The sequence below is a fragment of the Triticum urartu genome, chromosome 5A (genome assembly GCF_056163025.1).
Source record: "Triticum urartu cultivar PI428250 chromosome 5A, HENAU_Tu73, whole genome shotgun sequence".
NCBI classification, from domain to species: Eukaryota; Viridiplantae; Streptophyta; class Magnoliopsida; order Poales; family Poaceae; genus Triticum; species Triticum urartu.
The window spans coordinates 477,236,138-477,308,226 of NC_141877.1; the positions used below are offsets into that span (position 1 = coordinate 477,236,138).

The 72,089-nt window shown below is 45.8% G+C and overlaps 1 protein-coding gene across 1 annotated transcript; it reads left to right on the forward strand.

The window, feature by feature from the left end:
• The first annotated feature begins 27,177 nt into the window (after positions 1 to 27,177).
• On the forward strand, positions 27,178 to 29,186 carry LOC125509913 (chloroplast envelope quinone oxidoreductase homolog). The gene is made up of 4 exons (XM_048674948.1): positions 27,178 to 27,382; positions 27,502 to 27,643; positions 28,124 to 28,212; positions 28,337 to 29,186. The coding sequence occupies exons 1-4, from the start codon at positions 27,314 to 27,316 to the stop codon at positions 29,045 to 29,047; spliced, it is 1,011 nt and encodes a 336-aa protein (XP_048530905.1). The 5' UTR covers positions 27,178 to 27,313; the 3' UTR covers positions 29,048 to 29,186.
• The last annotated feature ends 42,903 nt before the right edge of the window (positions 29,187 to 72,089 follow it).

The following is a 72,089-nucleotide window of genomic DNA, read 5'->3' on the forward strand; positions in this document are numbered from 1 at the left end:
CCAATTTTTTCGGTACTGAGATCGGTTAGTGATTCGTAGAAACCAAATTTGTTTCGGTAGTTTCGGTCCCCGTGCTCGGTCAACCGAACAGACTGAAGAACCGTCGAGGCCCACCACCATCTCCTCCTTTCCACGTCTCACAGCCCGCAGAGCAGGGCAGCTAGCGACGTCCTGACCCCGACCGGCCCAAGCAGCTTTGATCGCTAACATTTTTTTATTGAGAGAAAGTTGATTGCTAACCTGGTCTGCAGAAGCTTGTTCTATAGCCCACACAAACCAGCCCAGACAAGCAGCCGACCAGCACAGCACAACGCAGCGCTGCTGCGCCCAGGTGCCAGGCCAGAGCCCACTTCGGTCTCTTCGGTACATAACCGAGTACCGAACCGATCGATCGGTCCACCGAACGCTCGGTTCCACTAATTCCTGAAGACCGATCGGTGCTCATTTTTCAGGAACGGATAAATGTAAATCACCGAAGTACCGAACCGTTCGGTTCGGGGGAACACGGTGTGACAGAACGGTGAACCATGTGTTCATATCTATTATTAAAAACAGACCATTCGCCAATCAACTTTCAATTTTTAATATATATTTGACTAAATCTTATAACGTTTGACTTTAGGCAAATCTAATATGAGGAGTAAAAACAGACTAAGGGAGTATTGCTCCTTTCGTTTCATGATATACTGCATATAGATTTCTTTTCAAAAAGTCAAACTTTACAACTTTGAGCAAATTTATAAAGAAAACTATTCATATCTATAATATCAAATATATAAAATATAAAACTGCATCTTATGACGAATTTAATGATATATGTTTTGCATTCTAAATGTAAATGTCTTTCTCCATAAACTTAGTGAAAGTTTATGAGATTTGACTTTTCAAAAAAAAATGTACTCCCTCTATTTCATAATATAAGAATGTTTTTTATATTACTGTAGTGTCAAAAACGTTCTTATATTATGGGACGGAGGAAGTAATACATTATGAAACGGAAAGAGTAGTGTTTTATGGAAGCTGCATGTGAGACAATGCTGGCACCCCTTTATGTTAAACTTAATTTGAACAGAAAATGAATGGGTTATCTCTGACATGGTGAAACCATCAGCAGAAAATGGGTTATCTCGTTGCGGTTGTTTTGCATGCATTGTCATTTTCCGAGTCATAACCGGGCTCTGTAATCTTCGTGTATCTTCTGGGTCACTGTCCAAAATTCATATTTATACCATCGAAGAATCCAGAACTTCATCCGTCTGCGCTAGAATACAAAGAGCACATTTTCTTGCAAGTAGTCAAACCACGACTATATATGGCTGAGAGCAACTCTAGCAGACCCCGCAAAATGCCCCGGTCCGTAAAATAACCGCCAAATTGCGGGTAGGGGTCAGAAAATCTGCACGAGCAGACCCCGCAACCCGCCCTCGCCCGCAAATTTTTTTGTGGGGCGCGGCAAATCTTCTCCCCCAACCTCTATCTTCACGGGCTGGGAGGCCGACCCGAGCTCAACCCTTATCCCGCGCGAGATTTGGCGGGAGGAACATTTCCGCGCGGCCCTTCCCGCTCCTCGCACCCTCCGCCACCATTGCCCTCACTTCGCAAGCTCCGGCTGCTCTTCCCCGTCCGTCCCTCGCCGTCATGGACGACCCCATGTTGTCCCCCGTCACCGTCGAGGTCGAGCACGCCCCTTCCTCTCAGGCGGATCTCGTCGTCGGCCATGTTGGTCCCGCCGCCGTCGCCCAAGCCCACGCCGCGCCTGCCCGCAAGCGGCAGGGCAACGTGGTCGTGCAGGGCGGGAATCCGGACGCCCCCGCCGCGATGGCCCGCGCTCCGGGCGCCAACGCGGCAGCGCGATCCCAGCCGGCGGCGGAGAAGGTCAGCAAGGTTGCGGGCGTAGTGGAGGAAGGTTCCGGCTTCAAAGAAGCCACCTTCTTCAACCTCTCGCTCCATCCCGCCGCAAGGAGGTGCTCCGGCGATGCCGTTCAACGGTGTCGCTCCCCCACGAGCGAGGTGTTCGACGAAATGGCCGGAAGGTATGCGTCTTCGGTCTTGGCGATTCCCTTTCATTTTTCGGCGTTATTCTCGGTAGCGCGTGACTTGTTATCGTTCGCTATAGCGGTGGTTCGAACAATGCAACAACCGAGTTCGTGAACTTGTTGGACACGAACGCGGTTGACATTGATCAAGCCCCTTTCGAACCGTTCGAGTACAACAAAACGGAGGGCGGCGTGGATGATCATGGTTGTGCGGACGAATTGGAGGAGATCGAAGCGGAAGCGTTTGAGCAATCGCAAACAAAAACTAGGAAAACATAAAATCGAAGAACTACACGATCTTGAAAGATCAAGTTTTGATTCAAGTATGGAGTGCGGTGTCTCTTGATGCATGCACGGGTACTTCTCAGAAGATATTGGCAAAGGATCGAAGATCAATACTTCCGCATTATGTTAAAGCATCCCAATAGAACTCCACGCACATTTCGGTCGCTTCAAGGGCGTTGTGAGAACATCAAGCCTATGTCCAGCCGTTGGGCAGCTTGCTTGGAGCAAGTACGCAATGCACCTCCAAGTGGCACCATGGAGTCTGACTATGTGAGTTTGTTTTGCCTTTGTTCAAATTGTGCATCATCATATTGTATCATGAGAAATGATTGGATCACTTTGTTCACATTGTGCAGGACAAGATTGCTCAACATAGATATAAGGACATGGAAGCTTCGGAAGGCAAAATTTTCAAACTAGAGCATTGTTGGGAGTTTCTCCAAAAGTGCGAGAAGTGGAAGTTGATAGACAAAGAATCCTCACCAAAGAGAGGCTCACTTACAAACATGGATGAAGATGAGGATGATGATGGCCCAAGAAATTTGCACAAGCCCGATGGTGACAAGAAGACCAAGGAGAAGATGAAGAGAGAGCAAGAAGCACAAGCTTGAGGGAGAAGATTGATGCCATGGTGCAATCCAACGAGTCGATGTTGAAATCGTTGGAGATCAAGAAAGTGTTGGCCGAGAAGAAGGCGAAGGAGAAGCGAGAAAAGTGGTAGTTGTTCAAGGAAGAGGGGCTGCGCAAAGTTGCCATCGAGGAGAGAAGAGCACGCGCCGCCGAAAACAAAACTATGTCCATGTTGCTCACCGAAGAGAAAAAGATCATGTCAATGAACCGCAATGACATGGACGACCTCACCAAAACATGGCATGATATTGTAGGGGAACGTAGTAATTTCAAAATTTTCCTATGCACACGCAAGATCATGGTGATGCATAGCAACGAGAGGGGAGAGTGTTGTCTACGTACCCTCGTAGACCGACAGTGGAAGCGTTATGACAACACGGTTGATGTAGTCGTACGTCTTCACAGCCCGACCGATCAAGTACCGAAACTACGGCACCTCCGAGTTTTAGCACACATTCAGCTCGATGACGATCCCTGGACTCCGATCCAGCAAAGTGTCGGGGAAGAGTTCCGTCAGCACGACGGCGTGGTGACGATCTTGATGTTCTACCGTCGCAGGGCTTCGCCTAAGCACCGCTACAATATTATCGAGGAGTATGGTGGAGGGGGGCACCGCACACGGCTAAGAAAACGATCACGAGGATCAACTTGTGTGTCTAGAGGTGCCCCCTGCCCCCGTATATAAAGGAGCAAGGGGGGAGGCCGGCCGGCCCTTGGGCGCGCCAAGGAGGAGGAGTCCTCCTAGTAGGAGTAGGACTCCCCTCTTTCCTACTCCTACTAGAAGGGGGAAAGGAAGGGGGAGAGGGAGAAGGAAAGGGGGGCGCCGCCCCCCCTCTCCTAGTCCAATTCGGACCAGAGGGGGGGCACGGCCCACCCTGGCCGCCCCTCTCTCTCCACTAGGGCCCATAAGGCCCATTACTTCTCCCGGGGGGTTCCGGTAACCCTCCGGCACTCCGGTTTTCTCCGAAATCACCCGGAACACTTTCGGTGTCCGAATATAGCCGTCCAATATATCAATCTTTATGTATCGACCATTTCGAGACTCCTCGTCATATCTGTGATCACATCCGGGACTCCGAACAAACTTCGGTACATCAAAATATATAAACTCATAATGAAATTGTTATCGTAATGTTAAGCGTGCGGACCCTAAGGGTTCGAGAACAATGTAGACATGACCGAGACATGTCTCCGGTCAATAACCAATAGCGGAACCTGGATGCTCATATTGGCTCCCACATATTCTACGAAGATCTTTATCTGTCAGACCACATAACAACATACTTTGTTCCCTTTGTCATCGGTATGTTACTTGCCCGAGATTCGATCGTCGGTATCTCAATACCTAGTTCAATCTCGTTACTGGCAAGTCTCTTTACTCGTTTCGTAATACATCATCTCGCAACTAACTCATTAGTTGCAATGCTTGCAAGGCTTATGTGATGTGCATTACCGAGAGGGCCCAGAGATACCTCTCCGACAATTGAAGTGACAAATCCTAATCTCGAAATACGCCAACCCAACATGTACCTTTGGAGACACCTGTAGAGCTCCTTTATAATCACCTAGTTACGTTGTGACGTTTGGTAGCACACAAAGTGTTCCTCCGGCAAACGGGAGTTGCATAATCTCATAGTCATAGGAACATGTATAAGTCATGAAGAAAGCAGTAGCAACATACTAAACGATCGGGTGCTAAGCTAATGGAATGGGTCATGTCAATCACATCATTCTCCTAATGATGTGATCCCGTTAATCAAATGACAACACATGTCTATGGTTAGGAAACATAACCATCTTCGATTAACGAGCTAGTCAAGTAGAGGCACACTAGTGACGTTTAGTTTGTCTATGTATTCACACAAGTATTATGTTTCCGAATAATACAATTCTAGCATGAATAATAAACTTTTATCATGATATAAGGAAATAAATAATAACTTTATTATTGCTTCTAGGGCATATTTCCTTCAGTCTCCCACTTGCACTAGAGTCAATAATCTAGATTACACAGTAATGATTCTAACACCCATGGAGCTTTGGTGCTGATCATGTTTTGCTCATGGAAGAGGCTTAGTCAACGGGTCTGCTACATTCAGATCTGTATGTATCTTGCAAATCTCTATGTCTCCCACCTAGACTAGATTCCGGATGGAATTGAAGCGTCTCTTGATGTGCTTGGTTCTCTTGTGAAATCTGGATTCCTTTGCCAAGGCAATTGCACCAGTATTGTCACAAAAGATTTTCATTGGACCCGATGCACTAGGTATGACACCTAGATCGGATATGAACTCCTTCATCCAGACTCCTTCGTTTGCTGCTTCCGAAGCAGCTGTGTACTCCGCTTCACATGTAGATCCCGCCACAATGCTTTGTTTAGAACTGCACCAACTGACAGCTCCACCGTTTAATGTAAACACGTATCCGGTTTGCGATTTAGAATCGTCCGGATCAGTGTCAAAGCTTGCATCAACGTAACCATTTACGATGAGCTCTTTGTCACCTCCATATATGAGAAACATATCCTTAGTCCTTTTCAGGTATTTCAGGATGTTCTTGACCGCTGTCCAGTGATCCACTCCTGGATTACTTTGGTACCTCCCTGCTAGACTTATAGCAAGACATACATCAGGTCTGGTACACAGCATTTCATACATGATAGAGCCTATGGCTGAAGCATAGGGAACATCTTTCATTTTCTCTCTATCTTCTGCAGTGGTCGGGCATTGAGTCTTACTCAATTTCACACATTGTAACACAGGCAAGAATCCTTTCTTTGCTTGATCCATTTTGAACTTCTTCAAAACTTTGTCAAGGTATGTGCTTTGTGAAAGTCCAATTAAGTGTCTTGATCTATCTCTATAGATCTTAATGCCCAATATGTAAGCAGCTTCACCGAGGTCTTTCATTGAAAAACTCTTATTCAAGTATCCCTTTATGCTATCCAGAAATTCTATATCATTTCCGATTAGTAATATGTCATCTACATATAATATCAGAAATGCTACAGAGCTCCCACTCACTTTCTTGTAAATACAGGCTTCTCCAAAAGTCTGTACAAAACCAAATGCTTTGATCACATTATCAAAGCGTTTATTCCAACTCCGAGAGGCTTGCACCAGTCCATAAATGGACCGCTGGAGCTTGCACACTTTGTTAGCTCCCTTTGGATCGACAAAACCTTCTGGCTGCATCATATACAACTCTTCTTCCAGAAATCCATTCAGGAATACAGTTTTGACATCCATCTGCCAAATTTCATAATCATAAAATGTGGTAATTGCTAACATGATTCGGACAGACTTAAGCATCGCTACGGGTGAGAAGATCTCATCGTAGTCAATCCCTTGAACTTATCGAAAACCTTTTGCGACAAGTCGAGCTTTGTAGACAGTAACATTACCGTCAGCGTCAGTCTTCTTCTTGAAGATCCATTTATTCTCAATTGCTTGCCGATCTTTGGGCAAGTTAACCAAAGTCCACACTTTGTTCTCATACATGAATCCCATCTCAGATTTCATGGCTTCAAACCATTTTGCGGAATCTGGGCTCACCATCGCTTCTCCATAGTTCGTAGGTTCATCATGATCTAGTAGCATGACTTCCAGAACAGGATTACCGTACCACTCTGGTGCGGATCTTACTCTGGTTGATCTACGAGGTTCAGTAGTATCTTGTTCTGAAGTTTCATGATCATCATCATTAGCTTCCTCACTAATTGATGTAGGTGTCATAGAAACCGGTTTCTGTGATGTACTACTTTCCAATAAGGGAGCAGGTACAGTTACTCATCAAGTTCTACTTTCCTCCCACTCACTTCTTTCGAGAGAAACTCCTTCTCTAGAAAGTTTCTGAATTTAGCAACAAAAGTCTTGCCTTCGGATCTGTGATAGAAGATGTATCCAATAGTTTCCTTTGGATATCCTATGAAGACACATTTCTCCGATTTGGGTTCGAGCTTATCAGGTTGAAGCTTTTTCACATAAGCATCACAGCCCCAAACTTTCAGAAACGACAACTTTGGTTTCTTGCCAAACCACAGTTCATAAGGCGTCGTCTCAACGGATTTTGATGGTGCCCTATTTAACGTGAATGCGTCCGTCTCTAAAGCATAACCCCAAAATGATAGCGGTAAATCAGTAAGAGGCATCATAGATCGCATCATATCTAGTAAAGTACGATTACGACGTTCGGACACACCATTACGCTGTGGTGTTCCGGGTGGCATGAGTTGCGAAACTATTCCGCATTGTTTCAAATGTACACCAAACTCATAACTCAAATATTCTCCTCCACGATCAGATCGTAGGAATTTTATTTTCTTGTTACAATGATTTTCAACTTCACTCTGAAATTCTTTAAACTTTTCAAAAGTTTCAGACTTATATTTCATTAAGTAGATATACCCATATCTGCTGAAGTCATCTGTGAAGGTGAGAAAATAATGATATCCGCCACGAGCCTCAACATTCATCGGACCACATACATCTGTATGTATGATTTCCAACAAATCTGTTGCTCTCTCCATAGTACCGGAGAACGGTGTTTTGGTCATCTTGCCCATAAGGCACGGTTCGCAAATACGAAGTGATTCATAATCAAGTGGTTCCAAAAGTCCATCAGTATGGAGTTTCTTCATGCGCTTTACACCGATATGACCTAAACGGCAGTGCCACAAATAAGTTGCACTATCATTATCAACTCTGCATCTTTTGGCTTCAACATTATGAATATGTGTGTCACTACTATCGAGATTTAATGAGAATAGACCACTCTTCAAGGGTGCATGACCATAAAAGATATTACTCATATAAATAGAACAACCATTATTCTCTGATTTAAATGAATAATCGTCTCGCATCAAACAAGAACCAGATATAATGCTGATGCTCAACGCTGGCACCAAATAACAATTATTTAGGTCTAATACTAACCCCGAAGGTAGATGTAGAGGTAGCGTGCCGACCGCGATCACATCGACTTTGGAACCATTTCCCACGCGCATCGTCACCTCGTCCTTAGCCAATCTTCGCTTAATCCGTAGTTCCTGTTTCGAGTTGCAAATATTAGCAATAGAACCAGTATCAAATACCCAGGTGCTACTGTGAGCATTACTAAGGTACACATCAATAACATGTATATCATATATACCTTTATTCACCTTGCCATCCTTCTTATCCGCCAAATACTTGGGGCAGTTCGCTTCCAGTGACCAGTCTGCTTGCAGTAGAAGCACTCAGTTTCAGGCTTAGGTCCAGATTTGGGTTTCTTCTCCTGAGCAGCAATTTGCTTGCTGTTCTTTTTGAAGTTCCCCTTCTTCTTCCCTTTGTTGTTTTTCTTGAAACTAGTGGTCTTGTTGACCATCAACACTTGATGCTCCTTCTTGATTTCTACCTCCGCAGCTTTCAGCATTGCGAAGAGCTCGGGAATTGTCTTATTCATCCCTTGCATATTATAGTTCATCACGATGCTCTTGTAGCTAGGTGGAAGTGATTGGAGAATTCTGTCAATGACGCAATCATCTGGAAGATTAACTCCCAATTGAATCAAGTGATTATTATACCCAGACATTTTGAGTATATGTTCACTGACAGAACTGTTCTCCTCCATCTTGCAGCTATAGAATTTATTGGAGACTTCATTTCTTCCAATCCAGGCATTTGCTTGAAATATTAACTTCAACTCCTGGAACATCTCATATGCTCCATGGCATTCAAAACATCGTTGAAGTCCCGATTCTAAGCCATAAACCATGGCACACTGAACTATCGAGTAGTCATCAGCTTTGCTCTGCCAGACGTTCATAACATCTGGTGTTTCTCCAACAGCAGGCCTGGCACCCAGCGGTGCTTCTAGGACGTAATTCTTCTGTGCAGTAATGAGGATAATCCTCAAGTTACGGACCCAGTCCGTGTAATTTCTACCATCATCTTTCAACTTTGCTTTCTCAAGGAACGCATTAAAATTCAACGGAACAACAGCATGGGTCATCTATCTACAATCAAACATAAACAAGCAAGATACTATCAGGTACTAAGTTCATGATAAATTCAAGTTCAATTAATCATATTACTAAAGAACTCCCACTTAGATAGACATCCCTCTAATCCTCTAAGTGATCACGTGATCCAAATCAACTAAACCATGTCCGATCATCACGTGAGATGGAGTAGCTTCATTGGTGAACATCACTATGTTGATCATATCTACTATATGATTCACGCTCGACCTTTCAGTCTCCGTGTTCCGAGGCCATATCTGTATATGCTTGGCTCGTCAAGTATAACCTGAGTATTCCGCGTGTGCAACTGTTTTGCACCCATTGTATTTGAACGTAGAGCCTATCACACCCGATCATCACATGGTGTCTCAGCACGAAGAACTTTCGCAACGGTGCATACTCAGGGAGAACACTTCTTGATAATTAGCGAGAGATCATCTTAAAATGCTACCGTCAATCAAAGCAAGATAAGATGCATAAAAGATAAACATCACATGCAATCAATATAAGTGATATGATATGGCCATCATCATCTTGTGCTTGCGATCTCCATCTTCGAAGCACCGTCATGATCACCATCGTCACCGGCCCGACACCTTGATCTCCATCGTAGCATCGTTGTCGTCTCGCCAATCTTATGCTTCTACGACTATCACTACCGCTTAGTGATAAAGTAAAGCATTACAGGGCGATTGCATTGCATACAATAAAGCGACAACCATATGGCTCCTGCCAGTTGTCGATAACTCGGTTACAAAACATGATCATCTCATACAATAAAATTTAGCATCATGTCTTGACCATATCACATCACAACATGCCCTGCAAAAACAAGTTAGACGTCCTCTACTTTGTTGTTGCAAGTTTTACGTGGCTGCTACGGGCTTAAGCAAGAACCAATCTTACCTACGCAGCAAAAACCACAACGATAGTTTGTCAAGTTGGTGTTGTTTTAAACTTCGCAAGGACCGGGTGTAGCCACACTCGGTTCAACTAAAGTTGGAGAAACTGACACCCGCCAGCCACCTGTGTGCAAAGCACGTCGGTAGAACCAGTCTCGCGTACGCGTAATATCGGTCCGGGCCACTTCATCCAATAATACCGCCGAACCAAAGTATGACATGCTGGTAAGCAGTATAACTTATATCGCCCACAACTCACTTGTGTCTACTCGTGCACAACATCAACGCATAAAACCTGGCTCGGATGCCACTGTAGGGGAACGTAGTAATTTCAAAATTTTCCTACGCACACGCAAGATCATGGTGATGCATAGCAACGAGAGGGGAGAGTGTTGTCTACGTACCCTCGTAGACCGACAGCGGAAGCGTTATGACAACGCGGTTGATGTAGTCGTACATCTTCATAGCCCGACTGATCAAGTACCGAAACTACGGCACCTTCGAGTTTTAGCACACGTTCAGCTCGATGACGATCCCAAACTCCGATCCAGCAAAGTGTCGGGGAAGAGTTCCGTCAGCACAACGGCATGGTGACGATATTGATGTTCTACCGTCGCAGGGCTTCGCCTAAGCACCGCTATAATATAATCGAGGAGTATGGGGGAGGGGGGCACCGCACACGGCTAAGAAAACAATCACGAGGATCAACTTGTGTGTCTAGAGGTGCCCCCTACCCCCGTATATAAAGGAGCAAGGGGGGAGGCCGGCCGGCCCTTGGGCGTGCCAAGGAGGAGGAGTCCTCCTCCTAGTAGGAGTAGGACTCCCCTCTTTCCTACTCCTACTAGGAGGGGGAAAGGAAGGGGGAGAGGGAAAAGGAAAGAGGGGCGCCGCCCCCCTCTCCTAGTCCAATTTGGACCAGAGGGGGAGGGGGCACGCGGCCCATCCTGGCCGCCCCTCTCTCTCTCCACTAGGGCCCATAAGGCCCATTACTTCTCCCGGTAGGGTTCCGGTAACCCTCCGGCACTCCAGTTTTCTCCGAAATCACCCGGAACACTTCCGCTGTCCGAATATAGCCGCCCAATATATCAATCTTTATGTCTCGACCATTTTGAGACTCCTCGTCATGTCTGTGATCACATCCGGAACTCCGAACAAACTTCGGTACATCAAAATATATAAACTCATAATGAAACTGTCATCGTAACGTTAAGCGTGCGGACCCTACGGGTTCGAGAACAATGTAGACATGACCGAGACATGTCTCTGGTCAATAACCAATAGCGGAACCTGGATGCTCATATTGGCTCCCACATATTCTATGAAGATCTTTATCGGTCAGACCGCATAACAACATACTTTGTTCCCTTTGTCATCGCTATGTTACTTGCCCGAGATTCGATCGTCGGTATCTCAATACCTAGTTCAATCTCGTTACCGGCAAGTCTCTTTACTCGTTTCGTAATACATCATCTCGCAACTAACTCATTAGTTGCAATGCTTGCAAGGCTTATGTGATGTGCATTACCGAGAGGGCCCAGAGATACCTCTCCGACAATCGGAGTGACAAATCCTAATCTCGAAATACGTCAACCCAACATGTACCTTTGGAGACACCTGTAGAGCTCCTTTATAATCACCCAGTTACCTTGTGACGTTTGGTAGCACACAAAGTGTTCCTCCGGCAAACGGGAGTTGCATAATCTCATAGTCATAGGAACATGTATAAGTCATGAAGAAAGCAGTAGCAACATACTAAACGATCGGGTGCTAAGCTAATGGAATGGGTCATGTCAATCACATCATTCTCCTAATGATGTGATCCCGTTAATCAAATGACAACACATGTCTATGGTTAGGAAACATAACCATCTTCGATTAACGAGCTAGTCAAGTAGAGGCACACTAGTGACGTTTAGTTTGTCTATGTATTCACACAAGTATTATGTTTCCGGATAATACAATTCTAGCATGAATAATAAACTTTTATCATGATATAAGGAAATAAATAATAACTTTATTATTGCCTCTAGGGCATATTTCCTTCATATATGGCAAGGAGAGAAACCTTGAAGAGAAGAATGGTGCCGTCGGCCGGTCCGTGCTACAGTTCCGGTGATGTTTTCTCCGCTCCATATGGTGGCAATGTGGATGATTTCGGTGCGGGAGTTGGAACAAGCGACGGAGGTGGATTCTGTGGCGCCGATGAACTCCAAGGTGGACTCGATGGCGCGGAGTGAAAATCGATCAAGATGATGCCGGACATGGGCGCAAACCTTTTGCAGGGCCCTCCTTTGCGTTAGTCATAATGAACTTGGCTTCTATTTACGCGTAAAACTGTTTATGTCGTTTGAATTTGAACTTGTTTGTGAATTCCTATATCTAATGCGAGATTTGCAGTTTATCTGTTTGCGGGTCGTCACGATGGTATCCGAACAGAACCCGTATAGTCGACCCATAAAAAAGCATATTTCATGAATATACTTTTTTACAGATCCGTTTGAGGGGTCTGCATCTGTGCCAGCCCACACCGGTCTGCAAAAGCGATTTTGCGCGAACTGCAAACACGTTTTGCAAGCCGGTGGGATACAGGATCTGCTAGAGTTGCTCTGACAAGTTAAATTACGCACTCAAACAAACTGGCTATCAAAACAGCATGCATGATTCCCTCCAACCAGAGATTCCTGCACTCTGCCCGACCACCGCGTCGGAGGTATTTCTTCTTGTTTGATATACTAGTCTGGCCTCAGTTCTACTTCCTCCGTTTCAAAATAGATGGCCCAATTTTGTATTAATTTTAAAGCAACTTCAAAGAACTGATCCATTTCGTCCGTCTACGTCCGTTTGGATCGGCGCGAACAAAAGTGGCGGCCCAACGCGCCAATTCAAACTCAAATCACGCCCGTGTCGCGTCCGCGCCGACGCATTTGCGGCCCAAATTTGCGCCCCAAATGCGTCGGCGCGGACGCCGAACGGACGCTTCGCGCGCCCTCTCGCTATCCACCGCGTCCCCACATGGCGGCCGTCTAACTACCCCCTGCCCACGCGGTCAGCTTAATTTATGACAACGGGCCCACGCATCAACGACGGCGCTCGTCCTTTTTTAAGCCGACCGTGCGGCGGGGCCGTCCTCATCTAAACTCGCCGTCCCCATCTGCCCACCCTTGCTCCCTCGTCGCCGGCAAACCCTAGCCACCGCAGCCACAACGACGATGAGCCTCTTCTCCGGCGCCAGCGGCAGCAAGGCCAAGGGCAAGTCCCCCGCCACCCCTTTCCCCTCCGAGTTTCTCCCACCCCCGCCGGCGCCTCGCCGGCAGAGGCAGCGCGTCAGCGTGCCAGTGCACCAGGCGGAGTGGCACTGGCAGAACCGCCAGCCGCTGCCGTATCCCGACGTGACGCTGCCGCACGACTGGTATCTGGATCCAGATAGGATCCCAGTGCCGGCGGCGCCGCGGTCGGCTCGTGCTCACGCGAAGGAGGTGCGGCGCCGGCGGGCGCTGCTGACGGCGGAGCAGCGCCGCGACTCCGCCTACGCAACCAACTCGCCCAACTGGGCGAGGTGGTTCGCCTTCGAGCATGAGGAGGCGAGGCGTCGGGGCGTGCGCAAGGTTGACCGGAGGCCAACGCCGCTGGTCGTCCGCGAGGAGGACCAGGCGGCGGAGGACGCCTACCAGGCGGCCCTTGCGCCATCTACCGTGAGAGCGAAGATGACGAACGGCGCAGAACGGAGGCGGCGGAGGCGGCGTAGGCGGAAGAGGAGGCCTGCTACGAGGCGGAAATGGCGCATGCCCTTGCCCTCTCTGTGGCGGGCGACAGCGTGGTGCCGTCGGTGGCCCCGCCATCCCCCATTAAGACGCAGCCGCCGTCGGAGCCCGAGCCCGAGCCCATCGCGCGCTTCCCCTGGAATGGAGTGGTGCGCGAGTGGGTGTCCGCTCCACCGGTCTGGCTGGGGGCGACGCCGGCGCAGGAGCAGGCCTACCTCGAGATGTGGCGCCAGCGCCGGCTGGCAGAGGAGCGCTGGCAAGGCGAGTACGAGGAGATGCTCGAGCGCGAGGCCGAGGAGGAGGCGCGCCAGGCCGCGGCTGCACAGGCGGCCGCACAGCCCCCCGCTCCGGCACTGCCTGCGCCGGCACAACCCGACATGGCAGCGCTCTGGAAGACGGCGTTCGCCTGGGCCGGGCCGGCGCCGACGCTCATCGACCTCACGGACCCCGAGGACGACGACGACGCCGCCTAGGGCAGCGCGCCTCCTCGTAGTTTAGGTTGTTTTTTTTATGCAAATGTGGACGCGTAGACTCTCGCCGGCCTTCATGGCGGGCTTTAATGTTTAATTAATGCAATTTCTCTTTTTTTTAAATATACATGCGTTCATTTTTTTGGCGCCATCTAAATGGGTCGCAGGCCAGCGTTGGGCGCAGTGCCGACCCAAATGCGGAAGCGGGCATCCGTGTCCGTCTGGCCGACTCAAACGGACAAAAAGCGGACGAAATCATCGTCCTTTGGGTCGGCCTGTTGGAGGTTTTTTTTTTAGGGAAACAGCAGGACTCTGCTGCGTATTTTTATTGATTTTCAAAAATATATAGTACAAAGAATAAGGTCTGAAAAAATAAAAAAATAAAAACTATACATAGAAGATACAAACAAAACTAAGGAAAGAAAGAAGAGACAGTAAACAACAAATACAGCAGCAGCATAGCAAGTTATCTAAAGGATTTGATCCAAGCCTCAAATCCACTGTATTCCTTCCTCTTGACTCTGTAGATGATCCATTTGAGTTCTTCTTTTAGCTTCTTTCTGCATCTGTATATGCTTGGCTGAATGTGTTGGAATATGTGATCATTCCTAGTTGTCCAGATTGCCCAGCAGGTTAGGATGATATCTCCATCGCATATGGTACACTCAGCAGTTGCTTTAGGTTGCTAATTTCCTCCTGAATGCCTGTATGTGCTGGCTGCCAATTGGTGCAAATGTAGCTCCAGCATAATTATGTAAATTGACAATGAAAGAAAAGGTGATCCCTTGTCTCCAGGGCTTGCAGGTTGCACATGACATAAGTGTAATCCTGCAAAAAAAAACCTTTTCTCTGCAAAAGGGCCCTGGTGTTAATCCTGTCATTGAGTTAATGCAAAAGGGTCCGTTGGAGTTGCTTTTAGTACAGAGTTAATACAAAATTGAGTCATCTACTCTATTTTGAAATGGAGGGAATATAATATAAGATCTTTTCTAACACTAGTCTAATCTGTCTTACAATATAAAAGTGTCTTTTACACTGATGGGTGAAGTACTTCCTTCATTTTATAATATAGTGTGTCCACGCTTATCAAGATTAAAGTTTAACCATAAATTTAACCAACAAGACCAATTTGCGGCGGAAGCAAAAATTATATTACTGAATTCATATCAAAAATACGAATACAGTGACATAATTTTTGCTCCCGCCGTAATTGATCTTGGTAGTTAAATTCACGGTCAAATTTAATCTCAGAAATCTCAGGCACACTATATTATTGAAACGAAGGGAGTACTTTTGATGGCCGCCGTGACGCGTTTACAAAATCGGCAGGTAAACTGCCCGTTCAATTACCAGAAGAGTTGAGCGCACAGACAGCAAAAGAAAAGAAAAGAAAAGTCCTGGCGAAACATGCGCATCACTGCAGCGGGTACACTCTTGGGCATCGGGACACATTGGAGATTGGACAGGCTTGGTGGTTCTAGTTCACGTACCCGCGAGAACGGGCACGTTCAAGGGCCAACCATATCACACCACCCAACAGTCACTCTCTCACACACACGCGCGCACCCGGCAGAAGCAGGCAGCACGGCACGTCCATGGCGACTCCGAAGACGAGCCATGAGAGCTGTGCAGTACGACAAGTATGGCGGCGGAATAGAAGGCCTCAAGGTACGATCTCTCTGTGTGCACAACTGAACTAAACATCATCTCTTCTTCTTGGACGTGTTCACTGATGGAACTGACCGGCAAAGGCCCCCTTTGTTTAGGCTACAGATTCCTGAGAATCACTTTGCTATGGATTCCTGAGAATCAGCTGTGGCTCTGGATTCCTAAGAATCAGAATCTGGTTGTTTGTTTGCCCTGCTGTTTGTCAGCTTTAGCAGTTGTGGGTGTTGTGAAATGTCAGTAACACCCTCGATTGCTGACTGTGATGTTTATATGCAGATCAAAGCATAAGTTATATGTTTTGACTTGATAAAGTGAGAACTAGCACAAAAACACAATATATAGAATATATTTATGGAAAAATGACATGATGGTATGAATATATCATCCGACACAAACATAGGAAAAGTAACATCCAAAAAAAGAATCAACCCTCGTAGTCTTCCATACGAAATATATCATCCATATATGGACCAACCATCAGTCTTACATACGTGCACATATCATCCAAAATATGTACTAAACATCATAGTCTTACATACGTACACATATCATCCAAAATATGCACCAATCATCATAGTCTCATCAAATAATATGTGAAACTATACTTGATCCGCCATCAATCCATCAGCAATTTACAGAACATTCAGCATGGAATCAAGGCCTATTACTAATCTGAACAATTACTAACCTATTACTAAATCTGAACAATTACATTTTTTGGGACTGAACAATTACCTTTTCTCCTCATAGGAAGGAGATGGGGCAGAGCTGGTGCAGTCAGGGAGGACGTGGAGACGGGGGGCAAGGGGGACCTCCGGCGTGGTGCAGCTGGAGCTCCGGCGTGGTGCGTGGGCCGGCGACAGGGCGGCTACGGGGCCGGCGACGGGGCGGGGGAGGGTCGGCGACAGGGCGGGGGCGGGCCGGCAACGGGGCGGGGGAGAGACGGGGCCGGCGATGGGGCTTGTGAAGGTGGCGGCGGGCAAACCCTAGAGAGCCATCGACGGGGGCTGTTCGGTGTGGATGAGATGCGAACTGACGAAGGAAGGACTCGTCGATGGAGAAGTTGAGCTGGGGCAGGCGGTGGCATTTCCATTGTAATAATGGAGAGAAGTTGGCCCATATTTGAAAGGGGGTTAGTGGCAGCTCGGGAATCAGCAAAATCGCAGATTCCAGCTTCCGCCGCTGTCCAATGCAATTTGCAGAATCAATTCTGGGCAGCTGGCCTGCGAATCTGCCTGTTTGTTTGTGAATCCGATTTTGACTAGGCTAGAATCCGGGAATCACAATCTGTAGCCCAAACAAAGGCCACCAAAGTCTGGTTACTTTCACTCGCAGCGTGTGGAGGTGCCGGTCCCGTCGCCGAACAAAGGCGAGGTGCTGCTCAAGATGGAGGCGGCCAACATGAACCCCATCAACTACATTGGCTCTTGCAGCTCTTGCCAATACATTGTGGCTCAGTTGCTTTATACAGTGACTTATATTAGATGCAACGAGTATAATCAACATGTGTGTGGCATTTTTCTCAAATCAACATGTTCTGTTCGTCATGCAAATTGCAGTGGTGATATATATGAGAGAGACATATTGATGACTGTCAAATAATCTAAGTTGTAGAACATCAGTGCAAGTTCACAAATTCACAGTGGTGATAAGTATGTTCTATAGAGCATCCTAACTATTTTGAATTAGCGAGTTCTAGAACTAAATTTTCGGATGACAGTTTTTTATGCACGCCATAATTTTTACTCATGTAATGGAGCATTTTTTATCCACCCCATAATGAGCGGGCGACTCCACCTAGTCCGTACAAAGATTTCCATGCAAAAAGAAGAAGTGTAAGAACAGAGTATGATGTTGATCTGGCTTTGTTTGATGCATGCTAGAATCTGGACTTTATTTGATGCATGTTGGAATGACGGAAAACTTGTTTGTTAGGCCCAAATCTGCCGAATCACTCATGTTATGATCCTATAAGTATGAAACTGGGAAAGCTACATTTAGAAAAGGCTGCAAGTGTTAGATGATTATTTAATCAAATTACTTCAAAATCCATCACCATGGAATTTCTAAATGCGGGTTTCTTCAATGTGACCAAATACAGTGTCACACATATGTGGCATTCTTTTAGTCTTGCAACATTTAGTGTCAGTTTTATGGATGTCAAGTACTATCATCACGATCCATACATAAATCCCATTCACAATAAAAGTATGGCCTTTACGTAATTTAAACAGCAATTGTTCTTTTATGAGCCCCTTTACAACAATCATGATGCAATAGGCTAGACTGTAGTAATAGTGTACTAAAATTTTAAATAAATTATGAAGATAAATAAAGAGGTAATACATTGATGGTTAGCATAGTAACTTTAACTATGTCCTCATCGCGTCCATACCTCATTACTAGCTAGTCTTTTAGGATGTAGTAGTTCTTGCATCGAGTTACAAAAGTATGCAATCGAATTGGTGTCCTTGTGATCAACTTTTAATCACAATAAAAAAATTAAAAGACTAACAATTTATTCACAATTCCTAAGAATTACACATTTGACCAACCATCTATACATCTATAACACATATGACCTTCATACCTGAGGTGGACCTACCAGTCTTCTCTCTTTTTGCCTTCAAACTTTTAAAAAAATTTACTTCCAATATTTCTCATACTCATAGAAGAAGTACCCAATTTTAAGAGTGGCACTAACACCAAAACTTCCTAGGTGTCTAAATCTCACTATCACCCTTTGGACTTGTCCTTTCTCTTTAAGTTATCGCTTTATTCACCATCATCATATGACTAGTGTTCTTCTGGATCCCACTCATATCAGTCTTAAGCATAGAGAACACTCTAGTTAAACCTGTAAGCAAATATTGCTTTGGATATTTCATATCTTCCAGCCTTTGTTTGTTCCTGAAAAAAAATTCAAGAATATCACATAACTATCCAAATGTTTTGAAATTCGGGTCTCATGAAAGCAAGCATATTGCACTTTGGCTGTGACAGGATTCTAGCTTTTGGAGGAAGGATGTGAATCTCATCATCCATAGCATCAGCATATAAAAAGCATGCAATAGAACATAGTCCTTCTGGGTGCTTTTGAGGACAATCCTCACATTACAGTACCAACCGTAATATTTTAAGTAGATGTTTTAAAATAGCTAATCAATTTCAACATGGAAGGTGAAAACACGAGCCATTATTCTACAACTATAATGCAAATTATACTTAGAAATGTTCATGACAAATTGCACTTAGTAATTAAACAATTTTAATTTTAAAGTGCACTTCCACTCAAACCAACATCTCTCATAATTGATTGTGAGCAATTCAAGACCCATGTCTCAATTGTTCGCCAATGATGATAGCATCACTGATGATGAAAATTTCAACTGGTAGGCCAACTTGCCAATCACATCTCTCTGTGACTCTTGTTCATCTTTCGATGGGCGTGTTTAGAGCTTAAGATTCTCTTGCCATGAACGTCAAGACAACTAAATTATCTCGCTGTGTGGTCTGACCACACCTGCCTCCTATGGTTCAAGTTGTTCGTACCCATGGTAGCATGACGCATCACGAAGTGACATGCATCCAGACAGCACTACAATTGGGAGAACACTGATACGTCTCCAACGTATCTATAATTTTTGATTGCTCCATGCTATATTATCTACTGTTTTGGACATTATTGGGCTTTATTATCCACTTTTATATTATTTTTGGGACTAACCTATTAACCGGAGGCCCAGCCCAGAATTACTGTTTTTTTGCCTGTTTTAGGGTTTCGAAGAAATGGAATATCAAATGGAGTCCAAACAGAATGAAACCTTTGGGAACGTGATTTTCTCAACGAACAAGACCCAGAAGACTTGGACCCTACATCAAGACACAAAAGAGGAGGCCACAAGATAGGGGGTGCGCCTACCCCCCAGGCGCGCCCTCCACCCTCGTGGGCCCCCTGTTGCTCCACCGACGTACTCCTTCCTCCTATATATACCTACGTACCCCCAAACGATCAGATACGGAGCCAAAATCCTAATTCCACCGCCGCAACTTTCTGTATCCACGAGATCCCATCTCGAGGCCTGTTCCGGAGCTCTGCCGGAGGGGGCATCGATCACGGAGGGCTTTTACATCAACACCATAGCCCCTCCGATGAAGTGTGAGTAGTTTACCTCAGACCTAAGGGTCCATAGTTAGTAGCTAGATGCCTTCTTCTCTCTTTTTGGATCTCAATACAATGTTCTCCCCTCTCTTGTGGAGAACTATTCGATGTAATCTTCTTTTTGCGGTGTGTTTGTTGAGACCGATGAATTGTGGGTTTATGATCAAGTCTATCTATGAACATTATTTGAATCTTCTCTGAATTCTTTTATGTATGATTGGTTATCTTTGCAAGTCTCTTCGAATTATCAGTTTGGTTTGGCCTACTAGAATGATCTTTCTTGCAATGGGAGAAGTGCTTAGCTTTGGGTTCAATCTTGCGGTGTCCATTCCCAGTGACAGTAGGGGCAGCAAGGCACGTATTGTATTGTTGCCATTGAGGATAACAAGATGGGGTTTTCATCATATTGCATGAGTTTATCCCTCTACATCATGTCATCTTGCTTAAGGTGTTACTCTGTTTTCATTAACTTAATACTCTAGATGCATGCTGAATAGCGGTCGATGAGTGGAGTAATAGTAGTAGATGCAGGCAGGAGTCGGTCTACTTGTCTCAGACGTGATGCCTATATACATGATCATACCTAGATATTCTCATAACTATGCTCAATTCTGTCAATTGCTCAACAGTAATTTGTTCACCCACCGTAGAATACTTATGCTCTCGAGAGAAGCCACTAGTGAAACCTATGGCCCCCGGGTTTATCTTCGTCATATTAATCTCCCAATACTTAGTTATTTCCTTTGCTTTAACTTTTCTTTTATTTTGCTTTGCATCTTTATCTCAAAAATACCAAAAATATTATCTTATCATATCTATCAGATCTCACTCTCGTAAGTGGCCGTGTAGGGATTGATAACCCCTTATCGCGTTGGTTGTGAGGATTTATTTGTTTTGTGCAGGTACGAGGGACTGGCGCGTAGCCTCCTACTGGATTGATACCTTGGTTCTCAAAAACTGAGGGAAATACTTACGCTACTTTGCTGCATCATCCCTTCCTCTTCGGGGAAAACCAACCAGTGCTCAAGAGGTAGCAAGAAGGATTTCTGGTGTCGTTGCCGGGAAGGTCTACGCAAAAGTCAATATACCAAGTACCCATCACATACCCTTATCTCCCGCATTACATTATTTGCCATTTGCCTCTCGTTTTCCTCTCCCCCACTTCACCCTTGCCATTTTATTCACCCTTCTTTTGTTCGTCTTTTTGTTTGCTTTTATGTCTTACTTGGCACGTTTGCTCATTTGGTTGGAATAGTTGTTTATTTATTACTAAACAGAGAACCTAAGATCTATGGATCCTCATCCGCTTGCTAATCTCTTTAAGAGATCCAATTATGTTGAACCAATTGCTACTGAGTTTTGTGCACTAGATTATCTTTATGAAGTTTTGCTTGAAATTCGTGAATCTGAAAATTGTGATGAAGTATTTTATGAAGTGATTCACGATAGATCTTTGAATAAAAAGCATGATTGCAATGATGTTATTATAAATTCTATTAATGTCAATTGTGCTAATAATATGCAAAACCCTAAGCTTGAGGATGCTAGTTTTGCTATGTCCTCTACTTGTTGCAATGATCATGATTGGGGTGATTTTTCTTTTGATCTTGAAAATTTATTAAAGCCCCATGATGAATATGAGATTGATTATAATGTTTGCAATAATATTGAAAGTGGGTTTGCAAGAATTTCAACTTTAGATCCCACATATTTGGAGAATGTTCAATCTTATGAAGTTTTTGATAAAAGTGCGTTTGGAAAGGTCATGACTTTAGTTAATGTTAATCCCACTATTTCGGAAAAGTGCCAACTTTGCATGCATGTGGATCATGTTGAGAATATTTTATGTGATAGCTATATTGTTGAATTTGCTTATGATCCTACATATAATTATTGCGAGAGAGGAAAATATGGTGGTAGAAATTTTCATGTTACTAAATTACCTTTCGTTATGTTGAGATTGCTATTGTTTCTTTCCGCCTCCTTGCATATGCTAGTTTTTGCTTGCCTTGATAATTTGTTTGCTTATAAGATGCCTATGCATAGGAAGTATATTAGACTTAGATGTGTTTTTCACGTGTTTTATGATGCTCTATTTGTGCTTCAATTCTTGTCTTTCATGTGAGCATCATTGAAATATTATGCCTAGCTATAAGGCTTTAAAGAAAAGCGCTTGTTGGGAGACAACCCAATATTTTTCCTTGCTGTTATTCAATAAATAAATTATCTAGCCTCTGTTTTGGTTGTGTTTTTTGTGTTTAATTAGTGTTTGTGCCAAGTAGAACCGTTAGGAAGACTTGGGGAAAGTCTTGTTACACCTGCTGTAAAAAACAGAAACTTTAGCGCTCACGAGAACTGCTGTCAGTTTTATTTGGAAAGTGCTATTTAGTTAATTAATTTTTCAGATGATTAATAGATAAATTCCTCACGTCCAGCAATTTATTTTAGAATTTTTGGGGTTCCAGATCTTGCGCTAGCTACAGATTACTACAGACTGTTCTGTTTTTGACAGATTCTGTTTTTCGTGTGTTGTTTGCTTATTTTGATGAATCTATGGCTAGTAAAATAGTTTATAAACCATAGAGAAGTTGGAATACAGTAGGTTTAACACCAATATAAATAAATAATGAGTTCATTACAGTACCTTGAAGTGGTCTTTTGTTTTCTTTCGCTAACAGAGCTCAGGAGATTTTCTACTTTGAGTTTTGTGTTGTGAAGTTTTCAAGTTTTGGATAAAGATTTGATGGATTATGGAACAAGGAGTGGCAAGAGCCTAAGCTTGGGGATGCCCATGGCACCCCCAATATAATCTAAGGACACCTAAAAGCCAAAGCTTGGGATGCCCCGGAAGGCATCCCCTCTTTCGTCTACTTCTATCGGTAACTTTACTTGGAGCTATATTTTTATTCGCCACATGATATGTGTTTTGCTTGGAGCGCCTTGTATGATTTGAGTCTTTACTTTTTAGTTTACCACAATCATCCTTGCTGTACACACCTTTTGAGAGAGCCATACATGATTTGGAATTTGTTAGAATACTCTATGTGCTTCACTTATATCATTTGAGTTATATAGTTTTGCTCTAGTACTTCACTTATATCTTTTAGAGCACGGTGGTGGATTTGTTTTATAGAAACTATTGGTCTCTTATGCTTCACTTAGATTATTTTAAGAGTCTTAAATATCATGGTAATTTGCTTAAATAATCCTAATATGCTTGGAATTCAAGAATAGTAAAATAACTTCCTTATGAGTGTGTTGAATGCTATGAGAAGTTTGATGCTTGATAATTGTTTTGAGATATGAAGATGGTGATATTAGAGTTATACTAGTTGAGTAGTTGTGAATTTGAGAAATACTTGTGTTAAAGTTTGTGATTCCCGTAGCATGCACGTATGGTGAACCATTATGTGATGAAGTCGGAGCATGATTTATTTTTTGATTGTCTTCCTTATGAGTGGCGGTCGGGGACGAGCGATGGTCTTTTCCTACCAATCTATCCCCCTAGGAGCATGCGCGTAATACTTTGCTTTGATAACTTGTAGATTTTTGCAATAAGTATATGAGTTCTTTATGACTAATGGTGAGTCCATGGATTATACACACTTTTCTCACCCTTCCACCTTTGCTAGCCTCTCTAATACCGCACACCTTTCGCCGGTATCATACACCCACCATATACCTTCCTCAAAACAGCCACCATACCTACCTATTATGGCATTTCCATAGCCATTCCGAGATATATTGCCATGCAACTTTCCACCATTCCGTTTATTATAACATACTCCATCATTGTCATATTGCTTAGCATGATCATATAGTTGACATCGTATTTGTGGCAAAGCCACCATTCATAATTCTTTCATACGTGTCACTCTTGATTCATTGCATATCCCGGTACACCGCCGGAGGCATTCATATAGAGTCATATTTTGTTCTAAGTAACGAGTTGTAATTGTTGAGTTGTAAGAAAAATAAAAGTGTGATGATCATCATTATTAGAGCATTGTCCCAGTGAGGAAAGGATGATGGAGACTATGATTCCCCTACAAGTTGGGATGAGACTCCGGACGAAAAATAAAAAAAAAGGAAGAGAAAGAAAAGAGGCCATTAAAAAAGAGGAGAAAATGCCCAAATAAAATAAAATAAAAATGAGAGAAAAAGAGAGAAGGGACAATGTTATTATCCTTTTACCACACTTGTGCTTCAAAGTAGCACCATGATATTCATGATAGAGAGTCTCCTATGTTATCACTTTCATATACTAGTGGGAATTTTTCATTATAGAACTTGGCTTGTATATTCCAATGATGGGCTTCCTCAAAATGCCCTAGGTCTTCATGAGCAAGCAAGTTGGATGCACACCCACTTAGTTTCTTTTGTTGAGCTTTCATATACTTATAGCTCTAGTGCATCCATTGCATGGCAATCCCTACTCACTCACATTGATATCTATTGATGGGCATTTCCATAGCCCATTGATACACCTAGTTGATGTGAGACTATCTTCTCCCTTTTTGTCTTCTCCACAACCACCATTCTATTCCACTTATAGTGCTATATCCATGACTCACGCTCATGTATTGCGTGAAGATTGAAAAAGTTTGAGAACACCAAAAGTATGAAACAATTGCTTGGCTTGTCATCGGGGTTCTGCATGATTTAAATATTTTGTGTGGTGAAGATGGAGCATAGCCAGACTATATGATTTTGTAGGGATAACTTTCTTTGGCCATGTTATTTTGAGAAGACATGATTGCTTTGTTAATATGCTTGAAGTATTATTATTTTTATGTCAATATTAAACTTTTATCTTGAATCTTTCGGATCTGAATATTCATACCACAATTAAGAAGAATTACACTAAAATTATGCCAAGTAGCACTCTGCATCAAAAATTCTGTTTTTATCATTTACCTAGTCGAGGACGAGCAGGAATTAAGCTTGGGGATGCTTGATACGTCTCCAACGTATCTATAATTTTTGATTGCTCCATGCTATATTATCTACTGTTTTGGATATTATTGGGCTTTATTATTCACTTTTATATTATTTTGGGGACTAACCTATTAACCGGAGGCCCAGCCCAGAATTGTTGTTTTTTGCCTGTTTTAAGGTTTCGAAGAAAAGGAATATCAAACGGAGTCCAAACGGATTGAAACCTTCGGGAACATGATTTTCTCAACGAACAAGACCCAGGAGACTTGGACCCTACGTCAAGACACAAAATAGGAGGCCACGAGGTAGGGGGGCCTCCACCCTCGTGGGCCCCCTATTGCTCCACCGACATACTCCTTCCTCCTATATATACCTACGTACCCCCAAACGATCAGATACGGAGCCAAAACCCTAATTCCACCGCCGCAACTTTCTGTATCCACGAGATCTCATCTTGGGGCCTGTTTCGGAGCTCCGCCGGAGGGGGCATCGATCACGGAGGGCTTCTACATCAACACCATAGCCCCTCCAATGAAGTGTGAGTAGTTTACCTCAGACCTACGGGTCCATAGTTAGTAGCTAGATGGTTTCTTCTCTCTTTTTGGATCTCAATACAATGTTCTCCCCCTCTCTTGTGGAGAACTATTCGATGTAATCTTCTTTTTACGGTGTGTTTGTTGAGACCGATGAATTGTGGGTTTATGATCAAGTCTATCTATGAACAATATTTGAATCTTCTCTGAATTCTTTTATGTATGATTGGTTATCTTTGCAAGTCTCTTTGAATTATCAGTTTGGTTTGGCCTACTAGATTGATCTTTCTTGCAATGGGAGAAGTGCTCAGCTTTGGGTTCAATCTTGCGGTGTCCTTTCCCAGTGACAGTAGGGGCAGCAAGGCACGTATTGTATTGTTGCCATCGAAGATAACAAGATAGGGTTTTCATCATATTGCATGAGTTTATCCCTCTATATCATGTCATCTTGCTTAAGACGTTACTCTGTTTTCATTAACTTAATACTCTAGATGCATGCTGGATAGCGGTCGATGAGTGGAGTAATAGTAGTAGATGCAGGCAGGAGTCGGTCTACTTGTCTCGGACGTGATGCCTATATACATGATCATACCTAGATATTCTCATAACTATGCTCAATTCTGTCAATTGCTCAACAGTAATTTGTTCACCCATCATAGAATACTTATGCTCTCGAGAGAAGCCACTAGTGAAACCTATGGCCCCCGGATCTATCTTCATCATATTAATCTCCCAATACTTAGTTATTTCCTTTGCTTTTATTTTGCTTTGCATCTTTATCACAAAAATACCAAAAGAATTATCTTATCATATCTATCAGATCTCACTCTCGTAAGTGGCCGTGTAGGGATTGACAACCCCTTATCGCGTTGGTTGCGAGGATTTATTTGTTTTGTGCAGGTACGAGGGATTGGCGCGGAGCCTCCTACTGGATTGATACCTTGGTTCTTAAAAACTGAGGGAAATACTTACGCTACTTTGTTGCATCATCCCTTCCTCTTCGGGAAAAACCAACGCAGTGCTCAAGAGATAGCAAACACTAACTTCTTGATATTTTTAATATGAAAGATCACCCTAATAAATCACAATTACCACACATTCAAAAGGGTGCAAACTAAATGGCTAAACATCCCAAACAATTCATAATAGTGTGATTTGGCATAGCCCCTTACGACGAAGGCCATGTTGCTTCGCGCAGTTTTTGCGAAAATCCATTGGGGGAGTAGAAAAACGCTGCATGGCGAGGCCCCTTTATAGCCACCGTGCCACGCGAGGTACGGGTTTGTTCCACCACTGGAACTCCTCTCTCAGGACGGGTAGGAATACCATGAAAAATTATAGAAAGTGAGATTACATGTATCTTAGTTTTTATAAGAAAAGATGTGACATTTGATTCATAGTTTAAGAACATTTTTATTGGGTCTAGGCTAATGTCTTTTTTCCTTTAGAAATGTGAAAATTTTGTTTCTATCCTACTCGCTTCGTCCGAAATGTAAGACCATATTTTTACACTATACATAGAAATATAAATATATTCCTATATATAAACCAAAGAGATTTCAGAGAATATATTTTTCAATAATATTCTATATTTTAGAGTTCCTACAAAAAAAGATCTATAGACCAACAGATGCTGAAGCGTCAAGCCTGCAGACAGGCAGGGGGGAAACAGCAAAAGGAAAAGAAAAGCCCTGGCGAAACATGGGCAGCGTCACCACTACGGCACACTCTGCGGCATCCGGACACGTTGGACACGTTGTTGTTGGTGATGGTTCAGCAGGCTACAGCGAGTACGGACACGTCCCGTCCACAAGGGCCAACCATATCAGCATCAGCGCATTACACACCACACCGCCCACCAGCAGTACCCTCGTCCTTCTCTCTTTCTCCTCTCTCTCTCTCTCGCACGCGGGGACACGGCGCTGCCATGGCGACCCCGAGGACGATGAGAGCCGTGCAGTACGACAAGTATGGCGGTGGAGCTGAAGGCCTCAAGGTACGATCTCTCTGTGTGCACAACTGAGCTGAAAATCATCTCGTCTTCTTCTTCTTCGATGTGTTTGTTCACTGATGGAACTGGCCGACTAATAACACCATGGTGAATTTCATGGACAGCATGTGGAGGTGCCGGTGCCGTCGCCGAAGAAGGGCGAGGTGCTGCTGAAGATGGAGGCGGCCAGCATCAACCCCATCGACTGGAAGATCCAGAAGGGCATGCTCCGCCCCTTCCTCCCCGGCAAGTTCCCCTTCACGCCAGGTAACTAGCTTCAGACCGAGACATGGCTGCCCAATTCAGACTTGGTTGCGGCAATAATCCCCAAACAGAGATGAAAGTCGCAGGATACCTACCGGCTTGAAGGCTGATTAAACCCCCTCGATATCGTTTGGCTAGTGATTATGATCCCGTCTCCCTGTCACAACTACCATGCTCTGCTTCCTACTGAATTTTTTCTTTTTCTTGAGGAGTGAACTTTTTTGATTCCACTGTTAGTTCTCTGCTGCTGAATCAGAAACGAAACAAGCTTCTAAAATCCGTACCAATTCAAGCAGTTGCTCCCGATTCTAGATAAAACTACTTGAACGTAGACAGTTTGAGAAGGGAAAATGACTTGAATGCAGACTAAAACAGGCTGATGCAGACTGATGGACCCTTTTACATGGGCACTGCATCAAATTCCACATGTATACTGGATGCTCAATGCTCATGCAAGAATTCTTGCCATGGCGAAACATGCAGTGGGCGATCTGGCCGGCGAGGTGGTGGAGCTGGGCAGCGGCGTGACCAACTTCAAGCCGGGAGACAAGGTCATCTCCATCAGCTTCCCGGTAAGCAAAGACAACGCATTCACCGCCATGGTGCCACGCTACCATTCCGTCTGTACTACCCAACAGTCAAAATCTTAATGTTCTGCTTCTGACACGCTCGAGACCCGTTGCCTGTACTATGCAGAGCGGCGGCGGGCTCGCCGAGTACGCGGTGGCGCCGGCGTCGCTCACGGTGGCGAGGCCGCCGGAGGTGTCCGCCGTCGAAGGCGCCTGCCTGCCGGCCGCCGGAGGCTCCGCGCTGCAGCTGCTCAAGCTCGCCGGGGTCAGCTTCGACGGGACCTCCGGCACCACCGGCCCGAAGAACGTGCTGGTGACCGCGGCCTCGGGCGGCGTGGGCCACTACGCCGTGCAGCTCGCGAAGCTCGCAGGCCTCCACGTCACGGCCACCTGCGGCGCGCGCAACGTGGACTTTGTCCGGGGCCTGGGCGCCGACGAGGTGCTGGACTACGGGACGCCCGAGGGCGCGGCCCTGCGGAGCCCGTCGGGCAGGAGGTACGACGCGGTGGCGAACTGCGCGGCGGGGGTGCCGTGGCCGGCGCTCAAGGCGGTGCTGGCCGACGAGGGCGGCACGGCGGCGGACGTCACGCCGGGGGTCGGCGCCGCGCTCACGTCGATCCTGCAGAAGGCGACCTTCGCCAAGAAGAGGCTGGCGCCACTGATGCTGGCGCCCAAGCGGGAGGAGATGGAGTGGCTGGTGGGCTTGGCTAGGCAGGGGAAGCTCAGGACGACGGTGGACTCGCGGCACCCGCTGAGCAGAGCGCAGGAGGCCTGGGCTAAGAGCATGGAGGGGCATGCCACTGGCAAGATCGTTGTGGAAATGGGAGGCGCAGAATGAACATGAAACAGTTTATGTGTTTGTGTTATGTGGCAATTTGAGAAATTAAGAATTATGGAATCAAGATATACTAGCTATAGTATGCAGTGCATGTAAAAACTTATGTTAAGGCACTTACAAAACCTTATGTTCAGCATTAGAGCACCTCCATAGGCACCCAAAAAGGTTTGAGAAAAAAACTGGCACGAAAAATATTTTTTTTGCATAAATATGGGTCATCTCCAACAGCTGCCACGACAGCGGCATCTGCACTTTCCATCTCAAATAACATGCATATTGCATACAAATAATATCAAACATGACTTAAATATGCCAAAACATACATAATAATAATTCTATCAATCCACACCATCAAATTACTACATAGTTTATCATTCAAACCCACAACATCAAATGCAACACAAATTGTTCATGAAACATAATAACAAAGTCTTTTTCAGCACACAATACAACAAAGTTCATCACACAAATATAACAAACATAGAGATACAACTAGGACTGATAATTCCCATATCATGTCCACCACTTCTCCATGAGATCTTTTTGAAGATCATCACGTGTATCTGCATCTATAATGTGATGGTATACCTCCAAAAAGCGTTCAATTTGGTCTTGCCTTCTAATTGACCGCACGGTGTAATTCAAATCTTGCCCGCGGGACCTCTCGAAAGACTTGATCATTCAAAGTACCTCACTGGAACGAGTATTCTGCCCAAAGTAGTTGTGCATCAATCGGCCATGCGCCTCTTCCATTCTGTCCATAAAAACTCGCGGCTAAAGACGGAACTGCCATGCTTCGGGCTCTTGTTCTTGTGCATTGTCAAGATCAATGCAATATCTCCCTCCTCCTCTTCATACTCCTCTCCAACGAGGTATCATCGGAAAAGTTGGAGTCACATCAACTCTTGTACACTCGAAACTCACTATTAAGCTCAATCTTCGGTGTATAACTACATATGCAAAGAAAAGCACAACATTATTTTACCTTGTAGGAATTCCGTCGAACACCTTGTGTGCAACATGGAGCAAACAGTCTGATGGCTCGCCAGCAGCTAGATGATATAGGAATGGCCTCCTTGAGACGCCAAAGCGTCAATGTGGCTGGGGGGAAGGCGATGCGGCGCTGCTACTTGTGATTGGTGTTGGGATTTCCCTAAAGAGGAGGGTGATGTAGTATAGTAGCAAATAGTATTTTCCTCGGTTAAGAACCAAGGTTAGCGAACCAGTAGGAGACACCACACAAACAAGATAAGCGGTACCTGCACAAACACAAAGCAAACACTTGCACCCAACGCGGGCAAGAGGGTTGTCAATCCACTTGTACTCGTTAACTGCAAGGATTAAATCTGATAGTGGTAGATAGATAGCATAAAAAGTAAATAAATTGTAGCAAGTATTTTTAGGGTTTTAGTGAAGTGAATGGACCCGGGGGCCATAGCGTTCACTAGAGGCATCTCTCTGATGAGCATAGCAACGGTGGGTAAACAAATTATTGTTGGGCTATTCACATAATAGCGCATAGTTATGATGATTCTTCATGGCATGATCAATATATAGGCATTACGTCCAATATAAGTAGACTCACATCCATCTGCATCTACTACTATTACTCCACCCCAAGACCACTAGCGAACATGCATCTCAAAGTATTAAGTCCATAAAAAACAGAGTGATGCTTGAAGCAAGATGACATAATATAGACAAAGTAATACCAAATAATATGTTCGAACCCCATCGTTTTACCCTTAGTAGCAATAATACAAATATGTGCCTTGCAACTCCTCTTACCACAGAGTAAGGACACCGCAAGATTTGAACCCACTGCCAAACACCTCTCCCACTAAAATAAATCAATCTAATTGGCCATAAGAGATTGATCGGGTAGAAATACAAGACTATAAAATCACACATAGATAAATCTCAGAAAAGGTTCAAATACTTTCAATGAATAATTTGATCATAAACCCATAGTTCATAGGATCACAACAAACACACTGCAAAAGTTAAACATCACATTCATCTTAGATGGGATCATTGTATTGAATATCAAGAGAGAGAGAGGGAGAGAGAGAGAGCGAGAGAGAGAGGGAGGGACATCCATCTAGCTACTGCTATGGACCCGTAGGTCCTGTTATTACACATCATCATGGAGGCAGTAAGGTTGATGAAGATGGCCTCCATGATGAATTCCCCCTAATAGAGTACCTGATAAGGCCTTCAGATGGGATAGCGGAAGAACAGAGGCTTGCAACAGCGGAAGAATTGTTTTGGGACCTCCCCTGGGGGTTTTTGGATATATGGGACTTCATAGTGTTTGAATTAGGTCAATCAAAGCAAAAGGGGTGCCAGGCGCGCCCCCTACCTTGTCGCTCCCTCTTACGTATTCTGGCCTCCTCCCGAACCTTACAGGGTGTCTTCTTGTCTAAAAAAATTATCAAAAAGTTTCGTCTTGTTTGGACTTCCCTTGGTATGTGTCGTGGTTTTGTCACGGCAGATGTCCTAGAGAAAGGACTTAGTCGTGGAGCCATCGCGACGGGTTAGCTTGAAGGGGTTAAAGCAGACACAGGGACGCAAGAGAGTTTATACTAGTTCGGCCCCTTCAATGAAGGTAAAAGCCTACGTCTAGTTGTGATGGAATTGATGGGGTTTCGATGACTAGGGAGCAAACAAGCTTCGCCTATGTCTTGAGTTGTTGTCTGTTGTCCTTGAACCGCCGCCGGGTCGTCCCCTTATATACACGGGTGACTCCTGTCGGCTTTACGGAGTCCCAATACCGGCTCATAGATGTGTCCGGTTTGGTCTCTACTTATTCCTAACTTACAATACAAGTTAACTACTAACGCCGGTTTATGGCTACAGGCCTTGAACCGACCATGGGCCTTGAGCCCTCCTCTGTCTTCTTGGGCTTTAACATATTTAATTACTGACGAAGTTAACCCGGCCCAGATAGGCCGGTTTATGCCCAGTAGTAATATCCCCAACATTAGGCCCCAGATTGATTTGAACGGGTTCATGTCAATCCTTTAATAAAAGCTTCATCTTCAACATCTTCTTATAAATTGGTAAACCGCCATGATGTCATCTTCTCTGATTGCTGTAAACCGGAGTGACGTCACCTGTCATAACGAAGCTATCCATTATGCTTCTTTGTTTAATAGATCGGCAGAAATCGAGGCGACAACTCCATTTTGTGGCCCCTTGATTGTCGCGCCTGACTCATGTTTTTTCGCCTTATAAATAGGACCGAAGGGTCATTTCTTTTCTCCTTCCGTGCCTTCTTCGTCTTCCTCGCGTCGCCAGCCTTGGAGCTCCGCCGCCGCCGTCGACCTCTGCCTCATCCTTGGCCGCTGCATCAACCTGAGCGCACCAGAGCATCGCGGCAACCTTCCGCATCTTCCTCAGCTCCGGTAAATCTTCTATCCTTTCCCCCGCAGATCTGACCTAGGATTTCACAGTTCTTCAGTGTTCATCGTCTGCCTCTTGCTCATACGATAGATCTTTAGATGAATCCGCAAATCTTTACTCTGTGCAATGATAGTTGTTTGACCTTCGCCTTCACTTATGCATCTCAAACCATAGATCTATATGAACGTTTTGCTCATTGGTTCGGTACTGCTCCTTTGAACCTCTAAGTATTTATCTCTTTTCTGAACTTGCTTCAGATCCAATGCTATAAGGAAATCTTGTGAAACCTGTTTCTGCGTACTTGTCCATCCGCAATGCTTAGATCAGGCGGTTTAACCTTATAGAAAATTTTTCCAAACCGGTATATGCCATTAGTCCCCTTATTGAACCGCCAGATGCTTGTTGCTTCATAAAACTCCGGTTCAGATAGTTCTGTCTCCGGTTTAATAGTGCCCATACCAATGTATCTTGATTAAATGCATTTTTGAACCGGGATCTTCTACCTTGTAGATTCCATCATGGCCAAGCAAGTGTATGAGTGCAATTGGGTTCCTTCTCGCGTCACAGAGGCTCAACTGGATGATTTAGTCCTGATTGGCGCTTTAGGCAGCAAAGATACCATCCATTGGAGGGCTCCTGGCAAAGAATGCCCTCCCACACCTCGAGAAGGAGAGGTTGTTGTTTTCGTAGATCACTTAACCCGGGGCTTTAAGTCGCCCGGTTCTAAATTTTACCGGGATGTTTTAGCCGATTTCCAGCTCCATCCACAAGATACTGGCCCCAACTCTGTTACAAATATGTGTCACTTCCAAGTGCTCTGTGAAGCGTTCTTTCAAGAGGAGCCCACAGTGGAATTGTTCAGAGACCTTTTTCATCTAAACCGCCGTACTGAGTTTACTGACGGCTCCAATACGGAGTTGGGTGGCGTGGCGATTCAGAAAAGGAAAGAGGTCACATACCCTCACGCCAAACTGGATAGCCACCCCAAAGAATGGAATCAGACATGGTTCTACTGCAAAGACACCTCCCCTGCTGATGAGAATCCCTTGCCTGGCTTTCGTCCGGAGCGGCTCAGCAATACACACCCTTTTCCACAAAGATTGACTGCACAGGAGAGAAGCAAATATGCTCCTCAACTGTCAAAGCTCAGAGCCTTTATGGCCAACGGTTTAACAGGGGTTGATCTCGCTCGCTGTTGGATATCATGGAGCGTACTGCCCCTTAGTCAGCGCTCCGGTTTGATGTGCGAGCATACTGGCGGTGTTGATGACCCACTGCGACATTCCAAAATCCAACTCACCGATGAAGAAATCACAGAGGCTGTGAATAAGATGCTGAATGAACCGGAACACGTCTGTGCTAGAAACGGCCTGCTTCCCTTCTGTGCCACCAACAAACCGCCAGCTGTAAGACTTTGATTTTTCTTTTTGCTGAATCTGTTAATGATATATCTGGTCTTTGTTTAATATCAGTGTCTGTGTAATCAGGGCAATGATCCGTTTTGGAGCAAGAAACTGCCGCAGGAGAAACCAGAAAAACCAGCAAACCGGAAAGAGCAACTCGGCAAAAGACTAAAGCTGTGAAGAAGACTGCCCATAGGAAAAGAACCACTGCATCTTCTAATCCGGCCCCTGATGATGATGTGGATAATCTGGACTTTGAGGTAGAGCTTGACTCACTTGGTTTATTTTTCATGCGTCTTATTGATGATGATATTTGTCACGATGATGCTGAAGCCAGCCATGCGGATGTTGCAGAGGTAATTATTCTCTCTTCCGATTCAGAAACTTTGCCTTCACAAAAAATTCGTCAGGCAAACCGGAAAGTTAAATTCTCTCATCCTCTTGCTTATTTGGATCCTAAATTTCTTATGAAGACCCAACAACACGAAGCTCGTCGCACAACCCGGCACAGCGGCCAGGTAGTTACCTCCGCCGGTTTACCGAACAGTCCGGTTCGGAAACGCCATTCAGAGGTCTCTAATTTGCTTGTCAGTGCTTGTCCTAAAGCGGGCTGCTTTCGTCAACCTCTTAATCCGTCTGACTCCGATTACCAGGTTACTTCCCACTCATCTTCTGGCGAGTCATCGGCTACTCAGCTCCTACCGCTCAAAACGGTGCTTGGGTAAGCTATACTTATTGTGATGTTTGCAGTACATCGCCTTAGAACATATGCTGTATTTGATTTTGTTATTCTTCTCAGGGCCAAACCTAGGCCAAGCAAGAAGGCCCGCCTGGACAAAGCGTCCAAAGAAGACGTCGTTCTTGAACCAGGCAAGACACCCAATCTTGAAGCGGCTATTCCTGAGGATATACCCAACGATCCACCGCAGCAAGACGATGATCTTATTGGTGAAGAGAGACCTACTGATGCCTCAGGTCCTGTCAATCAGCCCACAGGTTCCATCCGGATTGAAAGCTCCACCGGTCCAGCAAAACCTACTAACAAGCCAACAGCCCCAGTGCAAACCGGCGGTACCCAGGATGATGAGGTTGTCATTACTGGCACTGGCCATACTGAGCCAAGCAATCCTGTCACTTTATCCAAACATTCTGCCAAGGAAGAATTTGCTGCCTTTGGCAAAGGCAAGTGGAACGCTGATCTAACGACTTATGCTGCTCTGAACGCCCAAGATATCCATTCCGGCTATCTGAACCGGTTGTATACCAGTCACGACTATGAAGCCGGTCTGGTTAATATGATGAAAGAGAAATATGAGGTAACTTCCATATGCTCCTTCCTGCTTGTATGCTTCCATTCTTGCTGACTCTCCTAGCCCCCAAGGGCCGGTTTGTAATATTCTTTCAAACCGAGACTTACCAATATAAATCTTGATGCTTTGAAATTCGCTGATGTAGCCCCCAAGGGCCGGTTCAACTTAACGTAGTTAAACCGATACTTTAAGTAATTGAAATTGCCGCATCAGAATATATATGAGCAAATAGCCATTAGCCCCCAAGTGCCAAGTTGAATACTTGTATTGATCTTGGGACTTTGTAAGCAATTGAAAGATGAAGATCGAATATGCATTAGCCCCCAAGTGCTAAGTGCATAACTTGTTATGTGATTGGTACTTGAATCCTTATACCGATTTGTTGAAGCATATATCTGTATGCATGCAGGCGGAGCTGAAGACGAAAGAAAACCAAGTCACCGATCTCCAAGAAAACCTGAAAACCCAACAGGCTGAAACCTCCAAAGCAAAAGAGGAATTGGCCAGCGCTTTAAGCGCCATGGAACAGCTTAAGGAGAGCTTCAAGAAGAAGCGGGCGGATTGGGCCACTGAAAAGTCCACTTTGATCAAATGTGCAGAGGATGTCGAGGCTGCACTAAAACCAGTGGCGGATGAACTGACCAGCATAAAGCGGCACGTGCATGCCATGACTACTGCTATCTTTGGTAAGCCAGTTTGCCTTCTGAATTGGCTCTGCCTTCTGACAGAGTCGCCGGTTTATTAACCCTTTATGGTATTTCAGGGACACGCATTGGTCACTTGGGGTCAGATGTGCGGAAGAAACTAAAAGCCGCATATACATTGGTTGAACAATTGTATACTGGTGCCCAGCGGATCATCTGTACTGCATCTCATAAAAAACCGGCGCCCACTTTGATTCAAGATACTCTGATGAAACTGTCGGTGCTTCCTGCCCGGGTTGAAGAGCTGAAGAAATCTGCTGCTCGAACCGGTGCAATCAATGCCTTAATCCGGGCAAAAGCCTGGGTGCCGGATTTTGATCCTATTGAAGCGGCTCAGGGCTATCCCAGCTTGAAGGAAGACGGGTCAGAATTTGGTGAAGCGGACCTGCGAGCAATAAACCGGGAGGTACGTCCGCTAGCTTGTCAATTGGCTAAGGAAGCAGACTTGTCTCATTATCAAGCCCAATATGACAGTCAGAACAAGCGAATAGCTGCACCAATCCATGAATCAGAAAATCTGATCCCTCCAATCCGTAAGCATACTTACGCTCCTGATATTGACCCGTCATTGCTGATCCATGATGAAGCTGTTTTTCAAGCATTAATGGGAATCGACTGGACAACTGTGGATTTCCAGCCACTGGGTAGAGAAACGGAGGCTGAAGCGGCGCAGGATGACCCACAACCATCAGGCCAGGCTGGTGACCAAGCTTGAACCGGAAGCCGGTTTTAAAACTGCCTCTCCTTTGCGAAAAACAATTATATTATTATGGGCACCATGTTGCCTTGTAATAGGCTAGCTGATACCTTTGATGTTGATATGCCTTCGTGCATAATTTGTTCTTCCTGTGGTAATGAACTTTCCAAAATACTTTTTGAAATGAGAAATTCGTCAAGTGCCACCGCGGTTGTACCGTCAGGCGGAATATGATGTCTGCATATATGAAATCAAAACATCCAAAACAAAATTTTCAGTATATAATCAAATTTTTGAGATACATAATACCTGCCATCATTAAGCGTGAAGTTAGCTTGGCCAATCTTGAAGCGGAGTTTTGCAAACCCACACTGTTGGAGGAGATAACAGCTCCTGTATATATATGACGCTGGTTTACCATGTAAACCGTGCCGGGTTATAATAAACACCGTGTTACTCCATAAGAGGATGTTAACAACAAGGATCAAACCGGGCAAATAGTCTCCGGATTGACGTGAACTGTGTTCCGTCAATTGATTGGTTAAAAAACTTTGTCGGTTTAAAAAATGCAATAAAAAGCAAAAAAACCCTTCAAAGAAAAGTGTAATCAAGTGCAATGACAAAACGTTGCAAAAAAAGGTTTATTTGAGTTGATCAGATGGTGTTACCATGGCCGAACACGACCAAGCTCCCGTTAGGTGTAACTATGGTTCTAGTCAGCCAGGTCCCCAAATGAAACCGTGGCATTTATGCTGATCAAGTGGCATGGTCATGGTTCGGGTTCGACAAAGCCCCCAAGTGATTCTGTGGCCTTAAGCCGATCAAGAGGCATGACTGGTTCAGACATGACCAAGTCCCCAAGTGATCTGGTGGCTCTCGCCTATCAAGAGGCATGGTATTGGTTCGGACACAACCAAACCCCCAAGTGATATAACATGATGCTTTTAAAAAGCGAACTCAAGGGGTAAACCGGAGGCCGCTTTAGAGTAACTCCGTGTAACCTCACATGATGTAAAAGAACAGATACCCCGCTTTAGCTGAGGTTCCGGTTTATTATATTTAATCATAGTATATACATTGTCGTAGTATGTACATAAGTATAGCCAATGGCTCAGGTATAGTAAGGCCGAAGATGAGCTATGTTCCACGGCCTGTTAGTCTCCTCCTCTGATGTACGTGAGTCTTTATGCTCTCGAATATCGATCAAATAGTATGACCCGTTGTGCAGATTCTTGCTGACCATGAAAGGCCCCTCCCAAGGTGGGGATAACTTATGCATATCAGTCTGATCTTGGATGAGCCGAAGCACCAAATCTCCTTCCTGAAAGGTTCTGGTTCTGACTCGGCGACTGTGATAACGACGAAGATCCTGCTAGTAAATCACCGATCGGGCGGCTGCGATGTCACGCTCTTCATCCAACCGGTCCAAAGCATCTTGCCGTGCTGTCTCGTTGTCCGCTTCAATATAAGCCGTTACACGAGGGGAATCATGACAGATATCACTGGGGAGAACCGCCTCCGCTCCATAAACCACGAAGAACGGTGTGTATCCTGTTGATCTGTTGGGTGTTGTATTGATGCTCCATAACACAGATGGTAATTCTTCTACCCAACAACCCGGCGTTCTCTGCAAAGGAACCATGAGCCGGGGCTTGATGCCTCTCAAGATCTCTTGATTAGCTCTTTTTGCTTGACCATTGGACTGTGGATGTGCCACTGATGAAACGTCGAGTCGGATGTGCTCCCGTTCACAGAACTCCTTCATAGCACCTTTGGACAAATTGGTACCATTATCTGTGATAATACTGTGCGGAAAGCCAAACCGGAAAATCACCTTTTTGATGAATTGAACCGCCGTGGCCGCATCACACTTGCTAACAGGTTCTGCCTCCACCCACTTTGTAAACTTGTCAACCACCACCAGGAGGTGGGTCTTCTTATCTTTGGACCTTTTGAAAGGCCCAACCATATCCAGCCCCCAAGTCACAAACGACCAAGTAATTGGAATCATTCTCAATTCTTGAGCCGGTACATGAGCACGTCTTGAAAACCTTTGGCAACCATCACATCGTCTGACCAGATCCTCCGCATCAGCATGAGCAGTTAACCAATAGAAGCCATGGCGAAACGCTTTAGCCACCAGAGACTTTGAACTGACGTGGTGACCACAATCTCCTTCGTGGATCTCACGCAAAATTTCACGGCCTTCTTCAGGAGACACGCAGCGTTGAAAAGCTCCTGATACACTGCAATGATGCAACTCGCCGTTGATGATAGTCATGGACTTGGATCGCCGGATTATCTGCCGGGCCAGAATCTCATCCTCTGGCAACTCGCCCCGGTTCTTGTACGCCAGGTAAGGAAGCGTCCAATCCGGAATAACATGAAGAGCCGCCACCAATTGAGCCTTCGGATCAGGAATAGCCAAATCCTCTTCACTAGGGATCTTGACCGACGGGTTGTGCAGCACATCCAGAAAAACATTGGGCGGGACCGGTTTACGCTGAGAGCCCAGCCGGCTTAAAGCGTCCGCCGCTTCATTTTTCCGCCGGTCCACGTGGTCCACCTGATAGCCTTTGAAATAACCTGCAACAGTATCCACCTCCCAGCGACACGCTTCCATGAGTGGGTCCTTGGAGTCCCAAGTGCCAGACACTTGCTAAGCCACAAGGTCCGAGTCGCCGAAGCACTTAACTCGACTTAGATTCATCTCCTTAGCCATCCGGAGACCATGGAGCAAGGCTTCATACTCAGCTGCATTGTTAGTACAAGGGAACATTAAGCGGAGAACATAACAAAACTTATCACCTCGTGGGAAAGTTAATACGACTCCAGCCCCCGAGCCTTCCAACTACCTGGATCCGTCAAAATGGATGGTCCAATACGTGTGATCCGGCTTTTCTTCAGGTGCTTGCATTTCCGTCCAATCATTGATGAAATCAACAAGTACTTGAGACTTAACCGCTGTCCGAGGCACATACTTCAAACCGTACGGCCCCAGCTCTATGGCCCACTTTGCAATCCGGCCAGTTGCTTCCCGGTTCTGGATGATATCTCCCAAAGGAGCAGAACTGACCACCATAATTGGGTGCCCTTGGAAATATTGTTTAAGCTTCCGGCTTGCCATAAAAACTCCATACACCAGCTTCTGCCAATGCGGATACCTTTGCTTGGACTTGATTAGCACCTCGCTGATATAATAGACCGGTCGTTGAACCGGATGCTCCTTGCCTGCCTCCTCTCGCTCCACCACAATAGCCACACTGACCGCCCGAGCATTAGCAGCAACATACAGCAGTAACGGCTCCTTGTCAATGGGAGCGGCGAGCACAGGTGGATTGGCCAACTGCCGCTTTAAGTCCTCAAATGCTTCATTAGCGGCGGAGCTCCAAACAAACTGATCCGTTTTTTTCAACATCTGATACAAAGGGATTGCCTTCTCACCAAGACGACTGATAAACCGGCTTAACGCGGCAATCCGGCCTGCCAGGCGTTGAACATCGTTGATACACTTCGGCTTAGCCAGGGAGGTGATAGCCGTGATCTTCTCCGGATTAGCCTCAATTCCCCTGTTGGACACCAGAAAACCCAATAGCTTGCCTGCCGGTACACCAAAGACACACTTGTCCGGATTAAGCATCATCTTGTCTCAGGTTATCAAAGGTTTCCTTCAAATCATCAATCAGAGTCTCCTTCTCCCTGGACTTAACCACGATATCATCCACGTAAGCATGTACATTACGACCAATCTGCTTGTGAAGACAATTTTGTACACACCGTTGGTAAGTTGCCTGGGCACTCTTGAGCCCGAAGGGCATAGACACATAGCAGAAGGCTCCAAAGGGGGTTATAAATGCTATCTTCTCCTAGTCCTTAACTGCCATTTTGATCTGATGATAGCCAGAATACGCATCCAAAAAACTTAAACGCTCACAACCCGCCGTAGCATCAATAATTTGATCAACTTGGGGAGGGCAAAAGGATCTGCTGGACAAGCCTTATTAAGATCTGTGTAATCCACACACATGCGCCAGGTGCCGTTTTTCTTGAGGACCAGCACTGGATTGGCAAGCCACTCAGGGTGACAAACTTCAACAATAAAGCCAGCTGCTAAGAGCCTGGCTACCTCTTCTCCAATCGCCTTGCGTCTTTCTTCGTTAAACCGGCGGAGGAACTGTTTCACCGGTTTATATTTAGGATCCACATTAAGTGTGTGCTCAACGAGTTGCCTCGGTACACCTGGCATGTCAGAGGGCTTCCATGCAAAAATGTCCCGATTCTCACAGATGAACTCGATGAGCGTGCTTTCCTATTTCGGATCCAAGGTGGCACTGATGCTGAACTGCTTGGACGAATCGCCAGGTACGAAGTCAACAAGCTTAGTTTCTGCTGCCGATTTGAACTTCAGGGCCGGATCATGCTCCATAGTTGGCTTCTTCAACGGAGTCATGTCCGCCGGATCAACATTTTCTTTATAGTACTTCAACTCCTCGGTGGCACAAACCGACTCTGCATAAGCCGCATCTCCTTCCTCGCATTCCAAAGCGATTTTGCGGCTTCCGTGAACCGTTATTGTCCCCCTGTGACCCGGCATCTTGAGCTGCAAATACACATAACAGGGCCGTGCCATAAACTTGGCGTAAGCCGGTCGCCCAAACAGGGTGTGATATGGACTCTGGATTTTCACCACTTCAAACGTCAATGTCTTCGACCTGGAATCATGGTCATCCCCAAAGGCCACTTCCAGAGCTATCTTGCCAACAGGATATGCTGATCTGCCAGGTACTACACCGTGGAACACCGTATTAGACGGTTTAAGATTTTTATCTGTCAGTCCCATACGACGGAAGGTCTCATAGTACAAGATATTAATGCTGCTACCTCCATCCATGAGCACCTTGGTGAACTTATAACCTCCCACCTGAGGCGCCACCACCAGAGCCAACTGACCCGGATTATCAACCTGGGGTGGGTGATCCTCTCTGCTCCATATGATTGGCTGTTCAGACCAACGTAGATAACGGGGTATGGCCGGTTCAACAGAGTTGACCGCCCGCCTCTGAACCTTCCGGTCTCGCTTGTCCAAGCTAGTGGTGAAGACATGGTACTGCCCACTACTCAACTGCTTTGGGTTGCTCTGGTAACCTGACTGTTGCTGCTGTTGGTTGTAACCACCCTAGTTGTTCTGACTATTTTGACCATTATGTCCGCCCGAATTACCATTGAATCCTGAACCGGAACTTCCTCCACCGCAACCCGGCCCGGATCCTGAGCCACCGCCAGATTCATGATCATACCGGAAATTATTAGAATTCTTGAACTCCTGCATAATAAAGCAATCCTTCCAAAGGTGGTTTGCTGGCGCCTCCTTCGTCCCATGTCTTGGACAGGGCTGGCTTAGCAGATAGTTTAGGCGGTTTGGGTTAGGGTTGGGTGCTCCATTACGATTTTTCGGTCTACCCTTGCGTCGCTGGCCATTGTCCTATGCGTTGGTATTAGCCACAAAGTCAATGTTACCATCCGCTTTACGCTTGCCTCCACCACCATTGCCTGCCCAGTGATGCTGCTGACCTTTGGAGCTGATGTTCTTCTTTCCCTTCCCTATCTTGTCATCATCAGATTCGGGATCCTTGGTACTATCAGAATCAGCATATTTCACCAAAGCGGCCATGAGGGTCCCCATGTCAGTGCAATGACGCTTCATCCGTCCCAACTTCAGCTTCAGGGGCCCAAACCGGCAGTTGCCTTCTAGGGTTAATACTGCGGTGTCAGCGTTGATGCGGTCTGATGAGTGCAACACTTGTGAAACCCGGCGCACCCAATGAGTTGTTGACTCTCCTTCCTCCTGGACGCATGCAGCTAAGTCCACTATCAACATAGGTTGTTTATAGGTATCCTTGAAATTGCTGATAAACCGGGCGCCCATGAATTGATAGAATTAGCCGGCAAGCTTTTTAACCAAGTACGAGCCGTTCCTTCAAGCATCATGGTGAAGTATTTCGCACACGCCGCGTCATCCACATCAAGCATCTCCATGGCCATCTCATAGCTCTCCACCCATGTCTCTGGAGGTTGATCCGCCGTGTAATTTGGTACCTTGCGCGGGCCTTTGAAATCCTTGGGCAGGCGCACGTTGCGTAAAGCGGGGATAAGGCAAGGCACCCCCAAAGAACTAGAAGTAACACCAGGTTCGATCGAGATGGTTGGACGAACCGGTGTGAGCTGCCGAGCCTGATGCTGTGCGGCTAACTCGGCCTCCCTATGCGCTCGGGCCCGGTTCACCACTTCCTGAGCGTCATCAGCACCACCCGTCGGGTTGTTGCCACGGGGTGCTCCACATCATTCATTACTCGACACTGCTGGTTCATCCATATGTCTGCTATAGCTCCGGCTTGGACAGGGGGTCGAGTGGATCCGGTCACGGCTGTACGAGTACGCTTCCTGTTGGGCCAAAGCTGTCCTCAGAAGTTCCTTGACTCGTCGCGTCTCTACTGCCTGCGGCGAGTCACCTTCAATTGGAATGGCCTCCATCCGTGCAGCAGCGGCAACAAGATTGTCCATTGGGTTGGAGTAGTGACCCGGAGGTGTTAAAGCATCCTGAGGTATAACGGTGTTTTGACGAGGCGGGTCCATCTGACGAGGCTGAACCGGTGCACCGGTCCCAGGGGCTTCTGCCCGGTTTCCCTCCAGCGGATTGCCGGCTCTTGGTCCTGGAGTGTTGAAAAGGTCTCTGGCCTCGAAAACCAGAGGTAAGCGGGATCGGTGCTTCCTCCTCATGACTTCATGCGACGCGCTCTGGTCCAACATAAGCCTGTAGGCCTGTGCGTCTAAAGCGGCCCGCTCTGCGGCCATCCTGGTGTCCTCAGCTGCCAGATCCGCCTTGGCCTGGGTGATCTGTTCCTTTACCTTTGCAATCTCCGCGTTGTGAACGTCCTGATCCGGCGGATTAACTTCCTCCATAAGCACAGCCAACACATCAAATAGTTCTGATAGAACCTGAGCCGGCGGGCGCACAGGGCCTCCTGCCCCGGCAGCCGTTGCCGCTGCTGAACCGGAGGTCGTTGCCACAGCGGTCGAAGAATGAAGCGCTGCTTGTGTGCCAGTCATGAATATTCCAACCCGGTTGGGCAGATCAGAGGGGTCCGGCATACTGTCGCCATCGGAACAACCCCCAATCCAGCCGTCTTGTAGCTGATAAAGAGATTCGGTTTCTTCGGTCGATGACTCGTCATCGGAACAAACGACGGTATGCCGCGAGATTCCAATCCATCCTCATAACTTCCTCCATGGATGACTCCCACGAAGGCACGCTTCATGGCCGGTTTAACCCGAGCGGATCGCGCATGCTGAGCCGTCTCGACGAGGTCGGTGCAGATGTCCGGCTCAGGGCCCGGTTCACCGATCTTGCCAATGAAAACGTGAATGCTACCAAAGGGGACCCGGTACCCGTACTCAATTGAGCCGGCCTCGGGGCCCCAGCCTGCGACGTCGATGTAGAGCTTGCCGCAACGACTCTTAGTCATCCGGCCTACAGCGTAGCCCTCGAGTCCTTCAAAGCGGCCCTCCAAGAACCGGAAACCATCGTGCGATTGCCCCACGGTGGGCGCCAACTGTCGTGGTTTTGTCACGGCAGATGTCCTAGAGAAAGGACTTAGTCGTGGAGCCATCGCGACGGGTTAGCTTGAAGGGGTTAAAGCGGACACAGGGACGCAAGAGAGTTTATACTAGTTCGGCTCCTTCAATGAAGGTAAAAGCCTACGTCTAGTTGTGATGGAATTGATGGGGTTTTGATGACTAGGGAGCAAACAAGCTTCGCCTATGTCTCGAGTTCTTGTCTGTTGTCCTTGAACCGCCGCCGGGTCGTCCCCTTATATACACGGGTGACTCCCGTCAGCTTTACGGAGTCCCAATACCGGCTCATAGATGTGTCCGGTTTGGTCTCTACTTATTTCTAACTTACAATACAAGTTAACTACTAACGCCGGTTTACGGCTACAGGCCTTGAACCGACCATGGGCCTTGAGCCCTCCTCTGTCTTCTTGGGCTTTAACATATTTAATTACTGACGAAGTTAACCCGGCCTAGATAGGCCGGTTTACATGAACAAAAAACAAGCAGTAAACATGAACTGGCAATGGGCACTAAGTTAATATGTTAGTTCCCAAAAAATGATATAAAATATTATATAAAGCATAAAAGATTGATAATATAATAACATGAAACAATCAAAAATTATGTTGGAGACGTATAGCGCGTTGTGCACCACTGGTTGAAACTTGGTGGGAAAGGCTCTGATAACCCACAAGTATAAGGGATCGCAACAATTTTCGAGGGTAGAGTATTCAACCCAAATTTATTGATTCGATACAAGGGGAGCCAAAGAATATTCTCAAGTATTAGCAGCTGAGTTGTCAATTCAACCACACCTGGAAACTTAATATCTGCAGCAAGGTATTTAGTAGCAAAGTAATATGATAGTACTGGTAATGATAGCAAAAGTAACGGTAGCAAAAGTAATATTTTTGGGTTTTATAGTGATTGTAACAGTAGCAACGGAAAAGTAAATAAATGAAGAACAATATATGAAAAGCTCATAGGCATTGGATCGGTGAAGGAGAATTATGCCGGATGCGATCGATCATGTAACAGTCATAACCTAGGGTGACACAGAACTAGCTCCAGTTCATCAATGGAATGTAGGCATGTATTCCGAATATAGTCATACGTGCTTATGGAAAAGAACTTGCATGATATCTTTTGTCCTACCCTCCCGTGGCAGCGGGGTCCTATTGGAAACTAAGGGATATTAAGGCATCCTTTTAATAGAGTACCAGAACAAAGCATTAACACATCGTGACTACATGAACTCCTCAAACTACGGTCATCACCGGGAGTGGTCCCGACTATTGTCACTTCGGGGTTGCCGGATCATAACACATAGTAGGCGACTATTGACTTGCAATATAGGATCAAGAACTCTCATATATTGATGAAAACATAATAGGTTCAGATCTGAAATCATGGCACTCGGGCCCTAGTGACAAGCATTAAGCATAGCAAAGTCATGGCAACATCAATCCCAAAACATAGTGGATACTAGGGATCAACCCTAACAAAACTAACTCGATTACATGATAAATCTCATCCAACCCATCACCGTCCAGCAAGCCTACGATGGAATTACTCACACACGGCAGTGAGAATCATTAAATTGGTGATGGAGAAAGGTTGATGATGACGGATTCCCCTCTCCGGAGCCCCGAACGGACTCCAAATCAGCCCTCCCGAGAGAGTTTAGGGCTTGGCGGCGGCTCCGTATCGTAAAACGCGATGAATCCTTCTCTTTGGGTTTTTTCTCCCCGAAAGTGAATATATGGAGTCAGGGTTGAGGTCGGTGGAGCGTCAGGGGGCCCACGAGGCAGGGGGAGCCCCCCCCACCCTCGTGGATAGGTGGAGGCCCCCCTGACGTGGATTCTTCTTCGAGTATTTTTTATATATTCCAAAATAATTCTCCGTTGATTTTCAGGTCATTCCGAGAACTTTTATTTTTGCACAAAAATAACACCATGGCAATTCTACTGAAAACAGTGTCAGTCTGGGTTAGTTCCATTCAAATCATGCAAGTTAGAGTCCAAAACAAGGGAAAAAGTGTTTGGAAAAGTAGATGCATTGGAGACGTATCAACTCCCCCAAGCTTAAACATTTGCTATCCTCAAGCAATTCAGTTGATAAACTGAAAGTGATAAAGAAAAACTTTTACAAACTCTGTTTGCTCTTGTTGTTGTAAATATGTAGAGCCAGCATTCAAGTTTTCAGCAAAGATTATGAACTAACCATATTCACAATAACATTTAGGTCTCTTGTTTACTCATATCAGTGGCATAATCAACTAGCGAGCAATAATAATAAATCTCGGATGACAACACTTTCTCAAAACAATCATGATATGATATAACAAGATGGTATCTCGCTAGTCCTTTCTGAGACCGCAAAACATAAATGCAGAGCACCTTTATAGATCAAGGACTGATTAGGCATTGTAATTCATGGTAAAAGAGATCCAGTCAAGTCATACTCAATGTAAACTAACAGTAATGAATGCAAATGACAGCGATGCTCTCCAACTGTTGCTTTTTAATAAGAGGATGATGACTCGGCATAAAAGTAAATAGATAGGCCCTTCGCAGAGGGAAGCAGGGATTTGTAGAGGTGCCAGAGCTCAGTTTTGAAATAGATATGAATAATATTTTGAGCGGTATACTTTCATTGTCAACATAACAACCGAGAGATCTCGATATCTTCCATGCTACACACATTATAGGCGGTTCCCAAATAGAATCATAAAGTTTATACTCCCCCTCCACCAACAAGCATCAATCCATGGCTTGCTCGAAACAACAAGTGCCTCCAACTAACAACAGTCCCGGGGGAGTTTTGTTTGCAATTATTTTGATTTGATTTGCATAAAGCATGGGACTGGGCATCCCGGTGACCAGGCATTTTCTCGTGAGTGAGGAGCGGAGTCCACTCCTCTTGAGAATAACCCGCCTAACATGGAAGATACGGACAACCCTAGTTGATACATGAGCTATTCGAGCATACAAAATAGAATGTTTATTTGAAGGTTTAGAGTTTGGCACATACAAATTTACTTGGAACGGTAGGTAGATACCGCATATAGGAAGGTAAACTAATTAAAAGCTTACAACTATTTTTTTGTTTTTCTTAAGGTTTATTAAACACACAAGAAGAAAGCATAAAAAGGAAAATAAACTAGCATGGATGATACAATGAAAAAGTATGAGCACCGACAACTAGCAATGAGTGTGTGAACATGAATGTAATGTCAGTGAGAAATACGTACTCCCCCAAGCTTAGGCTTTTGGCCTAAGTTGGTCTATGGCCAGGGCTGGCCTGGCGGATATCCAAAGTTATAGCTGGGGTCGTACTGTGAAGAAGCCTCAGATTGCCACTGGTTGGCAATCACCTCCGGATCCTACTGGTAATCAGACTGTCGTGGAGGATCAAATTTTGGTTCCGGCTCTGGCTCTGTAGCTAATGTAGGGTTCCGGTAGGCGTGAATGGCCTCGAACGGAACAAGGTACTTGCCTACAGATGAATCAAACAAGGAAGGAGCAGGCATGGTAATAGTCTCAGGATGATTTTTACCAAATATTAATTTGTACTTAAGCGCCTTTTCCCTATTCTTAAAAATAAAATCATGTGCTACCATACTCTTATAATCTAGATAAATAGGAGGCGGCAATTTTTCTTCTTTCTCATAATGCCTAATAGGTATGTTATAGTATGCAGCGAGGCGCGAGGCGAAGATTCCTCCCAAGATGGGGCCCTTAGTACGGTTAAGGTTTAAACCGCTTTGCAAAAATAGCGCCCATACTAAATGTGTCATCACGAAATAAGGCATGGCACAAAATAACAATATCAGGGGCACTCAGGTTTCCACAGTTTCTGCGCCCAATTAAGCATATACTAGCAAATATAGCAAAGTAACGTAGAACAGGAAAGTGTATGCTAGTAATTCGTGTGTCGGAAACTTTCCTTGTTTCCCCTACAGCAATGGTATCAATAAACCCATCCACATCGTCATGATGTAGTTCCTCTATGATGCCCGAAAAGGGAAACTTGCAAACCTCACAAAATTCATGAAGGGTCATCTTATTATACTCATCATATAAATAAAAATCCACCATAGGTGGTGACCTCCTAGAATGGAAATGAAAATTTTGCACAAAAATATTAGTGAGTAAGAGATACTGTTCGCGTTGGTCGCGGAGGAAGTCGGTGAGGCCTGCATTCTCAGCCAACTCATAAAAATCATCATAAATCCCGGCTGCTCTCAAGAAATCATCACAAGGCCATTCACATGGCCGAACCTCTGCGGTGCGAGGCAGATTATATTTGGGCCTCTCTTCTTCTTCACTTTGCTTATCCTTCGAGCTTCGGCTCGAAGAGCCCCTCCAAAATCTCTTCATCTATTTCTGAAATTTTCTGAAATTTTTAGTAACTTCAAAATAAAAGTGAACCAAACTCAACAAAATTGATAGAAACTACTCCTACAAGTGCCTAGAGACTATATCATGCATTAGAACCACTTGGAACCATATAAATTTGACATGCAAGATCAAGAACATGGTCACCTAGGCAGCACAAATTTGCAATGAACAAAGCAGTAGAACAAAAACTAATTGGACCATTGGAGGATCACATTCCAAGGAACAATCCCCCAAAGCAGTTTTGTGAGAGGTGCTTTGAGCAAGGAGATCGGAAATCGCAGCAAAATGAGCTTGGGCTCAGGTTTGAGCTGGCTAGTGATGTTTTTGGGAGGAATAAGGAGTGTGTGGTGGCTGGAATAAGTTGAGGGGAGCCACCATGGGCCCACGAGGCAGGGGGCGCGCCGAGGGGGTGGGCGTGCCCTGGACCCTCGTGGCCAGGTGCTTGCTCCCCCTGTTGTGTTCTCAGTGCCAGATATTCTCAAATATTCTAGAAAAAACATATTTAATTTTTAGGGCATTTGGAGAAATTTTATTTTCGAGGTATTTTTTCTTGCATTGATAATTCAGAAAACAGACAGAAAATACTATTTTGCTTTATTTAATATAAATAACAGAAAATAAAAAGAGGGTACAGAAGGTTGTGCTTTCTAACTTCATCCATCTCATGCTCATCAAAAGGAATCCACTAACAAGGTTGATCAAGTCTGGTTAACAAACTCTTTCCGAATAACATGGAACCGGAAAAATTTAGAATAGCACTATGTTACTGATGTCTACTACACAACCTTCTTCTTGTAGATGTTGTTGGGCCTCCAAGTGCAGAGGTTCATAGGACAGTAGCAAATTTCCCTCAAGTGGATGACCTAGGGTTTATCAATCCGTGGGAGGCGTAGGATGAAGATGGTCTCTCTCAAGCAACCCTGCAACCAAATAACAAAGAGTCTCTTGTGTCCCCAACACACCCAATACATTGGTAAATTGTATAGCTGCACTAGTTCGGCGAAGAGATGCTGATACAAGTGCAATATGGATAGTAGATAATGGTTTTTGTAATCTGAAATTATAAAAACAGCAAGGTAACTAATGATAAAAGTGAGCACAAACGGTATTGCAATGCTAGGAAACAAGGCCTAGGGTTCATACTTTCACTAGTGCAAGTTCTCTCAACAATAATAACATAATTGGATCATATAACTATCCCTCAACATGCAACAAAGAGTCACTCCAAAGTCACTAATAGCGGAGGACAAACGAAGAGATTATGGTAGGGTATGAAACCACCTCAAAGTTATCCTTTCTGATCGATCTATTCAAGAATCCATGGTAAAATAACACGAAGCTATTCTTTCCGTTCAATCTATCATAGAGTTCATACTAGAATAACACCTTAAGACACAAATCAACCAAAACCCTAATGTCACCTAGATACTCCAATGTCACCTCAAGTATCCGTGGGTATGATTATACGATATGCATCACACAATCCAAGATTCATCTATTCAACCAACAAAAAGAACTTCAAAGAGTGCCCCAAAGTTTCTACCGGAGAGTCAAGACAAAAACGTGTGCTAACCCCTATGCATAAGTTCACGAGGTCACGGAACTCGCAAGTTGATCACCAAAACATACATCAAGTGGATCACATGATATCCCATTGTCACCACAGATAAGCACGTGCAAGACATACATCAAGTGTTCTCAAATCCTTAAAGACTCAATTCGATAAGATAACTTCAATGGAAAACTCAATTCATCACAAGAGAGTAAAGGGGGAGAAACATCATAAGATCCAACTATAATAGCAAAGCTCGCGATACATCAAGATCGTACCACCTCAAGAACACGAGAAAGAGAGAGAGATCAAACAAATAGCTACTGGTACATACCCTCAGCCCCAAGGGTGAACTACTCCCTCCTCGTCATGGAGAGCACCGGGATGATGAAGATGGCCACCGGAGAGGGATTCCCCCCCTCCGGCAGGGTGCCGGAACGGGTCTAGATTGGTTTTTGGTGGTGATGTCTACTACACAACCTTCTTCCTGTAGACGTTGTTGGGCATCCAAGTGCAGAGGTTTGTAGGACAGTAGCAAATTTCCCTCAAGTGGATGACCTAAGGTTTATCAATCCATAGGAGGCGTAGGATGAAGATGGTCTCTCTCAAGCAACCCTGCAACCAAATAACAAAGAGTCTCTTGTGTCCCCAACACACCCAATACAATGGTAAATTGTATCGGTGCACTAGTTCAGCGAAGAGATGGTGATACAAGTGGTATATGGATGGTAGATAAAGGTTTTTGTAATCTGAAAATATAAAAAAAGCAAGGTAACTAATGATAAAATTGAGCGTAAACGGTATTGCAATGATAGTAAACAAGGCCTAGGGTTCATACTTTCACTAGTGCAAGTCCTCTCAACAATAATAGCATAATTGGATCACATAACTATCCCTCAACATGCAACAAAGAGTCACTCCAAAGTCACTAATAGCGGAGAATGAACAAAGAGATTATGGTAGGATACGAAACCACCTCAAAGTTATTCTTTCCAATCAATCCATTGGGCTATTCCTATAAGTGTCACAAACAGCCCTAGAGTTCGTACTAGAATAACATCTTAAGACACAAATCAACCAAAACCCTAATGTCACCTAGATACTCCAATGTCACCTCAAGTATCCGTGGGTATGATTATATGATAAGCATCACACAATCTCAGATTCATCTATTCAACCAACACATAGAACCTCAAAGAGTGCCCCAAAGTTTCTACCGGAGAATCACGACGAAAACATGTGCCAACCCCTATGCATAGGTTCATGGGCGGAACCCGCAAGTTGATCACCAAAACATACATCAAGTGAATCACGTGGTATCCCATTGTCACCACAGATACGCACAGCAAGACATACATCAAGTGTTCTCAAATCTTTAAAGACTCTATCCAATAAGATAACTTCAAAGGGGAAACTCAATTCATTACAAGAGAGTAGAGGGGGGATAAACATCATAGGATCCAAATATAATAGCAAAGCTCGCGATACATCAAGATCATATCACCTCAAGAACACGAGAGAGAGAGAGAGAGAGATCAAACACATAGCTACTGGTACATACCCTCAGCCCCGAGGGATAACTACTCCCTCCTCGTCATGGAGAGCACCGGGATGATGAAGATGGCCATCGGAGAGGGATTGCCCCCTCTGGCAGGGTGCCGGAACGGGTCTAGATTGGCTTTCGTTGGCTACAGAGGCTTCTGGCGGCGGAACTCCCGATCTATTGTGCTTCCCGATGTTTTTAGGGTATATGGAGATATATAGGCGGAAGAAGTATGTCAGGGGGGCCACGAGGGGCCCGAGAGGGTGGAGGGCGCGCCCCCCTACCTCGTGGCCTCCTCGAAGGTCCCTTGACGTGCACTCCAAGTCTTCTGGGCTTCTTCTGATCCAAAAATAGGTTCCGTGAAGTTTCAGGTCAATTGGACTCCGTTTGATTTTCCTTTTTTTCGAAACCCTAAAACAAGGTAAAAACAGAAACTGGCACTAGGCTCTAGGTTAATAGGTTAGTCCAAAAAATGATATAAAGGTGTATAATAAAGCCCATAAACATCCAAAACAGTAGATAATATAGCATGGAGCAATCAAAAATTATAGATACGTTGGAGATGTATCAGCATTCCCAAGCTTAATTCCTGCTTGTCCTCGAGTAGGTAAATTATAAAAACAGAAGTTTTGATGCGGAGTGCTACTTGGCATAATTTCAATGTAATTCTTCTTAATTGTGGCATGAATATTCAGATCCAAAAGATTCAAGATAAAAGTTTATATTGACATAAAAATAATAATACTTCAAGCATACTAACTAAGCAATCATATCTTCTCAAAATAACATTGCCAAAGAAAGTTATCCCTACAAAATCATATAGTCTGGCTATGCTTCATCTTCACCACACAAACTATTTAAATCATGCACAACCCCGATGACAAGCCAAGCAATTGTTTCATACTTTTGATGTTCTCAAACTTTTTCAATCTTCATGCAATACATGACCGTGAGCCATGGACATAGCACTATAGGTGGAGTAGAATGGTGGTTGTGGAGAAGACAAAAAGGAGAAGATAGTCTCACACTAACTAGGCGTATCAATGGGCTATGGAGATGCCCATCAATAGATATCAATGTGAGTGAGTAGGGATTGCCATGCAACGGATGCACTAGAGCTATAAGTATATGAAAGCTCAAAAGGAAACTAACACTACAAAAAAAAGACACATCCGTGACATTTTGGGCCGAACGAAAAAAATTTCTGTCATACATATGACACTTCTGTGACAATAATTGTGAAAAAACCCGGTATCATCATAGATGTGGTGGGCTCCTACTTCTATGACAAAAAATCATGACAGAAAATGGGATTTTCGTCCTGGGCGGGCCGGAGACGCAGCTGCATGACATTCTTTGGGCCGTCCATTACGGAAAAAACCATGGTAGAAGCGAGGGCGAGGAAAATTTCGGGGAGTTCCCGGTTACGGTGGGAGGTCGGGGGCCGAGCGATGCGTGTTTCTCTCATACACGTACGCGCATGTGTGCGAGGCGTTGGCTCTAACTGAACCCGAGCGAGGCATTGGGCTCTAACTGAACCCGAGCGATTCCACTGCAGGCTATGCGTTACTGAACCCAAGCGATCGATCGATGGCTGTTAACTGAACCTGATCGAGCGATTCCTTCGCTACTGCTGCTAACTGAAGCCGATCGATGCTACAGTGAGCATTGGGGGGGGGGTGGATGAACAGTTCCCGATGAGGGTGGATGAACAGGACCCCGTGGTGTTGCCTCTGGATGAACAGGACCCCGATCGATCGAGCCGATTGGGGCTGGATGAACAGGACCACCCCGTGGAGGGCAGGATGAACAGTAGACGGTGGAGGGCAGGATGAACAGTAGCCCGTGGAGGGGTGGTTGAACAGGAGCCCGTGGAGAGGGCTGGTTGAACAGTAGCCGGTGAGTAGCGCGCGGTGGAGGCTGGATGAACAGGAGCCCGTGGATGAATAGTCGCAGGTGGAGGCTGGAGGAGGTCGACGGTGGATGAACAGTAGCTCGTGGAGGCCGGAGGGGGTCGACGGTGGAGATGAACAGTATCCCGTGGAGTCCCGTTTTGCGGTACGCCACACCCCTCCCGATGAACAGGACCCCCGTTTCGACCGTAGCGCTCCAACACAAGTCCGTTTCGTCCGTTTTGCGGTACGCCACACCCCTCCCGATCAACAGGACCCCCGTTTCGATCGTAGGAGATCCGTTTCCTCCGTTTTGCGGTATGCCAGACCCCTCCCGATCAACAGGACCCTGTTCCGAACGTAGGAGGTCTGTTTCCTCCGTTGTGCGGTACGCCATGTCATGACCGGTTTTCCAATAAAAATATTTATTGAGAAACCAATCTTTTGAGTCCAGTATGAGAAAAATTCTCCTTACCGGTAGACAAATTCTTGATACAATAAGCCAGTAGCATAAAATATATTACAGGGTCGAACTACGGTTGCTCAACCAAATTATTACAAGCACGCCAATAATTATACATAATGGCGGACATGACACAGTGGTGTGGAGGCATACTACTGACTCGAGGATAGGGTGGTGGTGGAAAAACACAGCGGGAAGAGAGATACAAGACTCTAAACTGGCATCTCATCGAGCGTCGAGGTGAGGCTCGATGAATTTATTTGGTAGCGGAAGCGGATATGATACAGTGGCCAAATCTAGGGTCGTACGAGACTGACTGGGATTCCTCTAGGCGTCGGACTCACTATCAAATTCTTCATCCATGAGATCGCCTTCGTCAGCATCTGGCCAAATCAACAAGCCAGGTGAGTACTTTGAAAGCACTCGCAAGACAGTTCGGACGTAAGATATAACAAATGCATGCATGGATGCGTCATGATTAATTTTTAACAGTGGCTCATTAATTCGTAAAAATAAGACAGGTAAAAAAAGGGGGGTCGGCGGTAGTCCACTCGAAAACCCAACAAAATAACTGTAAACCCAATCAGGGTCGGAAGCGACACCTCGATAGGAAGATAAATAAATAAATCACGCCACAGTCGGGCGTCTGGGCGACACCACATAAAGGTCTTTGAAAGAAATGCCACAGTCGGGCGTCTGAGCGACGCCACATAAAGGGCTTTAAAAAAAATTCCACAGTCGGGCGTCTGAGCGACGCCACATAAAGGGCTTTAAAAGAAATGCCACAGTCGGGCGTCTGAGCGACGCCACATAAAGGGCTTTAAAAGAAATGCCACAGTCGGGCGTCTGAGCGACGCCACATAAAGGGCTTTAAAAGAAATGCCACAGTCGGGCGTCTGAGCGACGCCACATAAAGGGCTTTAAAAGAAATGCCACAGTCGGGCGTCTGAGCGACGCCACATAAAGGGCTTTAAAAGAAATTCCACAGTCGGACGTCTGAGCGACATCACAGAAAGGGCTTTTATTCACAAGTAAATAATACTCATAATAAACATTCAATTCATGAAAATAAACGGGTTAGTCCATCCACAGGAATAATCTTTTAACCGGACTTAGCACTCATGCGATTCACCGGAGTCTCTGTCATCAAAACTGGCACTTGTCAGGATAAGATAATACTGAACTTGGACATGGAATAGATGATTCAAGGAATATATGACTCTGCAGAGTTTGTACAAAAATTTCCCACAGCCAACGGATTTCCGTAGTCACGAAGGACTAGTTCCGTTTACGGTATTTCGGAAGAAAACACAGCTAACCAGTACACACCCATCCTACCTCTCGATGCTAGGAATCACCCTAGACATCGTCCAAGAAAAACTTTTGAGACGGGGAGATCACAATCTCGAATAGCATGGGATCAAATTTATATACGCGCGCTCTAAGGGGTGCCCCCCTCTCGGTCCCAACCGGAAACACCCATGCCCCCTGACCGGATGACTGGCTTTAATCCAGGGCCATGGAACCATCATCACGGCCTCTCCTTTTTGGTGTGTACCAGGTAAGCGGTTTACAACTTACTAAGCCATATTCCTTGCAGAAAACATGTGGTAGTACAGGGAAGGAAGAATGGAAGGAACTGGAATGATACGGGTTGACACTGAAGTCATATAGTCTGGCATAAGACTGGCATGCTACAACACTGCCATCTTACCCATCCTCATGCCAACACATGGCCATGCATACTCACATCCATCCACTTATGGATTTTCGAAACTCACTTGCCTCATCGTTGCATGTAACATGACATTTTATCGGTATACTCATCAACATGCCATGAAACTACTTAATGCAAACATGCCAAAACAATCATCATATCAAAAGTTCAAACATGCTTGCCTGGTTCAGAGTAGTCGGAGCTTAGCTCGGTGAAGTTTGCGGTCCCGTCACCTCCTTCGGTTTCTACGGTATAAAGAAAATATACGCGCTATCGTGAATACCGTGAGGTGCACAAAAATTATACCAAATATTTTTCAAATAAATATGATTAAAAACTAGACAAAAATCTGAAGAGGACAGAAAAAGAATCACTCAAAAATTCCTTTCTGTTAAAAAGTTATAAGGGTTTTAACCCAAGGACCCATCTGTAATGAAACAGAAAGTTCCCAGGGGCTAGCTTATAAAAAGAGAAAACGCTTCGGTAGCGACTACGCCAGCCCAGAGGGAAAGCGCATTTGGCAGAAGGCGTTTTCAGAAAACGCTTCGCTTAGAAAGGACAGAGAGGCTGACGGCGGGTCCCGCCCGTCAGGTTTGAATATTCAAACGGGGCGGCAGATTTCGCCGATGCCCGAGAGCCGCGGTGGTCGCCGGTGGCGATCCACGGCGAGGCAGGGGGATCGGAGGGTACCTCCGTGTTCAGGGCGCCATTCCACGCGGTTGGTGGTGGTGGTGGTCGCCGACGGGTACCACGTCGGCGGCGAGCCTTGCTCCGGCAGACGGCGGTTCGGGTGGTCGAGGGCCTCGTCGGAGAGAGCTACGAAGGCCAAATTGATGCTGGTGTTAGCTTACTGGGTGCTAGAGGGGGTATAGACGAGATTTGGGCGCCGGGAACGGCCTCACCGGAGCGAATCGAGCTGGTGGCCGAGGCGGATCGGGGCGGCCGGAGTTGGGGGAGGAGACCTCCTCGAGGTCCTCCTAGTGGCCTGGCGGGGCGTTGGTGAGGTGCAGGGGTGGTGCGTGCTCGAGGGTGAGCTCGGGGTCCCCTTTTATAGGCGATCCGAGGCGGTGGCCGTGAACGGAGTTCCCCGGCGATGGATTACGGCGGTGCAGTGGTTGGTCGGGAAGTTTAGGGGGTTGGCCATCAGCGTGGAGGTCCATTGGCTCCACTCCGACGCTCAACGGACTAGGATTAGAAGCTTAGGACAGGTTTTGTCGGAACGGGACGGCGCGGGTCCATCGGCGGCAGAGAGCGCGCCCAGCGCTTGCTGGGCCACGGCGACGGTGCAGCGGGGCTGCGCTGGCATGCGTGAGCCACGCGTAGGGCTAGGAAGCAAAGGGCGGCGCGGAACGGCGTTGCAAAGCTGGTGCTGCCACTGTTGGCCGCTACGGGAGGTTCGGCCGCCGCAAGACACGCCGGCGCGGGCGGCTCAGGGCGCCACCGACGCCAGGAAGACGCCAAGCGCGCGTGCGGGGTGCTGGCCAGGGAGAAGGGGCCGCGTGCAACGCGCCAGGGCGCACTGTGGCCACGTGACCGAGTCTGACGAAGGAAAAACGACACTGAATTCTGAATTTTAACTGAAGATGAACAGAACAATGTATGCAAGGTGTTCGACAGAATGATCTAGGCATCTAGGGATTTTTCCTTGAGCTGAAACTTGGTGGGGTGGCCTCTCATTGCACCAGGAGGCTGCCTGAATTTTTGTGGAATTTTTGGAGAAGTGTGGATATGAATTTCATCAAATTTGTCAAATCTGGTCCAAACTTGCAGAGAGTAAAATTTGAAATTTTTGAAAAGAAGAAGAGTGGATCAAGATGGTTCTAAGTTGTGGGTACTAAAGACAATCCAGGGGAGTTGGTTTGAGGTGAAAATTCAAAGGAAATGAGGTACTTGCTTTGAAAATCACTTAGGCTCAAAATAATTGGCAGAAATGATTTGGGAGATAAAATAATTGAAATAAAATCCAAAACTTGTTTGGACTTGTTGAGATAGAGAAATTAGATTGTTCAAAGGTGGAGGGAGGGATTTTGAGAAGCTTTACTATAGGAGACATGGTAAAACCATGGGAGTTTTCAAGATAAGAAAAACCTAAAAATTCATAGAGTTCCTTTTTATTAGAAAAGGAATAATTTCCAAAAATACATTTTGAGAAGGAAACCATCAGAGAAAGAGTTTTAAATGATCAAACACCATAATTTTGAAGAAGATAAAAAAAAATCCTTGCCAATGAAGTTTTTAAGAGGAAGGTTTACTGGAAAATTTTAAATGGCCTCTTTTCAAAAACCACAAAGTTTTTGCTAAAAACCAAATAAAAATTTTGGAGTGTCACACGCCAGGCCTCGTTTCCATTGCCTGTTCCGTCCAAGCCCTCCCGATGAACACGGCCACACATTCCGTTCCGACCTAGCCGGTTGGCTCCCACGCGTTCCGTTGCCTCCCCATGAACACGACGCATTCCCTTGCCTCCGCATGAACACGACGCATTCCGCTGCCTCCCCATGAACACGACAACGACGCTATTTCTCTGTTCTGACCCAGCCATGTACACGAGCCCTGGCCGTACGTATGCGCGAGTAGGCGTTCGAGACCCTGCCCGTATGTACACATACGTGGCCGTATTTTCTTTCTTGCACCCTGGCCGCCGTACGTACATGTACATCCTACGTGCGTGCCTCTACTACGACACGTGCGCGCCTCTACATCGACCAATATGTACGTACACGTTCGCGACCAGAATGACAAAGCTACGTACGCTTCGACCAGGTGGGTCCCGACTATCAGGCACTTCCTTGCCTGCGAAGATGTAGCTGGAGGGTCCCAGCAGTCAGGGGGCGAATCGTTTTTTTTGCCCGGACGCACTTCCTTGCGTGCGAAGATGTAGCTGGTGGGTCCCAGCAGTCAGGGGGAAACGTTTTTTTCATGAAATACAGTGGCCCGTGATACGTCTCCAACGTATCTATAATTTTTGATTGCTCCATGCTATATTATCTACTGTTTTGGACTATATTGGGCTTTATTTTCCACTTTTATATTATTTTTGGGACTAACCTATTAACCGGAGGCCCAGCCCAGAATTGCTATTTTTTGCCTATTTCAGTGTTTCGAAGAAACGGAATATCAAACGGAGTCCAAACGGAATAAACCTTTCTGGAACGTGATTTTCTTCCCGAATATGACCCAGGAGACTTGGACCCTACGCCAAGGAAGCTTCGAGGTGGGCACGAGGTAGGGAGCGCGCCCTATACCCCCAGGCGCGCCCCCCACCCTCGTGGGCCCACCGAAGCTCCATCGACGTACTTCTTCCTCCTATATATACCTATGTACCCCCAAACGAACAGATACGGAGCCAAAAACCTAATTCCACCGCCGCAACTTTCTGTATCCACGAGATCCCATCTTGGGGCCTGTTCCGGAGCTTCGCCGGAGAGGGCCGTCATCACGGAGGGCTTCTACATCATCATAGCCTCTCCGATGAAGTGTTAGTAGTTTACCTCAGACCTTCGGGTCCATATTTATTAGCTTGATGGCTTCTTCTCTCTTTTTGGATCTCAATACAAAGTTCTCCCCCTCTCTTGTGGAGATCTATTCGATGTAATCTTCTTCTTTTTTGCGGTGCGTTTGTTGAGACCGATGAATTGTGGGTTTATGATCAAGTCTATCTATGAATAATATTTGAATCTTCTCTGAATTCTTTTATGTATGATTGGTTATCTTTGCAAGTCTCTTCGAGTTATCGGTTTGGTTTGGCCTACTAGATTGGTTTTTCTTGCCATGGGAGAAGTGCTTAGCTTTGGGTTCGATCTTGCGGTGTCCTTTCCCAGTGACAGAAGGGGCAGCAAGGCACGTATTGCATCGTTGCCATTGAGGATAACAAGATGGGGTTTATTTCATATTGCATGAATTTATCTCTCTACATCATGTCATCTTGCTTAAAGCGTTACTCTGTTTTTAACTTAATACTCTAGATGCATGCTAGATAGCGGTCGATGAGTGGAGTAATAGTAGTAGATGCAGAATCGTTTCGGTCTACTTGTCACAAACGTGATGCCTATATACATGATCATGCCTAAATATTCTCATAACTATGCTCAATTCTGTCAATTGCTCAACAGTAATTTGTTCACCCACCGTAAAATACTTATTCTCTTGAGAGAAGCCACTAGTGAAACCTATGGCCCCCGGGTCTATTCTCATCATATCAATCTCCATCACTTTAATCTTGCTTTGCTTTTTACTTTGCCTTTTTACTTTTCACTTTGCATCTCTATACTAAAAATATTATATCTATCAGATCTCACTCTCGTAAGTGACCGTGAAGGGATTGACAACCCCTAATCGCGTTGGTTGTGAGTAGCTATTGTTTTGTGCAGGTACAGGGGACTTGAGCGTGGCCTCCTACTGGATTGATACCTTGGTTCTCAAAAACTGAGGGAAATACTTACGCTACTCTGCTGCATCATCCTTTCCTCTTCGGGGAAATCCAACGCAAGCTCAAGAGGTAGCAGCCCGTCCGGTGGGTCCCAGCTGTCAAGTGGAGGAATCATTATTTTTCGTGTAATAAGGAGGCACTTCCTTGCTGCGGCCATGGACCCAGCTGTCAGCCTCTCCACGTACAGTCCACGTTCGATGGAAGTCGTTCCTTGACCACGTTGACCACGCCGTGCCGAGAGCACCAGGGCGGTGGACGACGTCGAGGCCTAGGAAGGGGACGACATAGAGGCAGGGAAGACTCGACAGGTGTTTCCCACGCGGAGGGGAGTACGACTGTACGAAGGTTTACTGGTTCGTCTACCGTCGCCGGAGAATAACAGCAGGTGTGGGTGAGTAGAGGGATGGCTAGGCCAGCGATGGGAGTACGGTCGGGCGGTGAGGCATGCGCGGCAGCACAGCCGGCCGCGAGGAGGAGGGAGCAGGCAGTCCCGCCGGTGCTTGTTTGAGCGGCTGGAGCAGGAAGAGCAGAGATTGAAGAAGCACGACGGCCGTTGGATGGACATCCAACAGTCAGTGCTTATGCGTCAACCTTTTTTTAGGAAAGCCTCAAATCTGTGGAAAACAGCATACAGCCCATCTGACATTATTTCTAATAATTTACAACACATTTGCTAATTCTTAAGGTTTTTTTGGAGCCCATATTCTTTTTGTTAACATTACAGCCCATATTGTGGCAACGGTTAAAAAATTATATGAAATTTTGCATATTTCGGTGCGGTCCGAACTGTTTTTAATCCCAAAATTTTGACTCACATTCAAACTGATTTTAAAAATAAATGTATATCAATATAAAATATAACAAATTCTCCATGCATAAAAATTAATGTAATTTAAAATCTTGAAATGAAAAAAAAAGATATTTGAAACTAATTGTCGGTTTGATGTATTTTAAAAATGTACAACCCATTTCTCGTTACTGATGGGCCATTTTCTCGGCCAGCGGAATGAAAGCTCTCCTCGTCTTGAAAGATTTGCAGCCCAACAGGCCTGACAAAGCGACTTACTTGGCAAATCACAAAAAAAACTGGGTTGTGGCCGTGGACCCAGTTGTTAGCCTCTCCACATATAGTACTCTTCCGATGGAAGTCGTTCCTTGACCATGTTGACCACGCCGCACGGAGAGCACCACGGCGGTGGATGACGGCGAGGCCTAGGAAGGGGACGACGCGGCAGTGGAAGCCCGCGCAGAGAGGACTACGAGGGTTCACTGGTTCGGCTGCGGTGTGAGGCTGCCGTCGCCGCAGGGCGTGGCCAGCGGTGGGAATAGTAGGGGGCGGTGAGGCCTCTACGGCAGCACAGCCGGCCACGGGAGGCAGGAGCACGCGGCACGGCCGGCGCTGCTTTGGGCGGCTGGAGCAAGAAGACCAGAGGTTGAAGAAGCACTACGGCCGTTGGATGGACATCGTATGGTCACTGGAGCTAGAATCGTTCATATTGACTAAGTTGACAAAGCCCTTCGTCCCCGTCAACTTAGTAGGCCCACAAGTCAGCCTCCCAGCAATGTGGGTCCCAGCTAGCCGGGGGAGTATTCTTTTTTGTGTGTAATAAGGAGGCACTTCCGGTGGGTCCTAGCTGACAGCGGGGGGAACATTTTTTTCACGAAATACGGTGGCCCGTCCGGTGGGTCCCAGCAGTCAGGGGGAAACGATTTTTTTCGCAAAATACTGGTGGCCCGTCCGGTGGGTCCCTGCTGTCAGGTGGAGGAATCATTATTTTTCGTGTAATAAGGAGGCACTTCCTTGCTGCCGCCGTGGACCCAGCTGTCAGCCTCTCCACGTATAGTCCACGTCTGATGGAAGTCGTTCCTTGACCACGTTGACCATGCCGCGCCAAGAGCACCAGGGCGGTGGACGACAGCGAGGCCTAGGAAGGGGACGACGCGGAGCCGGTGAAGACGCAGCAGTGGATGCCCACGCGGAGAGGAGTATGAGGGTTCACTCATTCGGCTGCGGTGTGAGGCTGCCGTCGTCGTAGGGCCTGGCCAGCGGTGGGAATAGTAGGGGGCGGTGAGGCCTCCGCGGCAGCACAGCTGGCCACGGGAGGCAGGAGCAGGCGGCACGACCGGCGCTGCTTTGGGTGGCTGGAGCAAGAAGACCAGAGGTTGAAGAAGCACTACGGCCGTTGGATGGACACCGTACGGTCACTTCAGTTAGAATCGTTTATATTGACTAAGTTGACAAAGCCCTTGTTACGTCAACTTAGTAGGCCCACATGTCAGCTTCCGAAACGGCGCGCCCCAGATGTCAGGGGGAGGAATCATTTTTTGGGCGGGTGAAGCTAGAATATCCGAGATTGAAGAAGCACGGCATCCGTTGGATAGACATCCAACGGCCATTGCTGCTAGAATCGTGTGTTGACTATAAGTTGGCAAAGCCTTGCATACGCGTCAAATCTGTTTTTTTAGGGGACGCGTCAACTTAGTAAGGCCAGAAGTGTGTGGCAGAGAACTTATAGCCCATTTGAGATTTGTAATAATGTGTAGCCCATTTTTGAATTCTAATGGAATTTACTACAGCCAATTTACAGTTTGTTAAAAGTACAACCCATTTCAACCAACCGTTCAAAACAGAATTCAATAAAAGTTCCCACATTTTGATGGTATCCGAAATATTTTTATCCCGAAATTTCTAGTCAGATTAAATACAATTTCAATATAAATTTATATTACATAAAAATCCAACGAAACATTGCGCTCGCAACAATTAATGAAATTAAAATTTTCAATATCCGAAAATAATATTTTATAAAGTAGTCACGTGTTTGGTGCATTTTTTTATAGTTACTGCATAGTTTTTATAATTACATCTCATTTATTATTTCTTAAAGCCCATTTTCTTGTTAAGGCTAATGCATCCCTCCTAGGAAAGATTTGCAGCCCAGCGGGGCGGAGAATAACAACTTGACCTTGCCTGGGTATTCCTAAAAAAAGTATAGTTGGGTTAGCCATTTTCAGCTTGAAAAAAATTAATATCTGGCCTGGATATCTGGCCTGGGCTAGACGGCCACAGCCCGCCCAGTTAATACATGCAGCGATGTTTTCGTTGTTGTTCAGAGGAGAAAAATTAATATCTGGGATAAACATGGAAAAACTCTGTAGTGCTCACACCTCAAAAACATAAATACTGCTTGAGCTTCTTGGTCCCAGCTGTCGGCCGCTTCTTATGCAATTCTCTCGTTTATTGACTACTACATAGGTTGACAATGGTGTGCGACCGTGATGTCAGGAAACCAGGGGGAAGCAAAATAAATTACTCCAGCGAGCGCTTCCACCTCTGCCTCATTGTCTCCCGTGGAAACCCCTTTCCTCTTTTTTTTTGCTTGGGCAAGGACCAATGCATGCAGCACGTCCATGCGGTTATTAGGCAAGAAATAAAAGCGCTTTGCATGCTATGAATTACGATGGCCTGCATGGGTAGCTAATAAGGCATCCTCTTAACTGCTATGATTAAATGTTGTGTTTAGAAGAGAGAAATATTCTTCTTTTCCACCAATCTACTTGCACCTAGGTCGTGATGCACCTTCTAATACGACTTATTCACCTAGACGGAGGGAGTATAGTTTTATACATATATATATATAATAAGGAGGGACTTGCGTACGTGAGGCTATGGACCTGGTGGGTCCCCATTGTCATCCTCTCCAAGTAAAGTCATCTCCTCGCCCGCGCGCGCTTTCCGCCCAAAACAGTCAGCGCTGCCCGCCCCGCTTCCCGGTGCAGGCGATTGCTCCGCCTTCAAATGACACAAGTGACGTCTGTCCATCTGCCGCCCACATTAATGATACGCGGTTGCCGATGCGGCTACTCTGGCGCCACACGTCTGTCCCTCCGCCCGCCCACCATTGCTATATAAACTATTGTGCCGGCCATAACCGCAGTCATCCGCATCCGTTCCCTTTCTCCTGTCCACACCACTACTGCCCACCATGGCTTCCTCGCGCTCCAGCGCTCTTTGGGACGGGCGGACGATGGACCACAAGGAGATGGCAGCCATTGCTGCCGACCGGCTGGCCGGCAGGCAGTCGGAGGATGACGACGTCCCAATGGAGAACATGGTAGTCGACGATCCGGCGCCAACCCCCTCCTCCGCGCCATCCTCGCCGGTGCATTGCACCATGACCATCGGCGAGGCCCGTGCCCAATATATGGACAGTGTGAGGTAGATGCGTCAGGAGCAGTTCCGGGAGGCGCAGGCCGACGTCGCCTAAAACCACCATCTCCTCCAGGAGCACCTGCAGCCGAGGAGCAGATCGCCGCGGAGCAGGCGGAGCAGGAGGCGCTGCTCGACTCGTACCGCTCCGCCCGCAAGGGCCGCCTTGAGTGCTGGCGGTATCGCATGCAGGTGGCGGAGGCTGCGGCCGCCTACAAAGCGGCTAGCAAAGAGGGCGATGAAGCGGGCGAGGCGCTGTTTGGCGAGACCGAGGACGAGGCAGAGGACAATGCCGGCTCCGACAAGTCCCCGCTCCGCTGGCGTCGACGAGGCCCTGCTCCGTCGAGGCCCCGCCCCGCCAACAACGAGGCAGAGGACATCGTCGGCTCAGCCGAGGCCCCACCCTGCCGGCAACGCGGGGAAGGATTTCCATCGCTCCGCTGAGGCGCCGCCCGCCGGCAACGAGACAGAGGACATCGCCGGCTCCGCCGAGGCCCCGCCCTGCTACCAACGAGGCCGCGCCACACAGAAAACAAGGAAGAGTAGAACACAGTAGGTCACCGCCACTCGGGTCCAAGTAAGGCCACCGCTGCTACCCTCCTGTTGAAGCCAAGCTAGGCGGGTTGACCATCGATGGCCGGTTAGCTTCTTGGCGGCGATGTGGAGTTAGGGAGTTCTGCTGGAGAATAACGCTGCTTCTACTTAACTGCTGGTGCAGTTGGCTGACTGACACGTGGGCCCAAAAGGCCACATGTCAGTTACGCAACTGCACCTGCAGTTAAGTCACTGAAGCTTCTGTTCAGCTCAGCGGGACACAGGTGGGTAGCTTCGGTTAATTAATTATACCTCCAGCGCACCCTTTTTTAGTTGAAGAATGTATGAAATGTAATGAAATCTAGCATGTTTATATGAAATCCGACCGTGTATGAATGAATTTATTTCGATTAGTTCGAATTCCTGTATCACTGGCATTGGATGAACATGCAAAACAATACGTACTAGCATTATTCCCAGGGTGATCACCTCGTTTGCAGCAGTTTCACATGTAATCCCTCCGGTCCTTTCTAGTGTGCATACAAGTTTTTTCTGCAGTCAAAGTATCTCTACTTTGACCAATCTTATACAAAAAAGTATGCACTTTCACAACGTGCGAAGTAAAAAGGAACAGAAGGAGTACAAAGAGTTTGAGCAGCTTATTAGCGTTTCTGTACATTGCAATCAAACACACAGGCCTGGCAATTCATAGAGAACACTCAAAACAATCAATGATTATGCATCTCAGCGACTCACATGTCAGAGGCAATATTTACTTCACAACTAAAGAATAAAGAAAAAATTGATCGACGCTGCTGACAGCAAAGGGCGTCCCATTCGAAAATATCAAACGCATGTATTGCTAAAATCAATGAGCAAAATTTGACAAGGTTGTCCCATTCCAAAATATCAAATGCCTACGATTGTGGAATGGGCAGGGTTTGCCATCAATTCGGACATTGACATGGCACCTCGTGCTAAATAAACCAGCTGTTCTTTTTGTGCAGTTCCACCAAAATCAACCAAGTTCGCGCGTAGCTTGTATGATTTCGCCCTTATATGTTGCAACGCCTTGAACTTATCGGCACCTCCTTTCTTGTGGTGGAAATGAATGATTCGATGTATTCATGAACATTTTGTGCAGTTCCCATTGAAATCAAGTTGAGCACCCCTGTTTGCACAAATACAAAAAAGTGATTAGTATAGAGCAAACTATACTATGAATTGACAGTTTCAATAGGCACATACATGGTCCATGTAGAGCACACTTTTAGAAAATGGAACTCACCAGAAAGAATCCTAGAACAACATTGTACTCGCGCATCACAGCAAAAAAATGGAGATTTTGTCAGTCCTTCTGCTGAAGTTAATTTGGTCTTGTGGGGAGTAATGTAACCATCCTTCAACTGCTCCTTCTGATGATAAGATAGATAGGGCTTCTTCATCCTGGCATAATCGGAACTAGTCACTTCACGTACTCCATATTCTTCTTCAGAGGAAGATGATCCTGTTGTGCAAAGACAAGAGGACTACTAAATGCTAGCATCACTGTTTGCTCAAAAAAAGGAAAGGAAATATTTAAAACATCACAGATGAAGCACTTCTCAAGGACAATACCACTTTTTCATGACAGTATCTAAACAGTAGCACAACACCAATAGAGATGACAAAGCTCAATCATATGGATGAAATCAGTGGGCGAGTACCAACCTTTGTTAGGAGGCTTATTGTGTAGAGCATACAAATGAGGCAATTCTCTGGAACCATCTGTTGCTATCTACGGTGGTGGCCATGCTTACTATATACTCCTCGAGTAGTTTAATGTTTCCAACATCTTCTTGTGCAGTTCCACTAAAATATATGGTATCTTCAAAGAAGATCCCTGTTTGCACAAGTAGAGATAATTACATATTACATTAAGAGTGGCATCAAATCAGTGGCAAAACAATTGCTCGTTCCAGCCATAGCAATAAATTATGATGCAAAACTATATCATTACTTGTGTCATCACAGTTCCAGTGCTTCATTACAGCACCGGGAGTTGATTTTTGTTTTTCTTCCCCTTGTTCTTCCCCTTCATCACTTGGTTCAATAACAAACAAGCTTCGCCTTCAATGTAAGATTTGGCATGTCAATTAGGGAGCACAAGTATAGTAATAAACTTAATTTTCTGATGAAAGTGGCAAAATACAGGCCAGCGGTTGTGAAATATCCTTATCTTACCTCAATGGGATATTACGGTGCACATACAGATTGGAAGTCTTGTCTCCATTTATGCGGTTCACTAAAATCAAGCAAAATTATCGTACAAGTAGCACAACATATGAATGCACACTGCAGAATCATGTGAAAGAAGGCTAGTACTGACCTCTCATGATGTGGAATTCAAACAACTCACAAGAAGAAGATCTGAACCAAATTCGCCTTAACGGATAGGAAGTAAGATCTCCTCTTGTGCAGTTCCACTAAGATCAAGCAATCAAGCAACGTTGTTGGTGTGACATTTTGGTTGAACTGCACAAAACACTCTAAAAACAAAAGTGTTTTGTGCAGTGCAACAAAAGGTCACAATGGCAACGAGGTGAAGCAGATAACCCTGTTTACACAGAGATGCAAAGGAAACAATTAGTGGTTAATAACGGTGGATGACACAGAAGCCAACAAAAAGAAGCATCTACCTTATCTAAATGGGAAAGAAAGCAAGACAATAGCATTTCTCAAACGGTGGCATTGATTAATATTAACATAGAGATTATATTAACAATAAAATTCGTGAAACATGTAATTTGCTTTTAACTGTGGCATTGCATCAATTTTCCAGCGGCATTATTAGAGGGTGTTTGTTTACAGGGACATTTTGGTGTAGGGACTAAAAAAACTCTGTGTCAGTCCCATCTAAACCAAAGAGGAGGGACTTTTAGGGACTAAAAGTGGGCATTTGGGACTAAAGAAAGAAGACCCCGAGGGAGTCTTTTTGGGACTTTTTCCAACAGTTGCCCCTGCCACGCATCACACCTTGTCTCTATTAGTTCATTACTAGGGGTAACATGGTCTTTTAGCATGTCATTTAATAACCTCTAGTCCATGTTTAGTCCCTGGAACCCAGCAGGTAGGGACTAGGGAGTTTTTAACCAAACAGGGCCTTAGATTAACAACAACTAATGAGTTGCACGGGACAGTGGACGCACCAGCACCATGTGCATCTACCAATGTACTATGGTCATGCATAGTCTGTTGCGACAAAGAACAAACAACCAAGGAGCATATTTGTGTTGGTCCCAGTTTTGTTATCTTTAGACGCCTTTCCCTATGTGAGCGCAGCAAATCTAGTCCTGCTCAAACTCTACAGCCTTTTCCCTTCCTTTCCTTTTTGAACTAGTACTTTCGCCCCTTCCTTTCCTCTTTGAACCACGTCCTAGATTTATGTGATACAACTTTCCCCACTACTTTCCCCCATTCCTTTCCTCTTTGAACCACGTCCTAGATTAATGCTATACAACTTTCCCCCTTCATTTCCTCTTTGAACCACGTCCTAGATTCATGCTATATACAACTTTTCCCACTACTTTCCCCCACTCCTTTCCTCTTTGAACCACGTCCTAGATTCATGGTATACATGCAGCTAGAGCAATGCATGTGGAGTAAGTAAATTATACCTTAAGGTTCTTGGGGCGTGGTTCGGTGGGCGACGGGACGTCGGCGAAGAAGAAGGGGTCGGAGGCCCTCCCGCGCCGCCGCTGGGTGGAAAGTGAACAGCTGTGCCGGTAGTCCCTCGCCGACGGCAACAGTGTTAAGCCTCCTTCCCTTCCCGGCGGACGGATCCTGTCGGCTCTTTGAGCAGCAGTGAGGGGAGAGAGAGGCCAACGAAGTCTTGTTTAGATCTGGAGAGGGCGAGAGAGTGTGAAGAGAGCAACTACAAGTGCTGAGGCTCCAGCGGGAGAGGGCGAGAGAGTGTGAAGAGAGCAACTACAAGCGTTGAGGCTCCAACGTGTATATATATACTGGAGAGAGAGTGTGAAGCGTGCAAACCCTAGAAAACATTTTGACCAATCAAAGAATCCTCCTGGCACAAATTATGCTCAAGTGTAGTTATCGAACCCGAGACCTCAAGTTTGATGAGCGAACAGGCTAACCAGCTACACAACCCTCCCGTTATGTTCAACGAGAGGGAAATAACCTTTTATACATTCCTACTTTCGTGTGACAAGCATGACGTGTTTTTTTGTGTGTGTGGGAGTCATTGGGATTTCAATTATAATCGTGTCATGTGGCTTTGGTGGTAAGACTATCCACAGTGGTGCAGAAATAATGCAGCCCTAGTCACCTTACCTCTCTCCACGTAGTACGTTGGGTCCCACCATTTAGAGGGTGAAACAAACAAATTAATAACAAAAATTAAAAGTGCCAGCGGTGTATCATACCTCACACATCTCGCTACTGCTCGGGAACACTGTCCAATTGATCCCTCTGTTCGCTCACATACTATTTTAAGTGAATCCTTATTATAACATGCACACAAATTTTGGGCACTTGTATTCGACTTAAGTCAATGTGCCACCGTATCTCATATACTTACTACTCCCTCCGTCTAGGTGTAATAAGTCACGTTAGAAGGTGCAACGGGACCAAGGTGCGTGCGTGTGTGTGTGTTTAACACCATGTGTGTGTTAGAGAGAGCGACAGATCAACCTACTCCTATAGAGAGATGTTGTGTAGTGTACGATTTTAGCCGCGAGAGTCGGTGCATCCTCTCGTTTCCGGGCGTGTCCGGTAGGGACATGCGGACAGCCGCCACGCCCGCTCCTGACCAGCCTGGCCCACCCAAAGCCCCTCCATCGCCCATGCACGCTTCCCGCCCGAAACGGTCAGCTCCGCTCCAAAGAATCGACGTTGAATTCATGCCCGGGCAGAGCGGACGCGACCTCTCACTGGCGCAAGAGTGATGGTTGCTTCGTCCGTCCAACTTACTGCTGGGTCTATGTGATTTGACGGCTCATTGGTCTTTATTACTGAGGTGGTAGGACTGCTGGATGTCCCACGCTTTCGGCGAAAGGAGGTATACTACTAGTACTAGATTACAATTTTCTCCATTCTTACAGCAGAGGCGTGCAAGAGCAGTGAAAACACGCAGACTCAGTGATTACATGGCCCACCTCACACTATCACCGTGCGACACCTAACTCTTTACATAGTACTCCCTCCGTTCCTAAATATTACTAGATGAGGCCCCGCGCGTTGGCGCGGAACAGCAGTATATCTCTCTGCGCAAAATTATCGCTTTCATAGAACAAAAAAACTCTATAACCGCATGACAAATGTGGTAGCCAAACTAAATAAACTACCATCATCATTTAGATCATCCCACGTAAGGAAAAAGATCAGCTAACTCCTACTGCATAATGGGGTTATATTTTTCTTTTTGACATGTTAATGGGACTTAAAAGCTCACTTACATGCATGCTACCGGTGCATGCTTGCATGCAGACCTGTTGATGTGAATTAAAACTCACTCACATGCATGTGGCACGGTATTTCTGCATGCTTGCATGTGGCTTAGTGCGGAGCCTCTCAACGTCAAGATCAGACGACTATTATGGACTGATTTACTTCATCTAATGGCTACATCAATTTTGATGACGTGGCTCAAGGAGAGGATAGAGAATTCCTAGTAGTGGGGGCTAGCTATTACTAGTAGATATAAGTCTTTGTAGAGATTCCACTACATACGGAACAAAATGAATGAATCTACACTTAAAATGTATCTATATACATCCGCATGTGGTTCATGGTGAAATCTCTACAAAGACTTATATTTAGGAACGGAGGAAGTACTAGTATAGTACATACTGTAATTTATCAGCGAGATAAATTTGTACAATGCTATGAAGCTTCCAGCTTCTGTTACATGTATCTTGCGTCCAAGGTTGCCCATTGCAACATTTCATCAAATACAAAGGAGACTAACATGCATGCTATTACATCTCAATGATTGACAGATCCTAGCAAATATGTACTCCCTCTGTTCCAAAATAAGTTTCTCAACTTTGTGCAAACTTTAGTACAAAGTTGTACTACTACTAAAGTTGACACTTATTTTGGAACAGATGCAGCTAAAGAAAAAAACGATCCATGCAGTCCCTAGCCCTTGAACCATGAACCCTGACCAGGCTTCAATTTGCTGGCAACGTTCGAGCTTCCTAATAAATGAAGTTTGCAACCTTTTGACCATCGGATCATTTTGTGCAGTTTCACCAAAATCGAGATGAGCATCCCTGTGGCAAAGAAATTGAACAAGCGTGATTAGAATAAGATTACTGGGACTAGTTGATGAGACATAAACTCATCACAAATACAGTACGTAGAAGCCAGTAGAGGTATGTGCGGGGCAAAGAAGTAGAGAAATATCCACAAGGAGTGATGTGGGCAGCTGGAGCAGTGGTGCAAGCCGGCTGTAAAGGGAGTTGTACCTGAGGGACGTAGCTCAACCTTGAGGAGGGAGGCGGCAACTGCCCATGTCGCGGTAGTGAGCAAGGGACGAAGGGAACCTCACCGACTTTGTGAGAGAGCACGGCGGGGACCCCTGATCGGGACGTGCCGACAGTGGGTTTTCGCCGTCGGCGACGGCCACCGCATCTACACTAAGCATCCACCCCTTCCCCAAGCGGACGTGATCTGCCGGGATGTTAGAGATGTGTCCATAGTCGTTTTGTGCGAGAGAGTGTGAAGAGAGCAACCCCGGCAAGGAACCGTGTAGGCTGGCCCGTCCTGACTATGTATATAGTGGAGCGGTTTCCTTTTCTCTCCATATGAACCTATCATATTGCGTACGTGCCACTTAAGAAAAAAAACTTTATTTATAAATTACGCGGCACCTACTACTCGTTCTTCTATAACCTTGCGCTTGGCATCTCCAAAATATTAACCTTGCGATTGGCTCTTCACCTCTTCGGGAAGTCGAGCAATAATGGTAGTGCAGTATATATTATTCTGGCTATATGAGACCGAATGAATTGTTGCACGTCCACCACGTGGGCGAGGGTCGAGGGGCAAGGGAGAGTGCTACATACGGAGGAATGAGTGAATCTACACTCTAAAATACGTCTATATACATCAGTGTTTGGAGTATGTACTAGTAGTTCATATTGAAATCTACTAAAGGACATATATAT

Excerpts from the sequence above, each read along its gene's own strand:
- LOC125509913 (XM_048674948.1), top strand. The coding sequence starts at position 27,314 with ATGGCGACCCCGAGGACGATGAGAGCCGTGCAGTACGACAAGTATGGC. Across the intron at positions 27,383-27,501 it reads GTGGAGCTGAAGGCCTCAAG|CATGTGGAGGTGCCGGTGCC; the intron begins GTACGATCTCTC and ends TTTCATGGACAG. Across the intron at positions 27,644-28,123 it reads CAAGTTCCCCTTCACGCCAG|TGGGCGATCTGGCCGGCGAG; the intron begins GTAACTAGCTTC and ends CGAAACATGCAG.